At 35.3% G+C, this 72089-nt stretch overlaps 5 protein-coding genes, 2 long non-coding RNA genes and 2 other non-coding genes across 13 annotated transcripts; 3 read left to right on the plus strand and 6 right to left on the minus strand.

Annotated features, from left to right (window-relative positions):
- Window positions 1-11102: 11102 nt before the first annotated feature.
- On the minus strand, window positions 11103-16877 carry LOC132044861 (protein DEHYDRATION-INDUCED 19-like). 2 transcript variants are annotated; one of them, XM_059435399.1, is made up of 6 exons: window positions 16591-16877; window positions 14551-14690; window positions 13056-13133; window positions 12472-12755; window positions 11442-11555; window positions 11103-11329 (listed from the first exon to the last, which is right to left on the minus strand). In XM_059435399.1, exons 1-5 carry the CDS (start codon window positions 16667-16669, stop codon window positions 11447-11449), a joined length of 690 nt encoding a protein of 229 aa, XP_059291382.1. In that variant the 5' UTR covers window positions 16670-16877; the 3' UTR covers window positions 11103-11329; window positions 11442-11446. The 2 variants fall into 2 exon arrangements, with proteins under 2 accessions (XP_059291382.1, XP_059291380.1); XM_059435397.1 differs by having other exon boundaries at window positions 11103-11555.
- Window positions 16878-18466: 1589 nt separating this feature from the next.
- Window positions 18467-18538, minus strand: TRNAE-UUC (transfer RNA glutamic acid (anticodon UUC)). Its single transcript has one exon. It is a non-coding gene; the product is annotated as a tRNA-Glu (tRNA).
- A 684-nt stretch (window positions 18539-19222) lies between these two features.
- LOC132044860 (uncharacterized) lies at window positions 19223-19735 on the minus strand. The gene is made up of 3 exons (XR_009412284.1): window positions 19577-19735; window positions 19402-19472; window positions 19223-19307 (listed from the first exon to the last, which is right to left on the minus strand). It is a non-coding gene; the product is annotated as an uncharacterized LOC132044860 (long non-coding RNA).
- A 1139-nt stretch (window positions 19736-20874) lies between these two features.
- On the plus strand, window positions 20875-21369 carry LOC132044871 (uncharacterized). Its single transcript, XR_009412291.1, has 2 exons — window positions 20875-21149; window positions 21192-21369. It is a non-coding gene; the product is annotated as an uncharacterized LOC132044871 (long non-coding RNA).
- Window positions 21194-26094, minus strand: LOC132044870 (protein NUCLEAR FUSION DEFECTIVE 6, mitochondrial-like). 4 transcript variants are annotated; one of them, XM_059435409.1, is made up of 3 exons: window positions 25828-26094; window positions 24427-24551; window positions 21194-21474 (listed from the first exon to the last, which is right to left on the minus strand). In XM_059435409.1, the coding sequence occupies exons 1-3, from the start codon at window positions 25977-25979 to the stop codon at window positions 21467-21469; spliced, it is 285 nt and encodes a 94-aa protein (XP_059291392.1). In that variant the 5' UTR covers window positions 25980-26094; the 3' UTR covers window positions 21194-21466. The 4 variants fall into 4 exon arrangements, with proteins under 4 accessions (XP_059291392.1, XP_059291391.1, XP_059291393.1 ...); XM_059435408.1 differs by lacking the exon at window positions 21194-21474 and adding an exon at window positions 21487-21809; XM_059435410.1 differs by lacking the exon at window positions 21194-21474 and adding an exon at window positions 22030-22046.
- A 55-nt stretch (window positions 26095-26149) lies between these two features.
- On the plus strand, window positions 26150-27232 carry LOC132044864 (sufE-like protein 1, chloroplastic/mitochondrial). The gene has a single exon (XM_059435402.1). It carries the CDS (start codon window positions 26237-26239, stop codon window positions 27230-27232), a length of 996 nt encoding a protein of 331 aa, XP_059291385.1. The 5' UTR covers window positions 26150-26236.
- A 2105-nt stretch (window positions 27233-29337) lies between these two features.
- Window positions 29338-34749, minus strand: LOC132044869 (F-box/kelch-repeat protein At3g23880-like). Its single transcript, XM_059435405.1, has 2 exons — window positions 33514-34749; window positions 29338-29698 (listed from the first exon to the last, which is right to left on the minus strand). The coding sequence occupies exon 1, from the start codon at window positions 34731-34733 to the stop codon at window positions 33570-33572; it is 1164 nt and encodes a 387-aa protein (XP_059291388.1). The 5' UTR covers window positions 34734-34749; the 3' UTR covers window positions 29338-29698; window positions 33514-33569.
- A 13228-nt stretch (window positions 34750-47977) lies between these two features.
- Window positions 47978-48748, minus strand: LOC132044863 (F-box/kelch-repeat protein At3g06240-like). Its single transcript, XM_059435401.1, has one exon. It carries the CDS (start codon window positions 48722-48724, stop codon window positions 47978-47980), a length of 747 nt encoding a protein of 248 aa, XP_059291384.1. The 5' UTR covers window positions 48725-48748.
- Window positions 48749-54046: 5298 nt separating this feature from the next.
- Window positions 54047-54118, plus strand: TRNAR-CCU (transfer RNA arginine (anticodon CCU)). The gene has a single exon. It is a non-coding gene; the product is annotated as a tRNA-Arg (tRNA).
- The last annotated feature ends 17971 nt before the right edge of the window (window positions 54119-72089 follow it).

A 72089-nucleotide genomic window follows, 5' to 3' on the forward strand; every position in this document is an offset into this window, starting at 1 on the left:
ACATGGGAGAACCTGTCGCGTGGCCGATGGGTCGCCTAAAACCACGGTAATACTCTGCTTGGGTTGGAATTTATCGTATTTTCTACCTTTTTCCCCTTTTTCTTAACCTCTTCGGTATTCAGGTTTACCCAAGGGTTCGGTGGAGCCCCGGACGAGTCGGCCAGCCGAGCCACCGCGCCGACACCGGGTGATTCACGGTACATCCCGTATGTATTCTGCCCGATAAAAAGGCGGAGAAATCCTGACAAAAGGGCAGAAATCGAAAAAGAGGACAAGAAGCGTCGTTCGGACTCTAAGTGATGAAACAGAGCCCGATTTCCTTGTTCGGAGGGTTGGTGTGACTCCCTTCGTTGACTCTATTCCGGAGGAGGATACCACCATTTCGCTATTTCCTTCGGTCGGGAAGGACGTCGGCTTGGCCCGGCATTGCACACAAAGGGGGAAGAAGTTCCCAACTTCTAAGGTCAATTGAATATGTTGACATTTCAAGTGATGCTTCATCCGAGAGAGACCCCCCCGCAAAGGACCGGAAAGGTCCGGTACGCACCAATTGCCTGGCCGAACAGGGCGGCCAGGCCCCCGAGACCGAGGCTCCACCGGATACGGCTCACTGCACCCGCCGGGGACCCAACTTCAACATCCGAGGCACCGCTCGGCATCGAGGCTACTCGGTGTCTTTCGGCTTCCCAACTCCTTCGAGGTCGGATAACTTTGATGATATGTTCTCGGATACTCACTCCCCCTCGGAAAAAGCCGGTTTCGGACATCTCCTATCCCTCGAGTTAAGAAGGCGAGCTAGCCGATCCACCGAAACCCGGTGCAAGAGATAGCTCGTCACAGATCTTCCCGCTTCCCGAGTATGGAACCTAGAAGGACAAGATCGGTCGTGATTACGTCCCGAGGGGCAGCTTTCTTTTTTTATCGCGTCTTGTGGGAGTTGTAAGTTACACGAGGCCCTCGTCTCCCCCGGACTCGGATAAGCGGAAGATGACCGGAGTCCCCTGGCAGAGTCTTATTAACGAGGGCATGCACGCGGGCAACTGAGTAAGCTTATCAGCCTATCTTTCCATAACTCGATGTGAATTTTTCCTTCTTGTTTTCCAAGTTTTTAACGTCTCGTTTCTTTCACAGAGCGTGGTGCTCGTCAATGAGGCCTTCATCCGTGCTCAGCAAGAGGTTGACGACCTTAAGGGCCAGCTGGACGCCTAGGGTCGGGAACGGAGAAGTTCCAAGATCTTTGCAAGTGAAGGAGGATCGCCGAACCGAGCGGCGGCTACCCTTTCCAACCTTCAACTCGAGGCTCGCCAGGCGAAGGCCGAAACCCTTAAGGGATGAGTTGGCCGGAATGGTCGAAAAGAACCGGCTCCTGGAAGTGGATAAGGTCGGCCTTAGCCAAGATAATGCTCGTTTTGCTTCGAGGCTTGGTGAGCTTGCGGCCACTATATCTCAACTTCGGAGGGAGCTTGACTCGGTCAAGATTGATGCCGTGAACATGGACGAGAGGCATCGGCTGCTTGAATCCGAGAGTGCTAAGTATAAGGATAGGATGAGGGTATTCGAGCAAAAAGCCGAGGATAGGGCCCGGATATGCGACGAGCTGAAAACCAAATTCGAGGAGACAGCCGAGGCTAATGACATTCTCAAAGCCGAGCTCGAGTCGGCCACTCAAATCCAAAGAATCCTCGATGAAGAGAGAGATGAATTAGTGGCCAAGCTGAGGCCGATTTGGCAGAAGCCCTTAAGAGTGTGGAGGCTGCCGAGGCTCATACCACGATTGCGGTAGAGTATGAACGGTGGAAGTCCCGGAGGGCCACCCTCGAGCAAGCTCAACAAGGTTTTGGGGACCTTCCGGCCCTGATACTTGAAGCCAAAGAGACCGAGGAGAAAGCCAAGAGAGTCCTTGATACCGATTCTGAGGATTCCGAGCCGCACGCATCCGAGCGTTCGGGTTCCCATGATCGGATAGATCAGGGCCTGTACTTAGCCTTTATTTTACCTTTGCCTTTTTGGCTTGTTTTTTTGTTTTTGTTTTCGTTTTTTTTCTTATTTTTTTCTTATTTTTTTATTTTTTATCTTCGTAGGAATTTCAGGTGTAAAAAACCTCACATCTATGGAATGCGCATTTTTCTTGTTGATTTTCTTTACTCTTTAATCTGTGTTTATTATGACTTTTGCTCTGAGCCATTTTTCCGGATTATGCCTCGTTATCGGCTTTTCACTTTGTCTGGTATAATTTGTCCGGGGATTTGATTAAGTGGTTTGCCCATGGGACTTAATTATGCTCTGTGAATTCAAACGTCTCCGAATCACATTAGGCATTTTAGGGCCGATATTCGACAGTTCATTTATCATGGATTAGGTTCGGACACCTGAATCCCAGACTCAGCAAATTCTGATATAGCAGTCCCCATTTGAGGGTGTTAAAGATTTTGGCTTGGTTCAATGTGACCTTGTTGCCTTTGTCGAATTTCGACTGTAGTCCCTGGTGTAGGATATCTGAATAAAGCAATGCCGAAATTTGGCGGTAATCATCGGGGTAGGGTGTTTAACAAGAAGACATATCCAAAATGCAATAATCTGAATTTTCAATAATCTTTGTATTGCAAGTATTTGTACGTACATGATATGAAGGCTGCGTTCGTTTCCTTCTGTTTTTGCCGTAGCAAATACTAAGTGGACACGATTCATTCTGATCGTTTGGTCCTTACATCAAAACCTAATACAGAAGGTCCGGTTTTGGACGAAGGTGAGAAACAAAATTTCGAGGACCTAACGACGTTCTGCTTTGTTGAGCTGCTTCGTTTTCTGTTTATCGGGGTAAGCCTCGATGTGGGTATAGTAGTCCCCTAGTGTTTATCCGAGCTGTATGATCAGGTAAGCACTATCCAGTCCCACTCGTAGGGTATACCCCCGAGTTTCCGGACACTTAACTTTGTTTTTATCAAGTAACACGTTGTACTTGTTGCCTCATTAAAAACCTTGTCGGAAAACTCATTTGGGACAAAACCGTACTAAAGAAAAGAGTGCAACACGTGTTTTCAGACCTAACACCTAACTTCATCCGGTACTTGAATTCCTGCAAAAAAGAAAGATGAGCAAAATATAACACAAGGGCAAGTGTCCATACCTTAGCAGTAGTATCTCTTCAAATGCGCCACGTTCCAGTTATTGCGCAACCGTTGTCCGTCCATGGATTCATTTCGATATGACCCTTTACCCATTATTCCGGTTATCTTGTACGGCCCTTCCCAGTTCGGACCCAACTTACCATCGTTGGGATTCTTGATGTTCAAAGTAAATTTCCAAAGCACCAAGTCCCCAACTTGGAAATGTCGAAAATTGGCCCTCCGATTGTAGTACCTTTTCATTTTCTGTTTCTGGGCTACAATTCGGACCAATGCATTTTTGCGAAGTTCATCCGTGAGGTCGAGTTTTATGGCCATAGCCTCCTCGTTTGATTCACTGGTGGCGTATCTGAACCGGAGACTCGGTTCGCCAACTTCTACGGGGATGAGGGCTTCAGCCCCGTAGACCAACGAGAAAGGTGTTTCTTCCGTGCTTGATTTGCTGTGGTTCTGTAAGCCCATAATACCTCCGGGAGCACCTCCCTCTAGTGATGCTTCGATGTTTCAAGTCTTTTCCTTAGATTTTGAATTATTGTTTTATTTATGGATTCTGCCCGTCCGTTTGCACTTGGGTGATACGGGGTTGATACAATTTTCTTGATCTTCAAACCTTCGAGGAAATCATTGACTTTGCTGCCAACGAACTGAGGACTGTTATCATAACTTACTCGGCCGGGATGCCGAAACGACAGATAATGTGGTCCCATATGAAGTCTATAACCTCCTTTTCTCTAATCTTTTCGAAGACCTGCGCTTCAACCCATTTGGAGAAATAGTTAGTCATAAACAAAATAAAACGGGCCTTACCTGGTGCCCATGGCGATGGACCAACAATGTCCATTCCTGCTCATACGAAGGGCCAAGGTGACATCACCGAGTGTAGCAACTCCCCGGGTTGGTGAATCATTGGGGCATGTCTCTGACACCCATCACATTTCCGGACAAAATTCTTCGAATCCTCCTCCATCCGGTTCTAATAATAACCAGCTCTGATAATTTTTCGGACTAAGGCTTCTACACCAGAGTGATTTCCGCAGGTCCCCTCGTGGACTTCTCTCATAACGTACGTGGTTTCTCCGAGACCCAAATACTTCTAAATGACAGACCTCGGCTGTTCGGTGGCCGCTCGGTCTGTTTATCACCCCTATTGGAGAATTGGCTGGGACCAACCCTCGATTTTTCTGACCTGAAGCTTGGCTTTTCTGAATGAGAGTACGGCCTGTACCTTTCCCCCGATGGTCTTGACTCCGGCTCGTAATTTTTCCTCGATCTCTCAGAGCTTTTGCTTATATTTACAGGTCCCGGGGGGAGCTCAAGTTGGTCATCCTCTACCCGGATCTTTGATTCATACCTGTTATGAACATCAGCCCAGGTCACAGCCTCGTATTCTAGTAAGTTTTCTTTTAGCTTGACCGAGGCCGTCGAGCTTCGAGGATTAAGCCCTTTGGTAAAAGCGCACTTCATTCCTCCGAACGGCGGAGGGAGCTCCATCCGTTCCCTTTTTGGAACCGGTTGATAGATTCACGTAATAACTTATCATCCCTTTGGGCTATACGAAAAATATCCGCCTTACGGCCTGCACCTTTGGCACCGGCGAGCTTTTATGAACGCATCCGCAAGCATTTCGAAAGAAGTGATTGAATGCTCGGGCAGATGGTCGTACAAGTCAACGCTCCCTTCGACGCAGTTTCCCCAAACTTTTTCAACAACACGGATTCAATTTCATCCTTCGACGTCCTTGCCTTTTATGGCACGCGTGTACGAAGTCACGTGTTCGGCGGTCCGTTGTGCGTTATATTTACGGATATCCGACATTTGAACCTCTTCGGGATCAATTTCGGGCCTCGCCGGAGGAAAAGGCCTTTGAATGTACCTCTTCGAATCCGGTCCTTTTAGAATAGGCGGAGCCCCTGGGATCTGCTCCACCCGAGAGTTATATGTTTCCACCCTCTTCTTAGTTGAGTCTACCCGCTTCGCTAATGTTTCGAGCATTCTCAGAACCTCGGTGGATGAACCAGCTCCGAACCCATTACTCTCGACCATCCGTGTTTCGTCCTTTCTGGGTTCGACAACACTTTTCGTCCTCTCCCAGGCCGTTTCATCATTTTTGCTTTGTAAACCTGGCTATGTGCGACTCCTTGCTCGGCAATAAGTGCTCTCTGTTCCCGCAACATTTCAAAAATTAAACGTAAGTTAATATCATCGGGGTATCCGACACTTTCCGACCTTGTGCCGTGGACAAAGTAATTGAATTGTGAGTATTTAAGGGGATCGGTGGCGGGTACTGGGCGCATTCTCTTGGTTCACGGTGTTACGCGGTTGAGGCCCTCCTCGAATCACCCGAGTTTGGCTCGATGGGATCCGCCGGTAAGCCCCGGCAGCCCCACCGGTTCTCATTTTCGGCCACAATCTCGTTGTTGTTGATGTGCCAGATTGTCATCGCTTGCCACTTGGTCCGTTTCCTCGAGAGATGAACAAAAGATTTTTTAGTCTTAACGGTAAGAGAGAGAAGCCAAGATTAAAAGACCACTTATTATCCTAGCCCCGTGGTGGGCGCCAAACGTCATTTACTAATTTAGGTAATCAATTGAATTTGTAAGTGAGGTATAGGATATGTGGGCAAACTTTAATCTATTTTAGTTTTTTTGTGAAATATATATATGGATTCGCGTGCAATGGTTTGTATATATGAATATATGCGTTAATAACTTGAATAAATACGTTGCTATGGATGATCAAGTAAATGATGTTAAGAGTAAGCTAAAGACAATAATATTCAACTGATTCGGGCCAAAGAGAAAAATGATATTTTGATTTGCTATTATAATGCTCTAGATCCCAAAAAGCTAACCCTTAAAAGTAGGGAAATGCCCTCTATTTATAGTTTTGCCTTATGGGCCTTGCATACAACATAAAACCTTTTAGAATAAAGAAAACCTAAAAGGATAAGGTTGGGCCGTACGGTCGACACCGTACGGTTGTCGGTACAATGTGACGAACGATGTTGACGCGTGGCGATTTTCAGCGGTGCTTCGGGACTAACTGCCACGATCAACTCGGTCATCGAAACCGAAAGTCGGTGGATGCGGAGTTTGGTCCGGAGATACCGGACCAAACAGATTTGTTTCACTTTTCTCAGATCAGCCGCAACCGGTGCAATTCCACCTGTCCGAAGGGAAGGCTCGGTGCTCATGCCTGTCTCTTCTTATCTTCGGTCCCCGGTCTTGCATATATCCGATTTTTACCGTATACAGTTGCTGTGACGCCTGTTAGGTTCTGTTGGAAAAAAATTATCTGACCAATTCAACACATAATGATTGTTATGAGACTATAATTTATTGTCTTTTATAGTGTATTTATTGTCCTTTTAAGTGTAACTATGATGAAAAGCCGCCCTATTTTTCCTTTTTCCATATGCGTTCTACACTTAAAAGACCGTCATTATCACATACCTAATCAAACATTATGTTAACTACTTGTAGTTGTAAGCCATCTTTGCCAACTTTACCAAAAGAGTAGGGATATAAGCTAAAATATTAAGAATTATCAATGCACAATATTTTATTTTCATTGTGTGAGCACTCTACAGACTAAACCAGTACTGTTAAAAATAGTTCTAGAATATGTGGAAGAAATAAAATGGTTTTAATATTTATTTATTGTCCTTATTGGATTTAAACCTTGCATTATGTTGTAAGAATTGTGACAGAATTCCTTCAGATTTTACAAAGCTAATGAAATTCAAATTTCAATAATTGATTTGAATTTGCCACAATAATATATCACTTTTAACAGAGAATCCAGCTTACTGTTAGTCACTCATAAAATAACTATCAATATATTTTTTTTAATGAAGTCTGAATAAATTAGTTTTCATATTGAGAATGATTTCAAAACTCCTACTTGGTAAAGTATATTACACATAGAATTTTGTTTTGCAACTTTGCATATGGTATATCCGAGTACACAGCAACAGTTCCTGGTCCTGTAATTTTAATTATGACAACAATAATTAGTATATGTAAACTCCCAAAGAGAAATTGTTAGACAGATATATATTATTTATATATATTTTCGATAGAGAATTATCATATATATAAGAGAGAGTATCATACTTTAATTTGAATTTTTAATTGAATAGAAGATTGAAATTTTGTTTTCATTGCGCACTATGAACTGTATTGCCCCCAATAAAGTATAGAATGACAATAAAACAATAAATTAAAGAACCACATGTGTAACACAAACCAACTTGCTTTTCTTATGCACTTCACAAACATATTCTACTCGAAAATTCGTAAAAAAGATCTCCCTACTGCGAATCATTTCTCTTTTATTTCATTTCACAACAAAAAATATCTAATTAATGGACTGACACTCATCTAACGTGGGAAAGTCATATCTTTTCATAACACACCCTTTCTTACTTAGATCGTGTATTTGTATTAGGAGATCGATTTAAATATATATAAATATTTAATTGTAAATTCAATAACTAAAACAAGCTTAGTTTAGAATCCATAAATTTCAAAATTTTGTTCTACCTCTAATTGAAGTGAAGTATCACCTAGAAGTAACAAAAAACAACTCACGGAAATATGACTCGCTCAACTCATCCAAGTTCGGGTGATTTAGTGACCGGTTCGATTTTTAATTCAACCCATCTAAAATTTAGGTTGATTTAGGCTGAATATGTAGCCAGATTGACCCACTAGAAATCTTGTCAATTTTTTTTAATTTCTTTTTCTTTATTTGACACCTCTAGTACCACTATCAACATCCTAGAACCATGTATTACCATGAGTCCATGATCATGATGATATTAATTAACTGACTAATTATTTTTGGCTAGGTTGATGGGGGCCTAAGTTATTCGACCACAGAATATCGAGAGGCCATTGGGATTTTTATGCGATGAAAAATATGATCACCCATTTGTCAGCTTTGATCGTAGTTTCCAGGTCGATGATTCCTATTTTTTTGTTGTTTTCCATTCCATATTCAGTATTCGTATTGAAATCCGATTAAATTCAAATCGCCCACTGCAGAACTCATTTCAGGGGACGACGCTCCCAATAAAATATTTTCCATTTTCAGGGGCTCAAATTCAAGACGTTTGGTTAAGGGTCCCAACCATCCACGTGCATTCTACCGGAAATAATCCTACCACAGACACCCTCAATGGAAACTATCACCGAGTACGTACCCAGGCTGCCATTGATGGTGTATGGATGGATTGTTTCCAACAATGCAAACAAATAGTCTTTACTCAAAATGCTTGTCAAAAGAAGTTAAATTGAAATAGCAACTTGCTATTTTCTTGTCCCAAGGGAATTATAGCTTAGCTAGGCTTCTATTTATAGTTGCTGTGGAAAGAAGGTAAAGCAGAAACGTGTTTGGAAGATGAGACCCAATATATGCTTGAACCACCTAATTTAATATATTGGCAGTTCAGCTTTCTTGCATTTCTGCCAGCACGTTGTTTGTGAATGAACCATAATATATCAGAGTACACTACTCAAAAGGTCATTCAATTATTAAAAATTAGTAGTATAGTCGTTCCTTTTAATAACAAGAAATCACTTATTTTTATCTGTATCACTTCAAAAATTGCTATACAGGATTTCACACGCTTCCAGCTAACATATCTTGTTGAGTGACCTTGCTGACTCATTTCTAATGGTTGAGTGACTTTAGGCTATTTATTTCAACTTATCGTGGCACTATCATGTCATGAGTTGAACTTTTTTCTTTTTTAATAATTTAGGTGTCCGAACCGGCTTGCACACATCTCGATTAATTTTGCAAAGTACTACCTGTTATCTCCCACTAGTACCAAGTCTTGGACAAATGATCAGAAGAAATAAATAAGTATTTTCGCCTACGCTGGAATTTGAACTTGAGACCTAATGATTCTCTATTAACTTCACTAACCTCTCCTTTTTTTGGTTGAACTGATTTAAGATGAAGTGACGAAGATAATTGCTTATGTTCAATGGGTGGTCTAAAATAAGCCGTAAATATCCAGACCTAAGTGATTTTGGTCCTTTAAGGATTAAGTTTAGATTGTGGGTATATTTTAAGGATGCTTTTGGCTTTTAGCCAAAACCTCTTCACAAAAAGATGTATGACTATCAACAAAACCTGAAAGGCAGGTAAACATAAAACACAAACTTTTGCTCATAAAATTTAGGGGGAAAAAAAAAAGAAAAAAGAAGAGGGCAGAAGAAGAACTAGAACATCAACGACTTTGAGTATCCTTAGTGTCACTGAATAATATGAAATGACAAAATGTTAAACGATCAAACAATAAAGGAGATGTAGAAGCATATCTTGAACAAAAACTGCTCTTCCAGTGGCTATAATAGTTTTCTCAAAAATGGAAATTGGGTTTTTTTTTGTAGCTTCAGAAGACATATTTGTTGCAAAATATGAACCTTCTCCTCAGTTTCTGAATCATTAACATAATAGTGATATACACACGAAGGCGGGCAAATAAAATATAGAAGGGCAGTAATATAAATGCTGTTACAATCATATTTAGACAAAATATCAGCAATAATGTATTCGCTTCTCTAAAATGCGTCCCACAAGTGGCCCTCCAAAATTATCAAGCAAAGACATACACAACTGGATGAAAAGCAAAGTTGACTAAGAAAAAACCTTACATGGCAAACGGTACACATAGCCAGCCTGTGCTGTTGCATCAAAGGATATGATGCATTTGAATGAAGTAAGATGAACTTTGCAAGTATTCATGTAATATGCCCGGGGATCATCTTTGTACAAATTCCTCCACCCTTTTTCAGCGACATACACTTTTTTTTGGTTTAATCATTTGGTATCCCAAAAAACAAAAAGAAAAACGTATAAGTCCGTAAAAAGGGCAAAAGAATTTGTACAAGATGATCCCTAGGCATATTACATGAATACTTGCGAAGATTCTCTTTCTCCATTCAAATGCTGTCATATCCTTTGATACAATAGCACAACCCTGGTTCCGTTTACCGTTGCCAGTGTTTGAGGGTACTAGCTAGATATAGATGAAAGAAAGAAGGAATTAACCCTAGCATATATATAGGGACCAATTTCAGGTTGAGTTCATAAGATGATTGTGACAAGAACTAAGAAACGGTTAGGTGGGCAACATTCTTTGTGTGTCACACTAATATTTGGATAATATTACACAACTTAAAAAGAAGATGATCAGAATGAAGTTTAGATTGTGGGTATATTTGAGGATGATTTTGGCCAAAAGCTCTTCACCACTGTTAAAATTTATTGAACTGTTGGTTGAGTATGAGTCACGGTAAAGTAGAACTGTTTGCTGGTAACTACAACTTTGCACAATAAATAAGACTTATTTTTTAAAGAATAAAAAGTACAAAGGCAAAGATTTAAAACTTCTGGACCCTTGTGCTTGCATGCCTTGCTCATCGTTCAACACAACTACACAGGTGTAACAAGTCCTTAACATGTCAATAGTGACTCAAAGCTAAGCCTAAGATCAAATGAAATATGGATCCAAACATCCTCAGATCCCACAAAATTGTAAAAAAGTGTCAATATCATGTAGGATAACTACATCTTAAGATAGCAAAATTGGAACTTCAAATAAAATCAAACGAGAATACTCTATATGATTACTCAAATTTTGGACAACAAATTTGCATTGAAAAACCGAAAATATGCACTAAATTCACAAACATCCTAGTGTTAAATGTTAATGCACCTAATTCATGCCTTCTGATCATCAGTTTTTCCCATCAAAAAACGGTTATCTACTGAAGTAAACTGTATCTAGGTCCGTCTCCTATAAATGTCACTAGTAGGCCTCGAGCTAGCTTTAACTTATATGGCGCTTAACTCATCAAACAAGTGCGCCAGGCATCCTGGAATAAGAATCTACAAATTCTGACAGCAGGTAAAACATATAACACAAGCTTTTGCTCATAAAAGGGGTAAAAGAAAAAAGAGGAAGGAAGAAGAACTACAACATCAACAACTTTGAACCAACACTTCATTTCTTGTATCCTTTCTGTCACCAAATAATATGAAAGCAACATACGAAAAATGGATAAAGAAAATGGTTCCAAGTTTGACACCCAAAGGATGAAAGGGAGGAAAACCATTAAGAAGAGACCATACTTTTACACCACGATTGAGAGACCTGAGAATGTGGATACCGTAATTAACATCATTTGCTGCATAACAACCAGCCAATGAGGTTAAACAATGCGAATCATTAAAAAATCCCAAACTGCACCTTATCCGAACTTTACTTGAATAACTATTATTTTGCACTTTAAAACTTACTGCCATTAGTCAGCTAACAATGTATAGGCAAACAGATCCTGAACAAAAGAAGCTCTTGCAGTAGCTCGTCTTATCCGTTTTTCTCGTTCCTCAGAACTTAGTGAAGGGTCAAAACTGCAGGAAAACAAGAGGCAAAGAGGGGTTTGGCAGAAGGCAGATAATTTAGAATTTGATCAAGAATTAACACTAAATTCAACAACCATACAGCAGCTATTGCTTTTGCCATACAAATAAAAGTAAATAATGATATTTCACTGCTTCAACAGTCTAGGACCCTTCATTTAATTTCCATCACTAAGGTGCTGTTTGGACACGCGATTTCAAGTTTTGATTTCAAATCTGTGTTTGTTCACCACGTTTTGAATAAAACTTCAACTTGAAATTACGATTTCAAATCCTAAACTCACCTCAACGGTAGAATTTCAACTTCAAATTTGTGATTTCAAATTTTCTAAAATTTAAATCTTGGCCCTTAATTTTAGATTTTGCCAAAAAAGATCCATCTTTGTTACAAAGGTAATTGTCCAATCCTACTTTTCCAACCCACTTTCCCCCTTCCATAGAACACATCCAAAAATCAGTTGGTGCTACTGCGAGGAATACTTAATTAATCGTTAATTTAGGTAGGATCGGGGAAAGTTTAGATAGTTCTTACAAATTGTGGGTTTTCATAGTTATGAGGAAAAGTACAATTTGATTTCAAAATTTTGTTTGCGAAACTTATGACGAAGCACATTTTCAACTTCAAATCAACCTTCATGCAAATCAATAATTTCAAATCATGATTTCAAGTTCATGTCCAAACGCCTACTAAATGTACTCAACAAGAGCTAAATAGGAATGAACAACAACAACAAACCCAGTGTAATCCCACAAGCGGGGTGTGGGGAGAGTAGAGTGTATGCAGACCTTATCCCTACCTTGTGAAGGTAGGGAGGCTGTTTCCAAAGAGCTAAATAGGAATGCAAGAGCTAAAATGATAAATTGAAGATTTTCACTAGCACAAAAGAAAAGGAATTCGTCTCACTACCTTAACTTCCATATTTGTTGTGATGTCGCATTCTTTGTAGTACTGTCGTCAATGCAGGACATAACCGATTTTGAAATGTCCTCTGCTTCGGATGAGGGGAAGTTCAAACCAAGAGAAGAAAGGAAAGGATCAATGGCTGCAGCAGATGAAGTAGCGCTACTTGATCGAGATCCACCGCCTGCTAGAAGCACCTGCAAGTGAGCTTCTCGAAGATCTTTACCTAGTAGAGAGAGTGCCTGGCTGCTTGGAATTGCAACTTTTCGTAATCTACGCCGTCGCTGTACGTAATTTTGAGTTAAAGAAATCTTGAATAGGATTTTGGTTTGGTGTTGTGCCAAATAGTTTCCAAGTGTGCGATAATTACAACTTTGGACCGCTCAAAAGAATAATAGCCAACAAATGTCTAGGTTTTGTATCTCAAGTATAAATATACATATTGTATACACAAAATGTACATAATTAGTGCATAAGTTTTGTAAATGTTGGCTAGAGCCTGTAATTTTCTTCTGATGGGTCAAAAATGAAACAAGCCCTTCTTTTAACAGCCGGCTATCATCTCAAGTAACGACATTTCAAAAGGATATCTTGAGCAAGTGTCCATGTTGCAGCGTGATATGACTTAACAAGTCGCTGACAACTTTAACGGAACAAATTGGACAGACCTGCAATGGAAGGTGAATATAATAGCTAAATACTTTATGTAGCATGTGGGGGTAATTAGAAGAGAAGGAACAAATACATGGTAAAATTCATGACCTTGGCAACCATAAGATGCTACGACCCTTATTCTACACTAACAAGGATACAAGAATAGGAAAGATAACTACATCAATCATTTCAATCAAGCAAGTGACCAGACTGCCATCAAAGAATGAAGTGTTTTTTTTTTTTTTTAGAGAAACTGGTACTGCAAATAATGAAGAATTTATCTTGCACCAGTGACCTCTATGCTAATGTACTTGAAGTAGTCACAGGATACTTGATTATCTAATTTTATTCTAGTGGATGATCAACAATTTCTTGGTTGAGTCCACTGTTTTGCATTTACTGGCGCTACTGAATATCGTCGAATTTATGATCTGTTGATATGTAACGTCTTCAGACAGTTGATGCATATGAACGCACGTGGCACATTACCATATGTGTGAAAGACACTCTCATTTACCAAAATGTCAGGTTTAAAAGTGACTATCGTTTGCTGTATTACAGAATTTTGCTCCCAATCCTCTCCCTTTTTTTCTTCTTTGAAAATATAGAATGCAACTACATTTTGGTCTTTTTATCCTTCAGATGAAGGAGAAACCTCCTTAAGAGAAATAAACAACTAGTCAGGGAGATCATGTAATTGATATTTACTCGGAGAATCATAAATACTTTTTTACCAAATATGGCGACGGATAAAATGCACATTAAGTGCGAGTAAGTGCACATTCTGTGAGAATCTGTTTAACATCTTGGAACTTAAACTTGCATATCTTCTATTTGGAATGTTAAAATTTCTAACTCTAATAAAAGAAAATTCCAACTAAATGAGCTTGCCATCTAAAGTTTTTACACAATTGTTGCTATTAATGTGCCAAGTACCAAATACTGCATCATTTCTTTTGTTAACCATTTCTCCATTCGACCGGTTTATATAGGCAGTAGCACGTAAACCAATGGTTCAAATGCTCTGCCATTTTGAAGAATTTCCCAATAGCCTATATATGAGTTTGATTGAGAATGGTAATTTCTCAACATATACAATGAAGTGGGCTATGAGTTTTACTCTCTATGGTCACTTAGAGGCATTACCCTACAAAGAAACGGCAAAAACTGAAATAAACCAGAACAAGTCAAAACTAATTTTCTAAACTCACCGTTAGTACAACAACCTCAAAGTTCCTTCTTTTTTTCCCCGAGAAGAAAATGAGACCAAAATGTTCAACAAGAACACTCAAATATCGATTTCAAGTAACATATATTAAATCAACATTGTACTAAACAAGGAACAATACATATCAGTGCAAAACAGAGAAAAAAGTAAGACATGTATCTATATATACACGTACACAAAAAAATCTATTTGCAAAAACTCACAGTAGCTTTCAACTCGCAAGAGTGTTCATCTTCAATATGAGAGCACAGAGAGGCAATATCAAATTCCTCATAACAGTACGGGCACGGAAAATCTGGCCGGGCCTCCTCTTCAACCTCAAAATCATCGATGCTCAGCCGATCTACTCTAACCAAAAACATCCACACAAGAAAACAAGATAAGTTTTTAGAAACCAGAAAATTAGTAGCATTTATTCATCAAACTAAACATAATGTAACCAAACAAAAGAAATGCCAAAGCTGAAAAAAAAGAAAAAGATTTTCACAACCAACCCAATTTAAGCTAATCCACTATAACCAAAAACATGCAAAAGAAGAAACTTTCCAAGAAAAAATTAGCATTCATTTCAGCAAGATCAATCAAAAAATAATCAAACAAAAGAAATATCAAAGCTGAAAAAAAAAGAAAAAGATTTTCACAACCAACCAATTAAGAGCTAATCCACTATAACTTAAAAACATGCAAAAGAACAAACTTTTCAAGAAAAAATTAGCATTCATTTACCAAGATCAATCAAAAACTAAAAACCCAAAAATATAAAACTAAAAAGTATTAACAACCAACTGAAAGCTAATCTATTATTACCCAAACAATGCAAAAATTAATATAAAATTTACAATTATTAATCCAAATCAACAAAAAGTAATCAAACAAAAGAAATATCAAAGCTGAAAAACAATGATTTTCACAACCAACCCAATTTAAGAGCTAACTCATTATAACTAAAAACATGCAAAAGAACAAACTTTTCAAGAAAAAATTAGCATTCATTTACCAAGATCAATCAAAAACTAAAAACCCAAAAATATAAAACTAAAAGTATTAACAACCAACTGAAAGCTAATCTATTATTACCCAAACAATGCAAAAATTAATATAAAATTTACAATTATTAATCCAAATCAACAAAAAGTAATCAAACAAAAGAAATATCAAAGCTGAAAAACAATGATTTTCACAACCAACCCAATTTAGAGCTAACTCATTATAACTAAAAACATGCAAAAGAACAAACTTTTCAAGAAAAAATTAGCATTCATTTACCAAGATCAATCAAAAACTAAAAACCCAAAAATATAAAACTAAAAAGTATTAACAACCAACTGAAAGCTAATCTATTATTACCCAAACAATGCAAAAATTAATATAAAATTTACAATTATTAATCCAAATTAACAAAAAGTAATCAAACAAAAGAAATATCAAAGCTGAAAAACAATGATTTTCACAACCAACCCAATTTAGAGCTAACTCATTATAACTAAAAACATGCAAAAGAACAAACTTTTCAAGAAAAAATTAGCATTCATTTACCAAGATCAATCAAAAGCTAAAAACCCAAAAATATAAAACTAAAAAGTTTTAACAACCAACTGAAAGCTAATCTATTATTACCCAAACAATGCAAAAATTAATATAAAATTTACAATTATTAATCCAAATCAACAAAAAGTAATCAAACAAAAGAAATATCAAAGCTGAAAAACAATGATTTTCACAACCAACCCAATTTAGAGCTAACTCATTATAACTAAAAACATGCAAAAGAACAAACTTTTCAAGAAAATATTAGCATTCATTTACCAAGATCAATCAAAAAGTAAAAACCCAAAAATATAAAAATAATAATTCTACCATAATAGAAAAGGGAAAAAAAATTTAAACAACCAACTCAGAGCAAATCTACTATTACCCAAAAATGCAAAAAAAAATAATATAAACTAAATCAACAAAAATAAAAATATTTTAACAACCAACCCAAATACCCAATTAAGAGCTAAATCATTATAACAAAAAACATGTAAAAGAACAAACTTTTCAAGAAAATATTAGTATTCATTCACTCAGATCAATCAAAAACTAAAAACCCAAAAAAATAAAACTAAAAAGTATTAACAATCAACTGAGAGCTAATCTATTATTACCCAAACAATGCAAAAAAAACAATAATATAAAATTAGCAATTATTCACCTAAATTAAACAAAAAAAAAAACCAAAAAAATAAAAATAAATTACAAACCGAATTGAGAATTGTGAAGCTGTAAATTAAAATGCCTTTTTGCAGTGGTGATGCGATTATTCCAGAAATCAGAATCCATATAGATAAATATAATGAGGTTAAAAATAGAAGTGGATAAAGCTGAAAATGAGAAATGATTTAAGGATAAATGAACAATGAGAAAATAGTTATATTTAAATATTTCTTGATTTTGATGCGTTTGTTGTGGATATAATATTTCTTTTTTTTTAAAAGAAAAAATTCTGGTAATTTATTTTAAAATTTCTTGATTAATGAAAGAGATCTGTGTTTTGACTTTCTGTTCTTGTTAGTGATGCAGGTTTTTTTTTCTTTTTAGTACGGTTCAGATAAGATTAATTTTTTTTATTATTATTATACTCCCTCTATTTAATTTATTTGTCTGATTTTGATTAGATACGAAATTTACGAAAATTAAAAAAAAAAGACTTTTTAATTTTGTGGTCTTATATTAAAGATATATGCAATATATTGAAATCTTTCTTTAATCTTGTGATAACATGCTATGTGAAAAGTTCAAATTAAAGAATTGCCAAAAGAAAAAAAACTTTTTAAAACGAACTAAAAAAAAAGTAAAACAAATAAAATGAAGAAATTAAGTTAATAATATCAAGGAAAGAATTGTTATGGCTGTAGATGAGAATAGTACATGCAAATTGCAAGTGAATTCACTTTCTCTAATTTAATGGGTTACAGAGTATAAAATTGTAATTGTCTTGGCACTTTCCAAATTTATTCACCTAAATGAAAATACTACGCACCCCCAACCCCCAAAGCCCCGCAAAAAAAAAAAAAAAAGAGTTCGTCACGAAGAAAATTATTTTTAAATTTTGCATGTTTGGATGGTCAAAAAATTTTCTAGAGAAAAATAAGTACCTTGAAGATGAAGAAGATGACTTTACTCATAAAATTAGGAAAAAAAAAAAATCATAATAATATTTTATATCGATTGTCTTCTCCCACCCTCAAATTCCATAATTTTGTGCAGTAGTGCCAATGAAGTGGATGGAGCAGTTATTGACAGTACCAATCATGTTATGTTATAAATTATTTTGGGATCGGTACTTACTACTTAGTTGAGCGCAAACTATCAGTTCCATGATTTGAATCTTTTTCTTTTATGATTTTATATCTTTATTTCTCCTTTCGGATAAAAAAAAGTATCCACTTAGTCTTTTTTTTTGGGATCAAAAAAGGCGTCAACTTATTAAATCAAGAAACAATTAGCCTTATCTTTCCAGATTTACCCCTATTAAGTGTTATGTGATCAATTCCAATGCCTATTTAATTAGGAGTAGTTTAGTCAATTTACATATTTTTTTTCTTGCAGTGAGTAGTTTCTAAAAAGGTGTTCAAATGGCTTAGTGGACTCTTTTTTTGATCCGGAGGGAGTATTAATTAGGCTATTAATTAATCTAGTTAAATTAGTCATGGTGGGAGTATGTAGTTACTGCTCAGTGAATTCTTCATAGGCCAAAAGGCAAAAATCTCAAATATAACTACATTGTACCTTGAAGTTTCAGAATGCGTCCACTAAAAAAATGTAGAATTTTGCAAACATAATAGTAATACAGTCAAACCTCTTTATAATAGCATTATTTGTTTCGATAATTTTTGCTGCTATAGTGAAATGTTTTTATAAAAGAACATATAATATAACATAACATGAAAGATCAGTTCCATTGGAAACATGATTGTTATGGTGAAAAATTGTTATAGAGGAAGACTTTTATGAAAAGGTCCGACTGTATTTGACTTTCTGTCTTGTATTCTCAATCTGAAATTAGTAACATGATTTGCTTCAAGTGCTTAATTCGGAAAAGATTTTAAAGAAAAAAAAATATCTCAGCTAAAACATTTCCGTTACCGGGAATCGAACCCGGGTCTCCTGGGTGAAAGCCAGATATCCTAACCGCTGGACGATAACGGATGTGTTGGTGGGTTTAGACAGCAATATTAATATCACTACGTATATGAAAATGACGATCTTTTCGACTTCTTATTCTTTTAAAATAAGATTAAAATGATTTTCAAACTTCACATTTTTTTAAAAGTAGCAGTGGTAAGATGAACCCAACTTAATGTAGCAGACAAAAGACAATGGATTCGAGCTCAAAATATCTAGAAATGTATTTTTCTTACCACCGGAGAGACTCTAGCCAAGAAACATCTCTTGGATTCATAAATTAATAAATGATCCATACCATTCTTAGAACGGAAAAGGGTCAAATATACCCCTGAACTCTGAGAAATAGTTCGTCATCAATCCGCTTCGTTATCTTTATTGGGTTAATTATCTTTATCGTTATCTTTGGGTTAAAATATACTTCCTTCTTATATATTTTGAGTCCGAATATCGCTTTCTAGTTAAAATTGTCAAGTTGGACATGAGATACGCGTGACGCTTCTTGGCTGGTGAGGTGGACACCACATGACATGCCACCTCACCACCCCAACCCATTTACCCCCGTCTTCTTCGACCACTATCATCTCCTCCCCTCCACAACCTTTGCAACCATTAGCACCACCACACCACCACTTTTTAAGATCTTGAAAAAAAGAGACAAAAAAAGAAAGCTAAACATAAATTTCTCTCCTCTGTCTCTTCTACTCTTACCTATAACATCAAAAGTCGATCGAGGAAACACAATTCCTGTGTTGGGTTGAACACAATACTTTTTGGGATTCGTAGTTTTGACCTGAAAAAAAAGTATATATAATAATTCAAAGTTGCAATTATATACAATAATCAATAAGTTTTTTTTTTTTTCAAATATAATTAGGGAATGTAACTTTGAAAGTAACATGGTTTTCAGTATTATTTGACAAATGAATTGAACAAGAGATCTGCTTCTTCAGCTCGACTGATTAACCACATTAGAAAAAAAAAATGCATTAAAAAGATTATGCAAAAAAGAAACCAAAAAAAAAAGAAAAAGAGATAGAGATGGGAAATGAGGAAACTGACAAGGAAATTTGAGGTCAAGGGGTTCGATATTAAGAAGATCTCCACTGCTCATTTTCTCAGAAAGTGAATCAAAAGAGGAAAAAAATTATACTTTTTTTGTCTTTTTTTTTTAAGACCTTAAAAAGTGGTAGTGCGGTGGTGTTAATGGTTGCAAAGGTTGTGGAGGAAGGAGATGGTAGTGGTGGAAGAAGAAGGGGGAAGAGAGGGGTAAATGGGTTGGGGTGGTGAGGTGGCATGCCATGTGGTTTTCACCTCACCGAGTTGTTAGTATCACGTTATATCTCATGTCCACCTTAGACAATTTTAATGGAGAAAGGGTATATTTGGACTCAAAGTAAAAAGAAGGGTATAAATGAACCCAAAGTATAACGGTAAGGGCATAATTGACCCAATAGTGTAACGAAGGGTATTGATGAACTATTTCCCAAAGTTTAAGGGTATATTTGACCCTTTTCTGTTCTTAGAAACATAATGTTGTTCCCAGAGACGAATCCAGGATTTTAAGAGGATGGATTCACCATTTTAAATAAAATTAAAAATAAAATAAAAGGAAGTGCATTTAGTTGGGTTCGATCCCACAAACTTAAGGGATTAAACCTAGCACACCAATGCTCCACTCAGTCTAGTTTGACCATGTGTTCCTTCGGTTAATATTAGATATATTTTAAAAATTATATACATAATATACCGAGTTTAGTCGAGTGACTATGTGTTCACGTGACCCATTTTTTAAGCCTAAATTCGCCCCTGGTTGTTCCTATCCTAAATGAAATACAAGTTGTTGACAAGTAAAGTTAGGTAGAAAAACAAGGATTGAGTGTAAAACGATTAAGTCTAGTTATGATTTCTCCAAATTCCTATTCGTGAGAAAAAAACTTAACGCGCGAAAGATATTTTCTTCTCTAAACTCTCCTCTCTTAAAGGCCAAGGGAGAGACTGCATCTCTTTCCTTCGGTAGCCCGTGAGCTTGCCTATAGAGCCAACAAAATCAATGTCCCAAGGCGAATTGGCAACACTGGAGGATTTGGTTGATACGAGCAGGATAATCGGCGGAGCAGGATAGGAAGGAAAACAACGCATAATTGTCATGATTCAAGTGCACTCAAGATACTTTTGAAGGTGTTGACATATGTTATGGTTAAGGTAATATAGTAATGCTATACTATATAGTTGTGGTGACATCTTTTGATGAAGCCATCTATGTTTATTAAATTTTGATTGCTAAGAGATGCCACTGGCTAAAGCTACTACAAAATTTCACTTAACTAAGCTAACTTGCATGCATCTAATTTATTCTACCTGGTACCCCTTGCTACCTCCGACTAGCACATTTACATTTACATGGTATCTTTGTCCACCAAAGATTCATGAAGCATCGATATGACTCTCATACTAGATGCGTAACATCATATGACCTCGCTCCATATTAAATATGTGTGTTCGCACGCACACACATTAAATTTTCCAATTTCCATGCATCAACCCATCCCCTCCGTTATATTTGGGGAAAAATTGTTCATGGTACAAACCTTAGAACTGTGTACAATATTCCAGCTACAAAGTCATAGACAAGGTTAGATGTGTACAATATTCCAGCTACAAAGTCATGGACAAGGATAGGTGCTTATGCTGTATACTGGTATTCAGTTTAGAAGTCGTTCAACAAGTAAATACTCCGAGTAACAAAATAAAACTCAAGTAGAATCCAGAATTCACTGGAGGGGTCAGCATCTGACAAATCACAAATGTGAATATTAGAAGAAAAGTAAAATGGAAGTTACAGAAAAAAAAAACATATGTTTCTTCGTTGGAGCTCCTATCGTACCCTATGTTCAGACATTCTCTTCGACTGCCTGGTAAAACTCCGCTTGAACCTTCTGATCACATTCATCATAAATCTGATTGAATACCAAATATTAGATGCTTTCAGAACAATCCCAGGAAACTAAAATCAGGTAATATATTGCTTTACACCATAATCGTAACGAAATGTGATCAAATGCGCTGGCGCCAAGTCAACTTCAACCCTCACATAATCTATAATTATAATGAGCTGACTTAGGACTTGAAAAAGTAAATAGCCATCGGTGATATACTTCAATAGAAGCTACAGTATACAGAAAGGGAAAGAATCTCATGTTCTCATTCAGTACTCTACTATTTTTCTCTAAGATCCCTTGGACATAAACTTCACTTGAACTCTCTGACATTCATCATACATCATCGTTGCAATCTGATTAAATGCCAAGTATTAGAATGTCGCTTACATCTTACAACTACAAACGGAAAGGAAAATTTTCTATGCTAAGCAACTTTCGGTCTGACATAAAATCTGATTCAGTTTTCCTGAGGCTTATTATGCAATTAACTCATCAATAAATCAATATCAGCTGCATGATTCAAATCTGCAAGAAACACGTATTTCTACATTAATCTACATTCAGACAGGCATACTGCATGATTCACAAATCTGCAAGAAACACGTATTTCTACATTAATCTACATTCAGACAGGCATAACAAATACATCAATTGCGTATTTCAAGGCTCAACGACATGTCAATATATATTGATATCTTGGATAAGAACATATCACTCTTTCTGTAAACTGAACCTATAAGCATTTAAAGAGTTCTGACTGAGAGTTTTATTGGAAGGATTTCAACTATAGGAGTTTACGTTGTAGACTAGAAGGACATAACAGAAAAGGCAACAAAACTAACAAGTCTGACAAAGGTCTTATAATAGACAAAGGTCACACTATTCTTAATATTGATAAATAAAATGCATCCTGCCCCAGAAACAACCATATGAACATGATTAATTCCATTGGAAACACATTAATCTAATGTCAAATATCATGCTAACAAGTTTTGCTAGGTACAGTATTAGCAAATTTTGACCTTCATAGTCACATACTCGTATTTATAAAGAACTTCATTTATGTACTTGGATGAATGATTAGTTGTGTACACAATATATTGGTGAATTAAATTACGTCGACCAAAGTCAAGTATCTATCTGTATACATTGATACTTACTCAAAAACTATCTAAATACATTGATAAATCATTCATGTAGTAGTTGCTACGATTCAAACACACGATATCGAATTACTAACTAACTGAGTATGTAAATTAAACAATAAAGAAAGATTACAACTTGAGATTGTTCAATGAAACCTATGTTGCTCGGACTCTTAAAAAATGTCAACGGGTGCGTGTCAGATTCTCCAAAAGTAATGTATTTTTGGAGAATCCGACATGGGTGCGCATTGAAAGTGAAGAGTCCGCTCAACTTAGAATGAAACAACTAGAATGCAATTAATAGGAAGTTAACATAGACAAACAAGAAGAAGAAATGAGAGGAATAGAAAAGTGCAGAAAGGAGATGAGAACAAGTAGAGAGTCCCCTTGTCAAAAAAAAATAAAAAATTAGAGAGTCCACAACTTCCATGATGCCTAACTGAGTACGTGAGTGCTCTTTTTTATAACTGCTAATGTTCACTTCTCACGTGCAAACCACAAAACTGCTATTAGCCTTTATCCACAATGTAGTCACCAAGTCGTATGTTTTTCATTCTCATCCTGGAGCTTCTCCTAATTATATTTGCTGCATCAGAACTAACATTGTACCCCCAGGATCTCTAGCATTCACAACAATTCATGAGTCCATTAAGTTAATATAACTATTAGATGCATTCATGGGTTCAACATGAATACATTAAATCAACGGAAAAGGACCAAAAATGCCCCTAAATAATCGGGTTTGTTTTATGATAGCCCTCTGTTGACCTATTCGCTCCCTAAAGCCTAACACTTTTCAATTGGCTTAAAATTGCCCCTAAAACTAATGGTGTGGGTTTTAGGGAGCTAATACGTTAACGAGGGCAATCATAGAACAAACCCGATTATTTAGGGACATATCTTCCCTTTTTCCGTGTTATTTATTCATGACCAATCGGGATTTTCCTAAAAACACTATTTGAGGTAGTGCTTGGGGTTTGGGGAGAGTTCTATGGAGGAAGATAGGGCGAGGGTCTGGGAAGAAGATGACCGGCGGGGAAGGGGGCAGCAGTGAAGTTCTGAAAATAGTGTTTTCTTCTTCTTTGTTGTCTATTGCTCAAGTTTTTTTTTTTTTTTTGGATTAGTTAGACTCAAAAGTCACGTAGCTTTTTTCATAAGCTATTTTTGTCAAGTCACAGTGTGTAAAGTTCACGTACTAAATTTTTTCTACTGGTAGTCGTGAGGAGTTTAATAGGTACACATTGATCAAGGTTGGAGTATCTAATAGGTAAACCTCGAGCAAAAATGTCCAAATAAAATATGGTGACAACTTTTGGAGTCTATGTATTTGGCTGAAATTTTGGTTCCTCTATCTTTTCCTCTCCAAACATTTACCTTTTTTCTTTTTTGCGGCGTTGGGGGGTTTTGGGGTGGGGATGGACACGGGGTTCAATAACCACTCAAGGCTCAAGCAAATACACAAATTTCATACTCCTAATAGCGGCCCATGGAGTCAACTTATGCCATATTCCAGTCCACACAAAAACTGAAGTACAGAAACAGAGAAGAGGCAAAAGCTAAATATAAGCTAATGACCAAACAAGTGAAAGATTACACAGCACAATCTTTTAGAAACTTAGGGCAAATGTAAATTCCTCAATGGCATTTAGTGATAGGAACTACAAGCTCACACATTAAAAACGACACCAACAAAAGTATACAGATTCAATTTGGAAAGAAGAAATGCGGATATTTGTGAACCATTTATATTTATAAAATCATGCACCCAACAAATTAATTCTCGTACGCACCCATACAATAATCCAAAAAGAAGTGAAAAATTTACCTTCAAGATTCCAACCATAGCTTCGAGGAGTGGCAGATAACATCGAATTCAGCAATGCAGAGGCAGTAGCAGTGTGATATGGAAACATCGTTTCCACTCTTATACAACTCATTTCAACAGGAGATCTACAAAATATAAAGAAAAAATCTATCTGGGTCAATATCATAGAAAAAAATAAAGGGCAAATACTCAAATAATTGGTAAAAGTTCAAATTTTCATATATATGTGCATATAATCTACCTGAGTCAATAGCATATGTAAACAACTAAGGGTCGTTTGGCTGCTGGTTAGGAGGTGATCTATTCATGTATTAAATTATGCATAACTTGTACCATGTTTGGTAGCGTTTTCTTGCTATGTATAAAATTCAACACATGGAATATGGTGTTTGGTCAGCAATTTAGAAATCCACATAACTAATACATGTGCAGTATAAGTTATGAGGGAATCTATGTATTAATTTCTACAAGATATAACTAATACATGAATACCTAAACCCTGCATTAGTAATCCCTACATTACTAATACCTATATAACTCTAACCAGCAACCAAACAACCCCTAAACACTCAAATAATTGGTGAGAATCTAAATTACATATATATGTGCATATAATCTATCTAGGTCAATAGCATATGTAAACAATTAAGGGTAAATACTCGAATAATAGGTGAAAATTTTAAACTATATATATATATATATATATGTATATATATAAAATCTATCTGGTTCAATAGTATATGTAAACATTTAAGGGTAAATACTCAAATAATTGGTGAAATTCAAATTACATATATATGTGCATATAATCTATCTGGGTCAATAGCATATGTAAGCAATTAAGGGTACATATTCAAACAATTGGTGAAAATGCAACAGCAACAACAACAATAACATACCCAGTGTAATCCCGCAAGTGGGGTTTGGGGAGGTTAGGATGTATGCAGACTGTTTCTGATAGTCCCTCGGCCCAAAAATAGTTTTCGACACAGGGTTGCAAAAATGGAAAAATTTCAGAAATATACAAGTTGGTCACTTACATTGTAAAAAAATAGCCCAAAACTTACATTATAAAAAATAGCCCAAAATATACAAACATATACAAATATATACAGACACTTATACCAATATATACCAATATATACAAACATATAAGGAGGCAGAGAGAGAAAAATTTGGGTTATTTTTTGTAAGAATTAAAAAATTGGGTCAATTTTGATAGCATTGTTGCCCCAATTAACATACAGTGTAATTATATAACAAGATACAAGGCAAATGAAACAACATAGGGTAATACACATGGAAAGAATAAGACACAACGCGCGATTACTAAATAATACTACTAATAAGGATATGGCGAAAACACAAAAAAAAAAAAAAAAAACATTTATTAGTAATGACCTGAAAATGCGAGCAGTGAGTGGTTTCTGTGAAGGGATACGAAAGGGAGATGAAGAGGCCTTTGGCTTGGTGCTGTTGGCGAGTCTGCCGGAGGCTGTACGGCCGGAAGTAGTGGCAGAACGGAGGAGAGACCTGGCGGTGATAGTGGCCATGTTTGTTGAGGTAAAAAGGGCTTTGTTGGGGGGTTTTTGAGGTTGTTATATTTGGGAAATAAAATTTACTTAGACTAAAAAATCAAGAAAACATTTGTTGTGGACAAGTAAAATAGTTTCTTTTGTCTTCTTAGGAGTACTAGGGTGTGGATGCCTTGTCAGACACCTTTTCAATCTCTTGGCTGTCTCTTGTCTCGAATCTGCCTTTCCTCTCTACAGCAGCAACTAAATTCATCATCAAACCCTTTCTTCAATCCATGTCTATTTCCACCAAAATTCCACACCCTCTCTTCACTTCACATCCTACTAAGTTAACCATTTTTAAATCCATCATCACAATCCAAAGAATCTCCACAAAAAAACCCATTATTTCAGCCACCCCACAACAATCCTCATCATCATCTCTTCAACCCATTGAAGAACTCCCACCAAAGGTTCAAGAAATCATCAAACTATTCCAAGCAGTTGAACAACCAAAAGCTAAATATGAACAACTCTTGTTTTATGGAAAGAATTTAAAACCACTTGATGCTCAGTACAAGACTAATGAAAACAAGGTTCAGGGTTGTGTTTCACAGGTTTGGGTTAGGGCGTATTTTGATTCCGAGAGAAGTGTAATCTTTGAAGCTGATTCGGATTCGGTACTCACTAAAGGTCTTGCTGCTTTGTTAGTTCAGGGCCTTTCTGGAAGACCTGTAGAAGAGATTGTTAGAGTTTCGCCTGATTTTGCGCTACTTTTAGGATTGCAACAAAGCTTAACTCCTTCTAGGAATAATGGGTTTTTGAATATGTTGAAGTTAATGCAGAAAAAAGCGTTGCAGTTGTACGTTGAAGCGGAGAAAAAAGTATCTGGTTTAGGCCCCCAGAGCGATTTATCAAATGCCTCGACTGAGCAAATTAATGTTAATGGAAATGTTCAGGAAGTTGGTGAAAACAATATAATTGTTGGTGCTGTTGATGATGGTGTTTTGAGGAGTAGAGGGATGAGAATAAAGGAGAAATTGGAGAAGGAACTTAGGCCTGTTGAATTAGAAGTTGAAGATATATCTTATCAGCACGCGGGGCATGCCGGGGTTAGAGGCAGTGATGGAGAGACACATTTTAATTTAAAAGTGATTTCTGAGGAATTTGAAGGTAAGAGTTTGGTTAAGAGGCATAGGATGATTTATGGTTTACTGCAAGATGAGTTGCAGAGTGGATTACATGCATTGTCAATTGTGGCTAAGACACCGTCTGAAGTTGGTAGTAGTTGAATTGCAGATTATTAATAGAAGATTTAAATATGCTAAAGTGGGAGAAGAATGGAGCACAATTTGCCAAGCTTGTGAAGCAACAATTCAGCAAGAGACAAGCCTCATGGTTAGGTGGTTAAAGCCACTGGCTAAGACAGTGAAAATAAATAGTGATGGTAGTTGCACTCAAGGATCATATGGTGGAGATGGCTTAATCAGAGATAGCCAAGGGAGATTTATTTTTGCTTATTCAATCCCCCTTGGACCTGGAACAAGTAACATGGCTGAAGCAGAAGCCATGCTTTATGGAGTCAAATGGCGTGTTAACAATGGTTTTAGAGGTGTATGGGGTGAAACTGATTCTCTTCTGCTTGCTAATTGCATAAAGAGAGAATGGAAGATCCCCCGGAGAATTCTTAGTATCATTGATGAAATTCAGAGAATAGTTGAAGAACATGGATTCCAAATTAACCATTGTTTCAGAGAAGCTAATCGACCTGCTGATAGATTGACCAATTTGAGTCATAACCTTGAAGAAATCCAAGTGTTCAATTCTTTTGCTGAGCTTCCAAAGAACACCAAAGGCCTTATCAACATGGATAGATGGAATCTTCCATCTTTTAGAATCAAACAAGCCAAACCTGCTCAAATCATTTCAGTTTTTGGTTAGGACATAGATTAGTCTCAACTCAATGATCATGTGCCAAGTTTGGTATACCAAACTCAACTCTGTAACTTTTTGCATAAATGATCAATGGAGACACAGTTTGACCAAAAAAAAAAAAACATTTATTAGTTCTCAAAAAGATTGTCTTACTTTCCTTATTAGTTTGTTTCAAAAAGATTGACACGTTGTTATATTTAAAAACAATTTAAATTTATGAGATGATTTACAGCCACACAAATATTTAAGGCTTGTTTTGGATCATATATTTCAAAAGTCTTCATTTATTTTTTAAACTCGTGCCAAGTCAAACTAAGACAATCTTTTTGGGATGGGGTGGAATAGTATATTTACTAATGTTTGAAATCTAGTAAAAAAAGAAAATGGGCGAAATTGGTTTCCCGACGAGATTTTATGTTTTTCAAGTGGGTTATTGTTTAGGTCGAGTAAGTTTGTAAGTTAGAAAAATGGATGAGTGAATTTATTTAATTGGAATTAAAGATTAAATTAGACCAATAATGAAATGCCACGTGAATTATAAATAATTTTTTTTTATAATTTTGTGTTGGCCGTTAGTCATAAGTTCATAACTCATAAGAGCATAAGTGACCTAAAATCATAGGAATATTTTCAACAAAATAGATGAATGAAAGGTATATTCAGACTTTTCAAACTTTTGAGCGGAGAATCAAAGTTTAGTGGTTTTTGTGAAGAGATACAGAAGGGGCGGTGAAAGCCTTCTCACTGCGGCTGCTCGGTTGATAGTGGCCATGTTCTAATTATACTATATTATTTAGTACTATTATTACCTTAATCACAACTACATGGTCAGGGTGCTCTTCAGCCTCATAAAGGATGGCATTGCTAGAAACCATGTCATCAACAACATCAATCTCCTTGAAGCGGAAAGTTTGAGGGGCGGACACATTCATTCCATCAGTGTTAACCAAATGGTTGTAGACTTGTAGCTCACAAATGATGTTAGTTGTACTTAAGGTTGCGTACCGGTCGGTTCGGTTCGATTAGATTTTGAAAATCAATTTGTACACATGCTAAACCGTTAAAGAACCGTTAAAATATCCATTAATCTGTTGTTAATGGTTTAACGGTTAAGATTCCACACGAAGATTTTTCTTCATTGAGAATCACTAATAGACAATGTGACAAACCAACATTGTACTCTTGGGAATCTAACAGAGTATTTCAGAAAATATCAAGTAATTTGCGCCTGAAAACCAAGTTCCATTGAATTGGAATCTACCTGTTTAGAATAAGTATTAGCAGGTAGAAAATAGCAAGCATAACATTTTGACAGGCAGACATTTTAAGCAATATCTTCGAAGTACCTGAAATGAGGAAAAAAAAAATGGAACACAGAAACAATCAAACAGTAGCCATACCTAATCAGCAGCTATAACCATCAAAGAATTCCAGAACATAACAACTGAATATAGCAATCAAATAGTAGCATGGTAACAGTCACAATTTGAATATTAAGCATTAGTCAGCCAGTTCACTAGCAATAAATTGTCTAGCACCACCAGAGTTTCAGAAAACCAAAACAACAGTCACACATTTGAATAGTAAGTCCTAACATAGTACTAATAGTTCATATTCAAGTCAACAAAACAATAGCTACTCAATCCTAATAGTTATATGTTCCTGCTCCATGAGATCCAAACAACGCTTAACATGAAACTTTAAGGAGACCGTCCAAGTATGCAGCGAATGGCACCATCCATCATCATTTTCTTCAAGCTTTTCATAGTGATTCCAAACAGGTGATCGAGCTTTAGGACCACGAAGTAGAGGCATGATAAAACCTAATTAACAGAGAAACAGAGAAAGTATCAGTTGATGGCTTAATGGGTACAGAACTGGAAAGTCTATTAAAAAAATTAAGAAGTATATAAAGCGGAAAAAGAATTAAGAGAGGATACATTGACTTGTCCAGGCTTTCTGGAAGCAAATCCTAGTACTGGTAAGGGAACATATAGGTTCTCCGGAAAGACGTCCAATTACTTAAAGATTTAGTATGTACAAATTGTTATTCTACAGATACCTTCTAATACTATATTTTAAAAGGATACTCTCTGTAAAGGCCAACTACACTAGATACTGGATTTCTAGTTTGAGATGTAATGAAGCTTTAAATAAGTCAAAAGAAGAACTCTTAGTGCTATGGAAACAGCAAAAAATAACATGGTATAATCTGGCATACTGCACTCTTCAGCAAGTAAATAAACCAAGAAAAGAAGAGAAAATAGTCAAATGCTCCCTCAACGTTCAGTCAGATTAATTATGACGCACCCAACCTTTACGGGTGACCTATTACCCCTTGACTATTTTTTAAACGGAATTATTACCCCCCCTGAAACGCTACCACCAGATCTGTATTTGAGTGGTGAAATGCACGCGCCTGACGTGTATTTTTTCACCTTTTACTTCTAATTTCGAAATTTCTACACCAAATAAAGCCAATCCATCACCAAATGAAGTCATTTTTCACCAAATCAAGAATGCTATACTAAACAATACTAACAAACAAGGCTAGATGGACATTTTTTCCTTTCTATTTATGTCAAATGGGTACCGAAATTCTGGTTTTTCTTTGATTGCTTTTTTTTTTTTTTTCATATTTTATGTCTTTGCTCACTTTTTAGGTGTATATGTATTTGTGGATGTTGAAGTATAAGGAAGTGTTTGGGGACGTTGAATTGGATGTAATAGAGAATTCCCCCAATAATGAAATGATTGAGTTTTACCGGTGATGATGGGGTACCCTCTAATGGAGGATGATGAGGAAGATGATAGTGGGCAGTGTTGTGAAAGGCGAGCGCCATCTCGCCAAAGGCGAGAGGCGTGGCGAGGCTCTACTGCCTTTTATGGCTGTGGCGAGCTCACCTTCAAAAGGCGCTAATGGCGCCGAGGTGAGGGGCCAGTTGTGGCGAGGCGACAGTCCTTTTTTAAAATTAAAAAAAAAAAAAAGCAATTAAAAGAAATGGAGGGCTTAAATGAAACTTATTTTCAAAAGAAAAACAGCAGCTAGATTTTTTTTTGCCTCCTTCTCTCTTCTCCTTCAAGGTTTTCAGGTACGCCTCTTTCTCCTTCTTCTTTTTCTTCAGTTCTTCTTCTTTCTTCCTCCTCTATTTTCGACTTCTGCTTCTTCTTCTGTTCTTCTTCTTTCTTCTTCTTTTTTTCCGGCGACGACTGCTCTATTTCCAGCCACCTCTGCATTTTTTTTTCCTTCTTCTATTCTCTTCTTCTTTTTCTGTTTTTTCCCCTCTGTTTTTTTCTCCTCTGTTTTTTTTTCTTTCTCAACAGCACCAGTGAGGCAGTGGCTGTTTTGCTCCTGTTTTTCTGTTCAACAATTGTTTAACTTTTGTTATAAACTTTTGTTGACTCATTCAAGTTCTAGACTTTTAGTATCTACTATCTACTTTTAATTTTTGAATTGAAATATTTGCTAATATGTAATTGCTAGTGAGATTTTGATTATTTACATATGCAATTAAATATTTTAATTTTTTGGTATTTATTGGCGCTGCACTTCAAAAAGGCGCGCGGCTCGCCTTAAGGCGAGACAGGCCCTTGTCGCCTTTTGTCGCCGCGCGCCGTCCAAAACACTGATAGTGGGGAAGGAGAGGAAGTTGAGGATAGTGTTAGGATCAGGACGGTGGGTGGCCAAGTTTTGGAGTTGGGTTTGGTTAAAAGAAGGTGGGGGAAGTAATAGGTTAATTTTTAGAAAATTAACTGGCGGCGGTGGAGGGTGGTGGACGGCGGCGGACGGTGGCGGGCAATGAAGAATAAGGGAATAAGAGGAAAAAGGATGAGAGAGAGAATGAAAAAAAAAAAACTAAATAATGCTTATAATTTTTATTTTTTTTAACGTTTTTATTTGCTTCTCACTCTCTCAAAGAGAGTGAACTACACTCTCTGTGCCACCTCACCATCCAGGGAGGTATTAATTTCACTTTAAAATTGTCCAGGGGGGTAATAGGTCACCCGTAAAGGTTAGGTGCGTCATAATTAATCCGACTAAACGTTGAGGGGGCATTTGACGATTTTCTCAAGAAAAGAACTCATAGCACTATAGTGCCAAAAAATAGTTCCCTTCAGAGGACACTTTCTCAGGGATGATTCAGATGAACATACTATACATATACAAAGAGGAAAATAGAGGGATAGAGAAAAATCATTAAAGAACACTTCAGACAGTTGGGGGAAAAAAAAATAATGCAACCAATACTCCAATTGTACCATAATTCAGAAATTCTCTTCAAAGACTACTCTTCTCAATGATAAATTTCTACTATAAAATGTTTAGTCTTCACATCAACACACGTGCACACAAGATAAAGAGAAATCAAAAATTTGTACTTTCCAACTATTAAATGAACCAAGACAACTCCCTTTGGGTGATGAACATCTACTCTAAGATATGAAGCTTCAAATAAATACGGAATATATAAAGCAACATTGCAGACTAGAGAAGAAGAGTTTATAAGTCCAATATTTTGGTGAGTCTTTTAGCAATTGAGACCTTGAACCTTTGTATAAACAGTGAGCCAATCTTTAACGCATCACGTGAATACCAATTAAGCTCGAAGACTACTAGGTCAAAAGGGGAAAAAGATGAAGTGAAAAGAAAGATGTAAGTTTCAGAGTGCTTTGGGACACTGCAAATCAGCACTTCATACTGTGCCTATGCTCAACCCAAAATGATACAAAATTTTGGAAAATAAGGATCGTCTCCAAGCATGGTGGTAACATCTACCTTCTCAACTATGGTCGGGGTAGTTCTTTAGTTAAACAAACTTGGGCCATTGAAATTTAAATGGGACACAAGTCATGCATCCAAGTAGAAGCTCGGGAAGATGGAGAATGATTAGTCAAGAAGAGCCTTATATAATCAAGATCATACCAGCTAAACATTTATAAATATAATTATCCTTCAACCCACTACTTTTTATTTTATCAAGTAGTCAAAATCATCAACAGCATCAAGCACCTCCTTCAATCTAATTTTGCTCAAGTCAACGGTATAACCAAAGTGAAAGAAGATTCAGCGGTTGATTGACCAAATAACTAAAAAAACTTGAGAAGATAGCCACGAAGAAATAACAGTAAGCTATTAGCAGCGACAGAAAAAACCCATACTTGATGATATTTCAGACCTTAACGGTTATTACATGATTTCAGTGATTCCTCTGCCTCTTCATTAAGTGTCAGTAAAAATGATCATTAACCCAGGCCCTAGATCAAATAATGACCATGCCAAGGACTATATATGCTAATTATTATTGCGGTATTCACATTTGCCTTAGTGCTCATTACTCTTACAGTCTTACTCAATCTAGAGTGGCACAACATGTACCCTCAAAGGACCGCTTAAAAGAGAAGAAAGACCAATCTCATTTACTTAGAATGGAGAAGCCACCAAACACTATAAGCGAAAAAAACGTTCTTTCAAAAAGTAGTTGTTCGTCGAAAATATACAACAACAAAAAAGGACAACCATGATACTTATGCAGATGCGGTGTAAAGATGACCCTTATATATGCAATGTATTGTTCCATATTTGACAAAAGAAGCCGAATCTAACAACATATGGAAAATGTATAGAGCGAACACTTACAAGTCGTTAGCTACAAACTGTCATTTGCCTGAGTTTTTGCAGCCTTCAAAGTTGTGTCATTGTTCGTTTTGTAAAATTGGAGAAACTAGGCTTTCTACATAGTGTTCCGCCTCAAGACTTCTATCAATATTAGTAACCTCTGGATATCTTCTTAAGTCATCCTTTGAATTGTATATCATTAAAGTCGATCCAAAAACACCCAATAATTCACCTTCATTTGACATGCAAAGGGTTGGAAAAAGCATATCGATAGGATTTTTAATGGTGTAAAGCTTCATCCAAGACTCCTTAACCCCATACTCCTTCATAATCCACACCTCAGCTTGATTTATCAGAAAATTTCTCCAATAATTACAGATTACAGATAAATCACTTCCCAACACTCCAAGATTCAAACATAAATTTTCTTTTCTATAGAAAGGTTGCTCCATCTTCCTACATTTCTCATCAACCAAATCAACGGACATGATGCCCCAACCATCATCATCAGTAACCAAGTGAAGCTTCCCATTCACCAACTTGCTCGAATGACGGGGGAACACCCTGCCTTGGAAATCATCAAGTGTTCTCCAAGAATCACTCATTAAACTATATATTTTGGCATCGACGTAGCGATTATTACTGTCAAAGAAAATACTCACTACCTTATAATCATCGTGAACCTCATCATACCCAAAACCATACTTGACCTTGACCGGGTATTTATACGTCCGTATAGACATAAGGTTAGCTACTTTCTTGAACTTTCTAGTTGACGGATTCCACAGAACCAAGCCATTGAACTCAACACGCAAACAAATCAATCCATTAACAGAACCCACAATACGAACAAAATTACAGGAGGTTTCTATGGGATAATCCAAGTCCAATGCCTTAATATCAGACTCATAAAATAAAGAGCTAACAGAACAATGTTTTAGATTGTGTTTAAATTTCAACAGTAATCTATGGTGGGTGCAATTCTTAACAGAAAAACTAAGATGGGTCTTGACAAAATAAGGACTAGAGATTAAACTAAACCAATCTTTTGAAACACACTTGTACTGTAGGAGGTATTTAACTGGAAGCCTTACAAGAATTGCTGTGATGAGTTCTTGTGGCAAGATGGGGTTTGTCAAGATTGAATCTTTATTGCTTGAAGTGGATGGAAATTGAGTATTATTTGTGGGTTTGAACCTTTTGGGTGTTGGATGAGAGGATTCATCTCCCTCAGGTTCCATTAGGGTTGCAAGTTTCTGTTGTCTTTTTGGGCTTGAATGTTTGCCCCATTTTACTAGTAGAGGGAATGCTTAAAATAGTCCTTCCAAGTTTGACTTATGATTTAAAAAGCCACTTCAAATACTAGGTGGAGGATTAATAGTCCTTTAAGTAAAGAGCCCGGCACTTCTGTAACCAAAAAAAAAAAAAAAAAATTGAAACCAAACTAACCTGTTAAAAAAAAAAAAAAAAAAAAAAGAACCAAAGTAGAAGCTACACGCAGAATACGTAACGTGAAAGAGCTAAAGTGTACATTTACACTTTGGTCCTTTCACGCACAGATTCTGTGCATGAAACCCCTAACAAAAACCCAACCCATTTCCAGCATACTGTTTTCTTTCATTTCCTCCATTTTTACCCTTTCAACACACTTTTGCACTCCAAAAACATGTTTCAAAGTTTTGAAACTTCAAAGTTTGCTATATAACCCGATATTTGTGAATGCGGTTATTACTGTAAACTAAAAACATAAAAAACTCAAGATAATCCGGGTCACCGTTTTTGGCGTTGTAAAGTGCCTGAAGTAAGTATTTTTTACATTTTTTAGTGTTTTTTTCCACGTTATCCATATATTTTACTTTAAAAAACTGATTTTCTTGTAATGTTTATAGGATATGGGCGGTTGCAAACACTTTCGGTAGGAAGATAGCATTCACGTGGATAAAAAGGTGGCAGCGAAGTTTAAAAATTTACTTTTTGATAGAGATACCGCGACTTCACGTATCTCTAGAGATACCGCTAATTTGGACTCGCAATTTAAGCTTTTGGAAGCTGAAGAAAAAATTGAACTTTTGGAGGTCTTGCTCACCGATTCCGAAAAAAAATGAATTTTCTTTGAAGGCTAAACTTAGAGACGCTCAACACGAGAAAATAGCTTTGAAAGAAAAATTTAAATTGTGGAAGATTATTTGTGCTATCTTGTTGTTGTTCATTATTTATATGTATTTTGTTTATTAAGTTTAATATTTCTATGGATTATGTTTTTTTACAAGTTGTACCTTTTCCCCTATAATGTAATTCGCACCCTTTATGTACTAATTTATTTGTGTTTCTTTGTTAAATTGTCAATTAATAATAGACTTTAACAATAAAAGCAAATTAAAAACATGCCAAGCAAATTCAAATTGATGACTTCATCATAAAATAAAAATACAAATTAACATCCTTAGTCCGAAAATTAAATGACATAAAAATACAAATTAACATCCTTAGTTTGAAAATTAAATGACCCATAATCTAAGACAGTGAGCCTAAATAGACCCTAATCGTCATCATAATAGAAGTCCTCAATATCGTCCTCAGAACGATATTGGCAGTCTCTTAACACATATCTTTTTTCAGGAGATGTTAGTTCTCTACCGGTTGATGATGCTTGTTCTTCGGCCAACTTTAGCATGTAAAATCTACAACGTCTTGCCAGCATTCTGTTGTTTTCTTTTCCAATCCTTTGTACGGCAAGCTCGCAAGTTACTGGACCTACTCGAGGCATGGTTATTGAGTACTTTGTTGGGATTGGAGCGTTGAGATTTTCCAAGTCACGAACCAGACGTCCTGATTCGGCAATCCGATGTGACCATTCTCGGTGTAAACCACAATAATATTCTCGCGGATCCGAATATTTCACCAGCGAGTAAATCATCATTACGCCTATAAGAAGGTGGGGATTTAGCACAAATCAGTTTGAAATCTTTGGTATCACTCAAAAAACTGCTATGATTTGAACTTTCATCATCACTGCTATTTGATTCTTTTGGAAGGAGTAAAGACCAAGCTGAGTTTCTACTACTCGACATTAAATACATTGTAGTCTAATAACAAAAAAAGGGCTACTTATATAGTTGCAAACCCCCAAGTATCCTCGGGGGGTGGGGGGGGGGGTCTTTATGACCCTACCTACTTACCTTATTATAAGAAAAATATTAATCTTCATCGGACATTTCATAGTCCGAATTCCACTTGGATCTAAATCTTGTGCTACCATGTATACCATATTCTATCCTATGGTAACATATTTGCATCCGATTGTTCTCTTCGCAAAAACGATTAAGAGCAAAATTAAACTCTTGTGGAGTTCCACGAGGCATTGACATAGCACTTTTTTTGGGGCGTTTAAGCCTCTTCAAGCAAACTTTTGCTCCGGTGCTTGACCTCCTAACACGCCAATTCCACTCCTCTCTCATTGTTTTATTGTATTCTCGACTGAATCTTTTGTTAGGGTTATTTGAGTAATGAAAATTATCATCATCTAGTTCTCATGTCCTACCCATTGCTTCAAATATGTTTGCTGGAGTAAAACATGTAATAGAATCAAGATTACCAAATTGGGTCTAGAATGTCATGATAACTCGTTTTAAAGTGAATACTAGTTGTTTGTCACTCATGTTATATATAGTACTGCATTTTTTGACCGTTTTATTTGAATTTAATTCATATTGCGCAACATTTCAATGCGCAATATGACATGATTTGACACCACATCATGGTTGAAAATTACAGCTTTTTTATGACACTCATGCTTGATTTGACAACACATCATGCATGCCAATTTTAGCTTTTTTATGACACATAAATGACCGATTTGACAATACAACGCTGCATTTTTTCACCGTTTATTTGAATTTAATTCATATTACGCAACATTTCCATGCACAATAGAACATGATTTGACAACACATCATGCATGCCAATTTCAGCTTTTTTATGACACATAAAGGACCGATTTGACAATATAATCTTTGCATTTTTTTACCGTTTATTTGAATTTAATTCATATTACGCAACATTTCAATGCGCAATAGAACATGATTTGACGACACATCATGCATGCCAATTTCAGCTTTTTTTATGTCACATAAAGGACCGATTTGACAATACAATGCTGCATTTTTTGACTGTTTATTTGAATTTAATTCATATTACGCAACATTTCAATACGCAATAGGGGTCAATATGAATCTATTTAAGAAGAATGTTGGACGAGGTAAAAATTCATCCATTTCATTTCTCTTAAGTCATTTGAAAAAACCTCTCTTAAGTCATTCAAAAAAAAAAAAAATTAAACTTCCTACAAAAAATGGCTCAAGATATTCCACCAGTTAAGGTTTCAATATATTGGGATGGTATTATCCTTGATGACAATAGTATAGTTCGTTACAATAAAAGACCAAACGTTCATGTTAAATGTCCCCTTGAAATGTCTTGTGAATCACTAGTCGCTTACACATATGAAAAAATGAAGGTTAGTCTCAGATGAGTATGAAATCTCTATAACGAGCTGAGATATCCACAATCGATTTCCCGTATATAGTGCTTTTGGTAGGCATTATATCAATGATGATGATTCTTTGAGGGATTATTTGAATGCGCGAAAGAATTAAAACATTGATCTACCCCTTAATGTTCTTGAGATGTGTGTTGAAAAGATACCCGAGAGGTCATGATACTTGACTCGGTCAAGTTAATACATATGGAGATATTAGTTCTTACGGGGACATTTTGAGTGGCAGTGCATTTGGAAAATCTTTTACCAACAATTTAATCAAACTTGGTAAATATGCATTCTTATATTATGATTTTGTGCAATAGCACGTGTTTATTGTATGTATTGATAAATAACCATTTTTAAATCTTTGTAGGGGCTATAGACCTGATATAAGTAATATTAGGCAATCGTCTCAATTTAGTGGAGCAGCTCATTATTATCAAAACTCTCAATTCGGTTTGGGAGCCGATTATTATAATAATTCTCGGTTCGGTGCGATTGATTATTATCAAAAAAACGCGCCGGTGGTACCATTGTGGATGAAAGGCGGTCCCTCGGTTGGTGGAGTTGATCATTCTCCACACCACGTACCATTCTCATATGTGTGGTAGTTCATCCATGATGTTAAATAATATATATATATATATATATATATATATATATATATATATATATATATATAATTTGGAATTTAACATATGCTTTTTTATCGTGAAGGAGGAGGCCTTTCTTAGATATGGCCCCGATTGTCCAAGTTATGTGGATACATTCAGTGATGGCGATAGACGCCCTAATAATGCAGGTAACCGATGATGAAGATAGTGAAGGGGATGAAGAAGATACGTATTTTAGTCCCTAACCAACTCACCACCACGTACCACCTCCGATGGCGGAAAACCCGATTCTGACACCCCGTACGGTGGCATTCGACTATATTCCATATCTTGACGATGAATATAAGGTCGTGAGGATGCATTTGTCTTGACAAGAGATAATGATCAAAGTCGCCAAAAAATGTGGATTGAATCAAAAACTCCCGTAGCCGTAGATGCGTCCTTCGCAAAGAAAATCAGTTCACATCAAAAGATATTGCGACGGGTTGTCGGAATGTATTGTATAAAGGATATGAGGGAGTTTAAGATTGATGACTCAAAAACAAATCGGTATAGAGGCTGGTTTGTAAGCGAAAGACTCAAATTTGTCGGTGGTTGCTTGGGAATTGTTAAGCGATGGTCTCATGGAAATCACAAAATTCCACCCAAAGCACACTTGTGATATGGGACAAAGTCGAGCAGATCATTTTAATTTAGATATAAACATAATTGCTAATGTGTTACTTAAACACATTGAGGAAACTCCAAAGTAACTTATCTGACCTAGTACATTATATATCTTATAGCAATTAAAATACCATTGCTAAATATTGTTTGTTTAAACTTATGCAGGATGTCTATCAAAACTTGTATTAGCATGGTCCACTCCAAATATAGTAAAATCATAAGCAAAAGAAAGGGATTTCTCGGGCGTAGACGTGCTTTTGAGATGATCTTTGGAACTTGGGAATCCTCTTTTCGGGCGGCTCTACAACATTCTAATCCTGGCATTGTTGTACAGTGGCGGCTTTTAGAGGGCAGAATTTTCGACTTCGTCTTTTGGGCATTCAAACCAAGTATTGATGGTTTTGCTCACCGCCGGAATGTGATATCGATAAATGGGACACATGTATATGGCCGATATGACATTAAGCTCCTAATTGCAGTAGGTATGGATGTAATGGGTCAATATTCCCTCTTTGCTTTCGCAATTGCCGCCAACGAGAGCAACAAGACATAAGGATGTTCTTGACTCGTCTAAAAACTCATGTTATTAATGGGTCGTCGGGGCATATGTGTCTTATCGGATCGTCATAAAGGCATATTGCACAATATATGCGTCACTACGAAGAGCGGCGGACCTCCGCATGCTTACCATCGATATTGTTTAAGGCACTTAAAGGCTAATTTGCAAACAAAGTTTAGAAATGGCACTGTAAACAAATTGATGTGGGGGGCTGCGATGCAACATCAACAAAGAAAATGGGCTGCAAAAATGGAGCTGCTAAGGAAGTAGTGAAGAGGCATATGTTTGGTTGATGAAATTAGAAGTTGAAAAATGGACGCTTTATGCTGATGGAGGAAGGAGATGAGGCATGCTCACAACGAACAGCTAGAAGTCTTTCAATGGACTCCTCAAATCTACTCGAGGACTACCTATCACCGCAATGGTAAGACTAACTTTCAAGCTGGTCGTGGAGCGATTTGCGGATAGGACAAGGCAGGCCAGAGCCATCTTAGCCGAGGACGGAACATGGATACCAAAGCCCTACAAAAAGATGGAGCACCATAGAAGAAAGGCAGAGGATCACCAAATGACCGAGTATGACGTCGTTCAACGAGTGTATGAAGTTAGAACGGGTTATTACGACGGTAAAAGAGGAAACAAACATATCGTTACTGAGTGTACAAAATCATGCACTTGCGGTAAATGGCAAACGTACCACATGCCATGTTCTCATGTAGTCAAGTGCTTTGAGAGAATGGCCAGAAATGTAACTGATTATGTGGTGGAGGAATATAAGGTCGTAAAATACCTTAGAGCATATTTCGCCCACTTCCATCCCCTTGGTGATCAAGCTCATTGGCCAGCCGCGCCGTTTTCTATGGTTGCGAACAAAAAGCATATTCGTAAATTGGGAAAAAACAAGCTAACTCGTTATCACAATAAAATGGATGTTAGCGAAAAGACTTACTCTCGCAAGTGCTCGACATGTAAGCAATTTGGGCATGATAAGCGTTCATGTGGGCAAAACTCCCGTAGTGGCAGCACATCTGGAAGTAGAAGAGTGTCTAGAACTTGATTTTTTTTTTATTTTTTTTTTTTAAAGTCTATTGTAATTTAATGATGTATTTTGTTGCTAATGGAATGAAATATTTTTCAATTATTATGAACCTCTCGTATTGGATGAATTAGTTTTAAATATTATATTTATTTTTGCACATTCAAAAGGTGCGGATTACACAATACAATAACAAATTAAAAAAACCTAATACAAAGCAGAGTAATTTTTTCTTTTCTATCTTTCTTGAACCAAAAAAGTACTTTCATAGCTTTGGGAGTAAAACAAAAGAGATTAATCAAAACCCTATAAAATATGACACTTAAACCTAAATATAACAAGTTTTCAAATGTACTTCAGAGCACTTTACAACCCCTAAAACGACGATCCGAATGTATATGTATACTTGATGTAATGAGCCGATATTATTGTACACTAAAAAAAATATTAAGTTCTATATAAAATATTTATATTCCGGTGTTTTGAAACGTGACTAATCTTCAGCCAAAATACGAAAAAAAGCTTAATTTTGAGTTTGATTTCCAAAGAATAAAGGTTGGGGTCGGGGGGGAAAGATTCTGTGCGTGAAGCCTATTTTGGTTTTTTTTTTTTTTTTTTTTTTTTTTTAACGGGTCAGTTTGGTTCCAAAAAAAAATTTTTGGGTTAAAAAAGTTCCGGACCCTCAAGTATATGCTAAAACAGTGCACTTTTAGGCCTTGTTTAGATATGATTTGAAATTAGTGATTTGAATTCAGGTTGATTTGAAGTTGAAGTTTTGTTTGGACATGCAATTTAAAATTTTTAAGTTGTATTTTTTCTCATAAATATGAAAACCCACAAGTTGTGAAAACTATCAAAACTTCCCAATTCTTATACAATGTTACCACATAAACAAATCATAGTTCATGACAACGTTAATACACTACTAGAAGGCAAATCCAAAAAATACATCTATTGATCGAATTTTAGTTTAATAAAAAGAAAAATTGAATTCACAATTTGGAATGACAAATCCAGCTTTGTTGAGAACTTGAGATTTGAAATCATGATATGAAGTTGAAGTTGAAGGGAATTTTAAATTTCATAAACAAATTGGAAATCAACATATGAATCATTCTTCCAAATCGATGGCCAAACGCTTACTTAGTTCCATCAAAGACTACTGGAGGACCTCACCTGTTGGCTCCAAAAGTGTAAAATAAACATCAAAATGTGAAAACTAAAGTTTGCAAATCTTGGCATTCATGGTGCATTGGTGATATTCATTCCTTTTTAGCATGTAGATATTTTAGTCTCCATGTGTCTATAATCACTTGTTTGAAAACTATATATTACTAGCATTTACATTTTTCAAGTAGTGCTTTGATAATGTAATCTGCCATAGTGTCCCAAAATCTCCCTCCTCTATAATGTACTATGGAGCAATAAAATTTTGAGCTTTGGAGGGGACAAGTGAGATCCTCCGTTTGTCTTCGACGGAAGTAGTCCTTCAAGTATGCTAAAACAGTGCACTTTTAGGCCTGGTTTAGATATGATTTGAAATTAATGATTTGAATTAAGGTTGATTTGAAGTTGAAGTTTTATTTGGACATGCAATTTGGATTTTTCAAGTTGTATTTTTTCTCATAAACATTAAAACCCCACAGGTTGTGAAAACTATCAAAACTTCTCGAATTCTTATACAATCTTACCATATAAACAAACCACTGTTCATAACAATATTGATATACTACTAGACGGCAAATCTAAAAAATACAACATCAGAGTAGTTACTACTTCAGGAGTAAATCTCAAAGTTCTACTACTTCAGGAGTAGATCTCATAGTTTTACTACTTCGGGGTAGAATTTAGAGTCTTACTACTTTAGAAGCAATGATAAAAGTTTACTACGTAGAGTTCAAAGTTCTACTACTTTTAGAGTAGAGTTCAAAGCTTGCTACTTTAGGAGCAACTTTCTGAGTTTGGTACAAAAGGAGCAGATTTCGGAGTTACTACTTCGGGAGTAAAGCATAGAATATTTAGATTTTTTTTTCTCAATTATTCTATCTCTTCTCAAGGTGAGTCATGACATCTTCACAATCAAGAACATGTCCATATTTATAAGCTTTACTACATATGGTCACATTCACTTCAGAGAATGGAGCTGCATTTGTAATATTTACCACAAGTTCTCATTCTTCAAGAATGAACATATTTGAACGTGCCTTAAGCATATCAAAATATGATAGCTTAGAACTTTCCCGAGATATTGCTCTTTTCGATGAGCAAATTGAATGCATACATATAATGTAGAGAATTTTTTAACATATCTTCATTGTAATCGACAATAAGTTTGTAAAATTATTACCACTGGTGGCTATAGGCCTAAATATAGTTTAGCCATAACAGGACATAATTAGAAAATATTGCCACTATTGGGGGCCATATATTTCTTGCTAATTCTACAGGATTATGGAAAATATTAAATTGCTTGACTTGTAGTAATATAAGCAATAACCCCAACTAGACTTGATTTAGGTATATAACAATAAATTTAGGGATAGAAAAATACTTACCTTTAAGATGAGCAAATAAATTATATATCTGAAGTTTGAACCTTCTGTCGACAAAGGTTTTTGTGGAGAGGGAGTACCGACCAATAGCATACTCCAAACAACTCGTCAATTTTAAATTACTAGAATTCAACTTAGTGGTAGAGGCTCGTGCTGATAACGTATTATAAAACTATATAATTGAAAAATAAAAAAGAGAAGCAAACCAATAACTTTGTAGAGAGGAGGGAGAGATTATATTATCATCTTTTCTTGGTGTCACAAATGAGAAGACAAAACTCCCTATTTATAGAAAGTTTTTGCCCCTAAACCTACTGACATATATATATGTACAAGTTACTCTACAACTTGCATTACTAATTTTGATAACAAAGATACAACTTGCAAGTGCAAGCTTTAGTTATCACTTTAAGTCAAGTGATACAATATGCACTTCTAGTTGTATAATCATTAATAATACATCCAAAATAATCATCTAGTTGTATATTTACTAATGTTTGATAAAATCTAGTAAAAAATGGGCGAAAATGATTTTTCTGCGAGTTTTTATGTTTTTCAAGCAGGTTAGTGTTTAGGTCGGGTAAGTCTGTAAGTTAGAAAACCAGATGAATGAATTTATATAATTGGAATTACAGATTAAATTAGATCAATAATAAAATGTCACGTGAATTATAAATAATTTTTTTTTTTTTATAATTCTATGTTGGCTGTTAGTAATAAGTTCATAACTCATAAGAGCATAAGTGACCCAAACCATAGGAATATTTTCGACAAAATAGATGGATGAAAGGTATACTCAGACTTTTCAAACTTTTGAGCGGGGAATCAAAGTTTAGTGGTTTTTGTCAAGAGAAACAGAAGGGGAGGTCAAAGCCTTCTCACGGCGGCTGTTCGGCTGGAGGAAGGACCTGGTGTTGATAGGGGCCATGTCCTAACTATACTAATATTATTTAGTACTATTATTACCTTAATCACAACTACATGGTCAGGGTGCCTCCAGCCTCAAAAAGGATGGCATTGCTAGAAACCGTGTCATCAACAACGTCAATCTCCTTTGACCGGAAAGTTTGAGGGGCAGACAGATATTCCATCAGTGTTAACCAAATGGTTGTAGACTTGTAGCTCACAATTGATGTTGGTTGCACTTAAAAGTTGCTTATCGGTCGGTTCGGTTCGGTTAGATTTTGAAAGTCAGTTTGCACACATGCTGGTTCGGTTAGATTTTGAAAGTCAATTTGCACACATGCTAAACCGTTAAGATATCCATTAATCTGTTGTTAATGGTTTAACCGTTACGATTCCACACAAAGATTTTTCTTCATTAAGAATCACTAACAGACAATGTGACAAACCAATATTGTACTCTTGGGAATCTAATAGGGCATTTCAGAAAATATCAAGTAATTTGCGCCTGAAAACCAAGTTCCATTAAATTGGAATCTACCAGTTTAGAATAAGTATTAGCAGGTAGAAAATAGCAAGTATAACATTTTGACAGACAGACATTCTAAGCAATATCTTCGAAGTTCCTGAAATGAGAAAAATAAATGAAACACAGAAACAATCAAACAGTAGCTATACCTAATCAGGAGCTATAACCATCAAAGAATTCCAGAACTTAATAACTGAATATAGCAATCAAATAGCAGCATGGTAACAGTCACAATTTGAATATTAAGCATTAGTCAGCCAGTTCACTAGCAATAAATTGTCTAGCACCACCAGAGTTTCAGAAAACCAAAAAAACAGTCACACATTTGAATATTAAGTCCTAACATAGGACTAGTTCATATTCAAGTCAACAAAACAATAACTACTCAATCCTAATAGTTATATGTTCCTGCTCCATGCGATCCAACGCTTAACATGAAACTTTAAGGAGCCCGTCCAAGTATGCAGCGAATGGCACCATCCATCATCACTTTCTTCAAGCTTTTCATAGTGATTCCAAACAGGTGATCGAGCTCTAGGACCACAAGCAGAGGCATGATAAAACCTAATTAACAGAGAAACAGAGAAAGTATCAGTTGATGGCTTAATGGCTACAGAACTGGAAAGTCTATTAAAAAAATTAAGTATATAAAAGCAGAAAAAGAATTAAGAGAGGATACATTGACTTGTCCAGGGTTTCTGGAAGCAAATCCTAGTACTGGTAACAGAACATATAGGTTCTCCGAAGAGACGTCCAATTACTTAAAGATTTAGTATGTTCAAATTGGCATTCTACAGATATCTTCTGATACTATATTTTAAAAGGATACTCTCTGTAAAGGCCAACTACACTAGATACTGGATTTCTAGTTTGAGATGTAATGAAGCTTTAAATAAGTCAAAAGAAGAACTCTTAGTACTATGGAAACAGCAAAAAGTAACATGGTACAAATCTGGCATACTACACTCTTCAGCAAGTAAATAAACCAAGAAAAGAACTCATAGCACTATAGTGCCAAAAAATAGTTCCCTTCAGAGGACACTTTGTCAGGGATGATTCAGATAAACATACTATACATATACAAAGAGGAAAATAGAGAGATAGAGAAAAAGCATTAAAGAACACTTCAGACAGTTGGGGGGGAAAAAAAAAAAAGATGCAACCAATAGTACCATAATTCAGAAATTCTCTTCAAAGACCACTTTTCTCAATGATAAATTTCTGCTATAAAATGTTTAGTCTTCAGATAAACATACGTGCACACAACATAAAGAGAAATCAAAATTATGTACTTTCCAACTATTAAACGAACCAAGACAACTCCTTTTGGGTGATGAACATCTACTCTAAGATATGAAGCTTCAAATAAATATGGAATATATAAAGCGACATTGCAGACTAGAGAAGAAGAGTTTATAAGTCCAATATTTTGGTGAGTCTTTTAGCAATTGAGACCTTGAACCTTTGTATAAACAGTGAGCCAATCTTTAACGCATCACGTGAATACCAATTAAGCTCGAAGACTACCAGGTCAAAAGGGGAAAAAGATGAAGTGAAAAGAAAGATGTAAGTTTCAGAGTGCTTTGGGACACTGCAAATCAGCACTTCATACTGTGCCTATGCTCAACCCAAAATGATACAAAATGTTGGAAAATAAGGATGGTAACATCTACCTTCTCAACTATGGTCAGGGTAGTTGTTTAGTTATGGGCCATTGAAATTTAAATGGGCCACAAGTCATGCATCCAAGTAGAAGCTCGGGAAGATGGAGAATGACTAGTGAAGAAGAGCCTTATATAATCAAGTTCATAGCAGCTAAACATTTTATAAATATAATTATCCTTCAACCTACTTCTTTTTATTTTATCAAGTAGTCAAAATCATCAACAGCATCAAGCACCTCCTTCAATCTAATTTTGCTCAAGTCAACGGTATAACCAAAGTGAAAGAAGATTCAGCAGTTGATTGACCAAATAACTAAAAAAACTTGAGAAGATAGCCACGAAGAAATAACAGTAAGCTATTAGAAGCAACAGAAAAAACCCATACTTGATGATATTTCAGACCTTAACTGTTATTCCATGATTTCAGTGATTCCTCTGCCTCTTCATTAAGTGTCAGTAAAAATGATCATTAACCCAGGCCCTAGATCAAATAATGACCATGCAAAGGATTATTTATGCTAATTATTATTGGGGTATTCACATTTGCCTTAGTGCTCATTACTCTTACAGTCTTACTCAATCTAGAATGGCACAACATGTACCCTCAAAGGACCGCTTAAAAGAGAAGAAAGACCAATCTCATTTACTTAGAATGGAGAAGCCACCAAACACTATAAGCGAAAAAACGTTCTTTCAAAAAGTTATTGTTCGTCGAAAATATGCAACAACAAAAAGGACAACCACAATATTTAAGTAGATGTGGTGTAAAGATGACCCTTATATATGCAATGTATTGTTCTATATTTGACAAAAGAAGCAGAATTTAACAACACATGGAAAATGTATAGAGCGAACACTTACAAGTCGTTAGCTACAAACTGTCATTTGCGTGAGTTTTTGCAGCCTTCAATGTTGTGTCATTAGTTCATTTTGTAAAATTGGAGAAACTAGGCTAATTGGAGAAACTAGGCTTTCTACATAGTGCTCCACCTCAAGACTGCTATCAATATTAGTAACCTCTGGATATCTTCTTAAGTCATCCTTTGAATTGTATATCATTAAAGTCGATCCAAACATTAAACTCGATCCAAAAACACCCAATAATTCACCTTCATTTGACATGCAAAGGGTTGGAGAAAGCATATCGATAGGATTTTTGATGGTGTAACGTTTCGTCCAAGATCCCTTAACCCCATACTCCTTCATAATCCACACCTCAGCTTGAGTTATCTGAGAATTTCTCCAATAATTACAGATTACAGATAAATCACTTCCTAACACTCCAAGATTCAAAATTAAATTTTCTTCTCTATAGAAAGGTTGCTCCATCTTCCTACATTTCTCATCAACCAAATCAATGGACATGATGCCCCAACCATCATCATCATCATCAGTGAAGCTTCCCATTCACCAACTTGCCATTCACCGACTTGCCAAAGAAGTGGATTCTACCTTGCCTTGGAAATCATCAAGTGTTCTCCAAGAATCACTCTTTAAACTATATATATTGGCATCGTAGCGATTCTTACTTTCAATGAAAATACTCACTACCTTATAATCATCGTGAACCTCATCATATCCAAAACCATACTTGACCTTGACCAGAAAATACTTCCGTATAGACATAAGGGTAACTACTTGCTTGAACTTTCTAGTTGACGGATCCCACAGAACCAAGCCATTCAACCCAATAAGAAAACAAATCAATCCATTAACAGAACCCACAATATGAACAGAATTATAGGGGGTTTTCATGGTATAATCCAAGTCCAATGCCTTAATACTAGACTCATTAAATAAAGAACTAAAAGAACAATGTTTAATAATGTGTCGTCCAGATATCAATAGAAATCTATGGTGGGTGCAATTCTTAACAGAAAAACTAAGATGGGTCCTGATAAAAGAAGGACTAGAGATTAAACTAAACCAATCTTTTGAAACACACTTGAACTGTAAGAGGGATTTAACTGGAAGCCTTACAAGAATTGCTGTGATGAGTTCTTGTGGCAAGATGGGGTTTGTCAAGATTGAATCTTTATTGCTTGAAGTGGATGGAAATTGAGTATTATTTGTGGGTTTGAACATTTTTGGGTGTTGATGATACGCTTCATCTCCCTCAGGTTCCATTAGGGTTGTAAGTTTCTCTGTTCCAAAGTTTTTTGCCCCCATTTTACTAGTAGAGGGAAGGCTTAAAATAGTCCTTTAGTCTTGACTTAGAGCCCGTTTGGATTGGCTTATAAGTTGGGCTTTATGTTGTTTTTAAACTTTTGAGTGTTTGGTGGCCAAACTTAAATCATTTTGTCTTAAAATAAGCTCAAAAAAAAAATAATTGGACCCATTTAACTTAGTTTATCTAAAAAAGCGAACTTATAAGTGAAAACGAATTTATAAAAAAAAAAAAATAAGTTGGGACTACTCCCAACTTATTTTTTTTTAAATTTTAAATGTTCTAAACGAACTTAAGCCTATAATCAATCCAAACGGGCTCTTAAGGATTAAGTAATGCCACTTTAAATATTGAGGATTAATGGTCCTTCTAAGTATGCTAAAACAGTGCACTTTTAGGCCCTGTTTAGATATGATTTGAAATTAGTGATTTTGAATTCAGGTTGATTTGAAGTTGAAGTTTTATTTGGATATGCAATTTATATTTTTTAAGTTGTATTTTTTTTCATAAACATGAAAACCCCAAAAGTTGTGAAAACTAGCAAAACTTCTCTAATTCTCATACAATCTTACCACATAAACAAACCAAAGTTCATATCAACGTTAATACACTACTAGAAGGCAAATCTAAAAAATACAACATCTATTGATCGAATTTTAGTTTAATAAAAAGAAAAATTGAACCTGAATTGTAATGTAACTACTCTTTAATATAATACCCCACATGGTACGGATAATCTCTTCATATCGAGCATGCATTTCTGATCAGATGAGCGGGAAGACGAACCAGCATTGTTACTCTAAGTCTAAGTTTTATACTTACAAAAAAAAATGAATTCACAATTTGGAATGGCAAATCCAACATTTTTGAGATTTGAAATCATGATATGAAGTTGAAGGAAATTTTATGCAGATTTCATAAACAAAGTTGGAAATCAAAATATGAATCATTCTTCCAAATCCATGGCCAAACGCTTACTTAGTTCCATCAAAGACTACTGGAGGACCTCACCTGTCCGCTCCAAAAGTGTAAAATAAACATCAAAATGTGAAAACTAAAGTTTCCAAATCTCGGCATTCATGGTGATATTCATTCTTTTTTAGCAAGTACGTAGATATTTTAGTCTCCATGTGTCTATAATCACTGCTTAAGCATAATACTGGTAATATTTGTTTGAAAACTACATATTACTAGCATTTACATTTTTCAAGTAATGCTTTGATAATGTAATCTGCCATAGCGTCCCAAAATCTCCCTCCTCTATAATGTACTATGGAGTAATAAAATTTGAGTCCGGAGCCAAAAGGGTATAAAAATACACGGTATAAACTAAAAGGGGGCGGCCAAAAATTTATATACCAAAAGGGGTATAACGTGAATCAGCCCACGTTATACCCCAACTTTTTTTTTAATCTGTCAGATTCCTTGAAACCGAAAAAAAAAAAAAAATTTACTAAAACGTGGAGGGATCCATGTTTTACGTTTCATTAATTTTTTCCGCACGGTTTTACAAATAGTTTGTAAGACGTTGTCTCTATTTAAATCATATTCGGCTGTGTTTTTAATAAAAAAAAAATTATTGATTTTTTTAATTTTTAAAGCATATAGTTAATTTCAATAATTAAATTTGTTTGAAAAAACTTAGTGTTTGGTGTAAGGTTATTTTAGTCAACTTTATATGTCGAGAAAATTAGTCGGCTTTATTTTCAAAAATTAAAATCGCGAGAAGTGAAATTGACATTCACGGCTACATTACCCGGATTTTTACATTGAAATCTATTGCATATCATCATCTTATAAGTAACTAAAGCTCGAAAATTTCGGCCAATTTGGGAAAATTAAAATTGAACGGGATAAAAGGTGTTTTTTTAAAAATAGGTTCGGTAAACCGCCTTACGGCCGTTTGTCCGCATAGATCTCGAAAAAATACGCAAGTTCAAAAAAAAAAAACGCGTAAAACGGATGTCCGGCGCAAAGTTATGACCATCTAAAGTTTGACCACTTTACAACTAGTTTTTCACCTTATATTTTTTAGACTTAGATTTATATTCAAAATAAAGTTATGTCTTGATTAAAAAATAACACGTTTAAAACAAAATCTAAAAAAATAAAACATGTCTTGTGCCGTTTAATAGTTATCATGTAATTTAACATTTATTAATAAGTTAATGTATGACGTTTATTTAACTTATATTTTATTTTTATTTACGTTTCGCATATATAACACATATTTAATTATTGCATGTGTTAAAATATTTATTTGAGTTATTCACTAAAATTAACTATATGCTTTAAAAATTAAAAAAATCAATAAATTTTTTTTATTAAAAACATAGCCGAATATGATTTAAATAGAGGCAACGTCTTACAAACTATTTGTAAAACCATGCGGAAAAAATTAATGAAACGTAAAACGTGGAGGGATCCACGTTTTAGTAAAAAAAATTTTTTTTTTTCGGTTTCAAGGAATCTGACAGATTAAAAAAAAAAAGTTGGGGTATAACGTGGGCTGATCCACGTTATACCCCTTTTGGTATATAAATTTTTGGCCGCCCCCTTTTAGTTTATACCGTGTATTTTTATACCATTTTGGCTCCGGACTCAATAAAATTTTGAGCTTTTGGAGGGGACAAGTGAGATCCTCCGTTTGTCTTTGACGGAAATAGTTAGTAAGGACTAAAAGTGCATTGCTTTAGCATACTTGAAGTACTATTAATGCTTCACCAAATATTTAAAGTACCATCATAATTAATAATTCATAAGTCAAGCTTAAAGGACTATTTTGAGTTTTTTTTTTTTTTAATGACAAGGGACCTGCAGTCACTATGCTTCGGGTGCACACAAGTAAACCCCATTTTTGTGCAATAGCCGCAAATCACACAGGAGAGATAACCCGCACTAGACAAATGTCGTTCGACGAGCTCGGCACAGAAGGCAAATTCCCTGCCTCCTTGATGGTATTATGAGCTTTTTCTCAATAAGTTAACTTTAAACGTTTCATTTTTATTATAGCTCACAAATGTCTAATTTGTTTTAGATTACAATTCACAAGTTTCCACTATCCAATCAAACACTTTCGCATAAATTGGACGGATAGAGTTTCTACTATATTAGAAGAGCCAGCGAGCCACATGGATCGACATGTTAATTATTGGAGATTAAAATTCATCTGAAGGGCATTTAAGCCATTACATAAGAAGTCATGTGCGAGGTCCTCTATGATGTAGTGATATTCTTCATAGACCGGATCATTGCTGCTCCATTTATTTAAGCATAAAGTAATAAATATTTAAGGTAAGATTTTTTATTTGTTTCATTCGAAAGAAAAATTTCAGATATAAGGTTTGATTAAATTTTAGGGATAAGGCACCATTACCCCCCTGAACTATACCCGAATTTGCTACGACACACCTTACCTTTCCCAGGGTCCTATTACCCCCCTAAACTTATTTAAAACGGAATAATTACCCCCTAAAAGCTGATGCCCACTCTCATATGGGAGAGTGACATACACTCTCCTTGCCACATGTGTATTTATTTGTTTTCTTTTTTTTTTTTAATTTTTTCAGCTTACGTGTCAATTTTTTTAAAATAAAAATAAAAAACTGAATTTTCATTAAAAAAAATGAGTTTTAAAACCCGTCTTTTTTTTTAATTTGAAAATTTGATTTTTTTTAAACCCATTTAAAAAAAAAAAAAACTAAAAACATGGATTAAAAAACTGAATTTTCTTTTAAAAAAAAGGATTTTTAAAACCCTTTTAAAAAAAAAAAAATTGAAAATTTGATTTTTTTTTTTAAAACCCTTTTTTTGAAAAAGAAAAAAAAGCCGAAAAATGATTTTTTAAATATGGAAAAATGGATTTGTTAAAAATATGGAAAACTTGATTATTTTTTAAAATGTCTTAAAAAATCTTAATTTTCATGATTTCATTTTCTTAGGACACTTTTATTTTTCAAATAAAATCTAGGAAAAGTGTTTTTCTTGCCAAAATGTCAAAAAACTGAATTTTTATAAAATTTTGAAAAAAATTAATTATTTTCTTAACATGTGGAAAACCCTTTTTTTAAAACTAAATGTGGAAGACTAGATTTATTTTCAAATTTTAAGAAAATGCAGATTTTTAAGAAAAAAATTAAGTTTTCCTTTTTTATGTTTTTCACTCTCTCAAAGAGAGTGAAACACACTCTTTGCCACATCAGCATTTAGGGGGTAATTATTCCGTTTTAAATAAGTTTAGGGGGGGGTAATAGGGCCAGGGAAAGGTAAGGTGTGTCGTAGCAAATTCGGGTATAGTTCAGGGGGGTAATGGTGCCTTATCCCTAAATTTTACTTGCACGTTTGGATATTGTACAAAATTAATAGAATAATAAGATATGTGCTAATAAATATTTAAAAGATTTTTATATCTATTAATAGAATAATAAACTATATTTAAAGTGTAGGAAATTATTACTAATAGTCTGGTATATCTTATTAAGTAAGTTGTATTCATTTCTTATTAATAAGTTTCGAAAGATACATGTTTTAAAAAATATTTATTCTCTATTTTAATCAAATACGTGAATAAAGCTATTCAAAAAAATATTTATCTTCGTTATTAAATTTCATAAAATAAATACATAAAAGCTTCTTCTTTATAATTTTTAATTTACTTTTACTTATTACATTTTAATATGCTTAGTTACACATCATACCTCATAGGGGTGTAGGTGTATAATTTTCATAGTATAAGAGGTATTAAAATATAAGGGTTGCATCCGAAACTGATTCATAATAAGTTCATGAAATATCAAAGCAAAACTTAGAGAAAATTAAATGAAGAAATTTAAAGAAAAAAAGGTGGTTTTTGATTGAGCCCGAAAAACACTAAGATGTGTGTACACATATTCTTTAAAAAGGATTTAGATAAGAGTAGTTGTTTTGTACTTTTTTTAAAAAGAATTCTTCTTAATGCATCCGGAGAGAGAGCAATTAGGAAAAAGGCATTATACGCGATTAAAGGGATTTGAACCCTTTACTTCAATCGTGGAAGGCAGGGAGCTCGTCAAAGCTAACGCTCAACCCATTTGTCTGTACCTGAAAATATAAGATTATAACAAATGCTATTTAAATTATAATTGTATTTAGGTAATAAAACTTTCATAATTTTATTATTAGACCGACTCATTTTTCGTGTTGGGCTACGGCGTCCCATTATATACTAATACTAGAGAGACCCTCTTTTCAAAACCGATGGATGATGGTCTTTAAAGCTTTTCGGAAACAAATTTGCTTATTCTCAAACGTATAAATATATGTCAAGGGAGCGATAAAACAACAAAGCGCCTGTAGCTCAGTGGATAGAGCGTCTGTTTCCTAAGCAGAAAGTCGTAGGTTCGACCCTACCTGGCGCGCCACTTTGGTTCTTTTTAATTCATTTTTTAATTTAGGCCATTATATTTCAATTTATTCAAGATGAATGGTGAATGCTGTCTTAATGCCTGGTTACAAATTCAAACCAATTATCAAGTTTTAAGGAAATTTGGCAATCAAACTATCGTGATCTATCGAGTAAACCAACGTTACAACAATAACATACCGATTTAAACCCCCACAAAATGAAGTTTGGTGAATGAACCAACATTATAACATTTATATGAAAGTAAATATATAATGACGATACGAGCGTCGTTGTAACATCACATAGTATGCTTTAATAGTATTAAATACCATCACATATTATGCTTTAACGGCATTAAACAGAAAGTATTCAAATATACAAAATCATGCGATCAACATAAAACATGAAGCTTACATGTAGGAACACCATCGAATGTCTAATCAAAAGAATATAAACTCACAAGTCTAGCCTAAATCTTGAGCAGCTAAAATAATCAAAAGAATACATAACCATTATAGGTGTATTTTTTTTCGGAACAAGAATACTACGAGGGTGTTTAAATTGGCTTTTTAAAAGTAGCTTATGAACTAAAGTGAAAAGCCATTTTGGCTTTGTGGCCTTTCCCTTTTTAAAGTGTTCAAAGATCTTTGTTAAGAAGAAACCATAAGGAAGACCATGTCTACCCTTATTGGTATGTACGACCTTAATCATGTGCTCGATCATTAGAGACGGCAGGCTAACGGATTGATGTTTGCTAGAGCTTCAAGGAGATACAAGTCGATGATAAAAGCTTTGCTTCTTCCCTCAGTTCTTGGCAGCAACACTTTGTTAATAAGCTCGAACAGAAGCTGATTTTCAGGATTTAGTTGTTTTTTGAAGATACATTCTCCAGTGGTTGTGCCTTCGAGCTTGACAGTCAAGTCCTTTACAGACTTTATTCCGTCGGTAGGTACACCAAGGATATTGCTTAGCCTTACTTCATCCAATTTAATCTCAGATCCATTCACATAAGATATCAAGGTGGTGTAGTCATCAGAATAGCAGAGGTTTGCATAAAATTCCCTTACTTCTCCGCCCTAAACACTTTTAGTCCGGAGCAACAAAACGACGACTCCATTATGGAACTCGATCGATCTCACTAATTCGGTCATTCCGTCGTACTGTTGATCTTTTCATAAAACACTCTCCCAAGTAGCACTTTTGCTTCTCGCATTCTCTTTGCCGCCCAGCTTCTAATTTTCTAAGCCTTCGTCTTTTTGCAGAGTGATCAAGTAATCCTTTTGAACTGACTTTTCTTTTTCTAAAAGATGAGCATCTCCCCTTTTCTTTGGAATGTGCATCCTTCTCCTCATATCCTTTTTCCTTTTCATTTCTTCTTTCCTTGGAGTTTCTTTCTTCTTGAGTAGGATTTTTCTTTTTCTCTCTCGAGACTTCAGAAACCACGATATTCTCCGGTAGATCAATTTCCTTGTCGATGAGCCTTTTTCTCAGCAGCGTTGTTCTTTTTTCCCTCCAGTTTCCTTTGACTTCTCTTGAGTAGAGGCACCAGATTCCTCTGTAAACTTTCCTCTTGACAATTTTTCTTTCAGACTTCCATAGTTGCCTTTTTACACTATTTGAACAACATCATCACAAAACATCTCACTCTCTACTCCCTTCTCTGCCATTCCATGTGTCTTTAAGTTTTCCTTAGAGATTTTATTTTCATCGCAGATATGCTCCTTTGCACTGACTTGATCCTCTGTGTCCCCACCCTTTTCTTCATTTTCTTCAAAGTCCTCAATGTATTGAAGAGCTTCCACGATAGTCTCAGTAGGTTTGGAAGGAGTATTTTCAGAAGAAGGTACAAATTTTTTGTGAGTCCTGGAAGAGTCCGAAATTTTGGGTTTCGAGGGAGTGATAGAAGGATCTTGATTGAACAAAATAGGGAATTTTAGGGAAGAGGATTGAGGTTCTGGTTCTGATGAGATTGAGCTTTTAGAAGGTGAGAGAGCAATCTTCATTTTAGGTATAGTCGAAAATTCGTTTTGAGACATGATCAAACCGAGAGAGAAGGAGGTGGAAGCCCGTTAGTTCTTCACTAAGAGATGGAAGCCGCAGTTCTTCACTAAGAGTTCTAGAGAGAGAAAAGTCTGAGAGTTCAAGAAGAGTGGGGGAAGGGAGCCTTTTAGTTAAGGGAAGTTAGCGACGAACCATTTTGATTGGCTGGGAGAACTTTTCTTAATCAATTGGGTTGGTTCAGATAGATGAGGTGTTTTGGATCAACAAGGTTGATATAAGGAAAAAGTTTAACGACATGGCACCCTTTAGCAATTTAAAGACATATCAATACTGAAGAATTACTAACTTGAGTTTAGGGAACCAGGTTCTTTGACAAACGAGAATTAGCATGAACTCTGGGCAGAAGTAGATTCTTCAATACTTTAATCATCCTAGTATTTCCCTGTGTGTATACATTTACTCTTGTCAATCCCAGTCATGTAGAAGAACCTTTGGGGGAGCAAAATAAATTTCTTATAGATGGGAGAGTGTAGAGCCAGTTTTGCCACAATCCAAAGGATACACTCTCATTTTGGTAGGTCTTGAGTGAGAAAAAGAAATTAATTTATTTTTGTTCGACGCAGTCTAATATTTGAGCCACACTGAGTGTCCCTTTTGAATGGCTCTTCTCACTCAAGCCTTTTGGCAGAATTATTTATCAGACTTAGGAACCCAAACTAATTTGTGTCCCTTATCATGATAAAACGGATGAATCAAATTCTTCTTTGTCCAAGCAGCGCGGCACCTACTTCCTTGCCCGGAGACCAGGTCCCTCCATTTTGAGTTTCTATTGATGGATTTCTTTCTTTTCAGAAGATACTGATGTCTAATTCTTAAGGCATCTTTGCAGCAATTTCTCCAAGCATTGTGTGTATTCAGACGATTTCCACTCTTAGCAATGATTTTTTAACAGGGTTGTTAGAAGTTTTATCATTCTGAACGTCTGAATGAAATAACATGGGACATGGAAATAACATCATAAAAACTGAAACTAAAGTCTGGTCATGCACATGAATACATATAGATATAACATGAGTAAAATATTATTATAGGGAGAGCATAAGTATAACCGACAACATAGTTTGGTTACTTGTACCCTACCAGCAACGCTCTCATACTTTGCCAGGGATATGAGATACAAATATAACATGAAAGGATCCAAACATTATTAAGGAATCGTCCTAAACACGGGCAGAGCGATCCTCATCCTACGGTGGCTAATGTTGTTTCAGGCTGCTTGAAGCCATCTCGGTAATCTGTGCAACTCCCAAAAACATGAACATGGAAAATAGATGGCACTTGAGCCCATGGTTTTCATAAATCATAACTTGCATGTACATGGATATCACCTCATAATATTCTTGCATGAAAACGTGTAAAGCATGTAGAGTATTTTCTTCAAAATAAACATAATAAATTATAACTTGCATGTAAGAACCCATGGAATGCAAAGTATGGGTTTTCATGGATTACTACGTGATTTTCAATAATCATAATGAAATATCAAGAACTCAATAATGGATTAATAATACTTCAATACTTAGTATAGCATGGTACATGGACCTAGGGTTATCATGAGCGTGGTTAAAAACTCTAGTTTTCGTATAACTTCATACTTTATGGAAGAAGTGGCGTGGGGGAAAAACAAAGATGTTCCCACACGTAGATAGTAACCCTACATACTTGGTAATGCTCTAAACTTGTATTAACAATCTGATTTTGGAATAAGAGTTCCAAGGTTTAAGTCTTGAGTCCTTTAAATGGGTTTTCTTGAAAGCCCTATATTAAGAACAATGATTTCATTGTTAGATTATGAGAACACATGTTAGAATTCACTTGGAATGGTTGGAATAGACTTACCTTGGTGTATTCTAATGGTAGGGAGAGAAGAACTTCGTACTAGGGCTTGAAGAATGTGAAAAACTGATTTTTAGGAGTTAAGTGTTGTATTTATACAAGTCCTGGCTCGTCCCCAGGCCTTGCTTCGCGAGAATTTAGACACGCCAGGCCATCTTGGGGCGCCACAAACCAGTAAGGTAAGGCCAAAGCGAGGATTTTTGTGAGCCTGACTTTCTCGCCTCGCGAGGATTTTGGCGAGCCCGGAATGTCTTCAGTAAAATGGCCATAACCTTTTGTAAACATGTCCGATTGACCTCTATAATATACCGTTGGAAAGATATTTCAAAGGGCGACAAATTTTTTGTTTTACATTTTCTCAAATTCTTAACATATTTTCACTAAATCGGGCTGGAAGGCAGATCTACAGAAAACTTAGTCGATTCTATCGAATCTGAGCACCCCTGTATTAGCCATTTTGAGACGATCATATCTCCTTGATCCGGACTCTGATTGGTCTCATCCTTATATGCATGGAAAGATATTTCTATGTACTACAAATTTCATTAAGGAACCTTTTCCAAATTCCTAATGAATCAAGGTGTTATGGTTGCCCCAAGTAGGCTCCTCAGCCATTTTCGCAAAACGTTCAAACCTTCAATTTCCTCTGAAACTCTAACGATACGAGTCTAACCTTTATTTTAAGATACGGGGTGTTACAACACTCTACTTTTGAGAGGGACATTTTTTAATAACGTGTCCAGGTTTCCTACACTTGAAGCAGCAACATTGTTCTCTTGATTTTTCTAAGTTTTCTTTTCGAGACTGGTTATTTCTTCGAGCTTTCTTCTTGCGTCCTTGATTAAAACAGTCCGGGTCAGCCTCCTCCTCTCTTAAGTTACTTTTGGCAGCTGCGTTGTGTCTCAGTCTCTCTTTTTCTTTCGACTTTCTTCTTTCTAGATCTTGCATGGTTTTGTCATTTTTTTATCTTGAGAAGTTCGAACTTTGTACTGAGCTTGGCAAATCCATTATGTGTACTTTTAAGAGCCTCCCAACTATCCTTTGTTGTCTTACAAAAGGCAACTAAGTTGTATTGACCTGATCCAATGCTTCGATCCAAAATCCTTTTAGCATTTTTATCCTTTTGCAGGGTATAGCTATCTTGTGCAGGAGTAGGAGTGCCATCTGAGATAATGTCCCATAGCTCTGGGTCCTCAGCAATGATGAATTTTTCTATTTTGCCCTTCCACCAGTCATAGTGTTCTGCACTGAATCTTGGTGGTTTTGAGATACACTCCCCCTTCGTTTGGTTTGACGAGCTAGCCATGAAGAGGATCCTTTCTAGGTGTTAATATTTTAGAAAGTTTGGTTTGACGAGCTAGCCATGAAGAGGATCCTTTCTAGGTGTTAATATTTTAGAAAGAACCCGCTCTGATACCAATTAATGCAAGCCGTGTGTCCACTAAATACTATATGAGCGACTTGGTTAAGTACCAATTCCCTTATGTAATGCCGTAAGTACAAAAGGCAAGATATTACTGTGGAAAACTCCTTGCTCGCGGATTAAACATTACGACCTACCCCATTAGGATTTCAACTCCACTACTCGAGCAACTTCAGGTTACAACTCTATGGAAGCTAGGAATTAACTCCTATAATCCCTCACCTTTACAATAACGCTTATGCAACCTAGGAACTAACCCCCGTAGTCTCTCTTCACTTGCAATGCTCCGATTGCAAGCACATCCACTTGACTAACTCTAGCCAAAGACCACTAATACATTTAGACTAATCCTAGCCTAATGTACCACTCAACAGCTTGAGGAAACATACTTCCAACAAGCACCCTTTGGGACTTTTGATCTACCTACAAACAACTTCATTTAAAGAGAAGAGTAGGTTTACAATTTAAGCACGAACAAATAAAGACTCACAACAATATAAAGAACTTAGACTAGATCTTGTATATGGATCAGGTTCTTCAACTTGTAGGTGACTCTGTTTTGGAGAGATCTTGAGAACTTGTGTCGCTAGCTTTGCTCGATTTAGATTAGGTTTTCAAGTCTACTCAATATGTTGCCATCATGTTGTATATATAGTAGGAGCATGTGGGATGGATAGATACCATTTGTTCACTTTGACCTAAAGCATGGGCCAACTCACAGTTGTACTTGTGTGTAGCAAGTGACTTGAATTTACAACTGTCTCTGCCGACAGCGCAAGGTGCACAGAGAGCAGATTATAGACCAGGTCTCTGTCTGGTTCTGAAACAGTTTGATAAATCATCAAAACACGAATGCACTTGGGACTATCAGAGTTGAAGATGGAGTTGTCTTTGGTTGTAGTTTTTGCAAATAATATTTGATTGTTTGAATGTATTGAATGTGAAAATGGGGTTTTAGGTGTTTTTCAAATTCCAAATATAACTTCAAGTCGTATTTGAAATTTATGGTTAAACACTAACTTTCAAATAAAATGGAAAAAAGTGAAAAATTATCATGAGTAAACAGGTCCTAAGCACTTTTACGTGGCACCTATGTATCTCATGAACGCTTGCGTCCATGAAATTGTGTGTGTGAAAGCCACTTGTCTTTGACATGTCCAAAAAACAAATTAGTTAATGGCAGTTGTCATTTAAAAAATAATAATTACAACACTTATAATTATTGAAAAAAATTACAATAATTAACCTTCTGCTCCAAAATTCTTTTCCCCTAACCCCTACGTATACTCTTTCCAACTTTCTTCTCTGGCAAACCGGTCTATCCCATCTTCAGTAATAATCTTTACACGGTCAAAGATATCTACTCGGTTAGACAAATCATGAGTGCTGCAAAATTAGATATTTTGAAAATAGCCATTTGTTTAGTTTTACTGTATGCACGTTGAAAATCTCTTTGAAAGATGTATTTCTGGTCATGTTTCACTGGTGTTTCCTTCGACCATCTTTTAATGTACTTGATTTTATTGGTTTTCTTTTTTGCGATGTAGTAATAGCCTAATTATGAAAAAAAAAAATGTTGGTCTTGCAACAATGGAGAAGAGGCACCACGGAATATGGATGAAGGTGGAAACGAAAGCATTTGGAAAAAATAGTGAAAAATGAGGAAGGTGTGTGAGCCCCTATATTGAAATGTAAAAAAGAAATACATAGTAAATTTTGAGGGGGGAAAAGAAGAATAAAACTAGAAAAAAGAAGAAAAAAACTAATTTAAGTTGTTCACGCGCCAATGTGGAGTGCACCAATACACACACATTTGTCATGTCGTGTTCGCAAATGACATGTCTGCTGTCGTTAGTTAAGTTTAAGTGTCAAGTTTGAGGACAGTTTAACTTACAAATTGTGTCAAGTTTGAGAGGCTATCTAGGTATTTAGTCTAATCAGTAAAAACATCTTTTTTTTTTTCGTAATAATTAATATTTTTTTAGGGGATGTGCTTAAGACTAAGTGAACACCTATTTTGAACTAAAGGGAGTAACATTTATTTATGCAATTTTTCATAAATCATAAAAGTTTGAAAAGTCCATTCAGAAGGTCAAGTTTTTAACACACTTTGGTCTCGAGCACAATTAGCAACTTCTTAATAGTCAATGATGTTCCAAACGTTTAACACAATTTCATCGAGTTCGTTGCGTTTTGCACCCCTAACATATGTCCTTTTTGGTGATTTGCACCCCGTTCTATTTTTATTGGCAGAATGGCTTGGGACCCCTTGAACTTGTCATCTTTTATTTAGTGCACATTTAAACTATGCGTTGACTTAATTACCCCTGAACTTGGTAATATGATAGCCTTGACCCTCCTAGATGCTGATGTGCACAAAGAGCGTGAATACACTCTCTTTTAGGCACGTGGAAGGGTCAAAAATCAAAAATTCATTTTCAAGTGGAGTATTTTTCAACCATTAATCGCCACATTTCAATATAATGATTTATCTGTTCCAATTGTATTTCTTTTTTGTTTTTCTTAATATACATTACGTATTTTATCCCAATTGTGTTTTTCTTATTTCAACTATGGATTTTTTTTTTTTTTGGGATCCAAATCTAAATAACTTAGTTGAAACTCTATTTGTTTTAGCCAAATAAAAAAAAGGTTTAGCAAAAGTAATGAAGTCTAGACGGGGTATTTTCTTTTTGTGCAATTACTATTTATTTCAACTCTGCATTATTTTTTTCAGGTCAAATTTTTAAAAAATTGGATGATATTTTTTTTATTTCTTTTTTAGATGCAATGATTATTTGTTCTAACTGTTTATTTCTTCTTTTCCTGGCCAAATACATAAAAATAACTTGATTAGATTATCATTATCTTTAGTCAAATAAAAAAGTATGGTCAAAATATTGTTGTTTCATTTTTTTTTTTTTAGATATTCCCGAAAGAGATGATTTAAATAATTGGTGAACTTAAAAAGGTAATATATATATATATATATATATATATATATATATATATATATATATATACTGGAATATCTAATATTTTCGCTATATGTTTCTCCTCCCAATGGATAAAATACCATACCACAGTTCTGGTTTGATGAAAAATCCATCTTAAACTGTAACTAAAGAAAAAGTTTGGTCAAGGTCTTTGGTGAGTTAGCTAAAAAAATACATTTATTGGATTCTTATGTAATTACATCTTCTACACTCTTGATGTATTTATGAATATTTATATTATTGTGTAATTACATCTTCCACACTCTTGATGTATTTATGAATATCTATATTACAATTGCAACGATTTTGTGATTCATTATGATAGACAATATTTATTTTATTTTTCAGTGTTGCAATCAGGGAAGCTGAAAAGTTGGACGGAGAATATGAATGAGGGTAGTAATGGGCATGACAGACCGCCTTGAGAACAATCACAATTTGTCATCATCGGTACACCATAATAACTTGATCTACTATAGTGTACATCATAGAGGACTGCAACTAACCATGAAGTAGTGGGAATTTCTAGCTTCTGAGATTTTAAGTGCACTCGACCTTTATTCTCATGTTATTTGTTAGAGAAGAGGCATATAATTCAAGATTAAACTTATGCAGCAAAAATGGAAATGCCATTATTGCTGCCATTGCCAATGTTTTTACCTGAAACTACTCCAATCTCTTATATTTCATCTTTCGCTTCCTATACGAACTTTTTATGTTTCTACTGTACCTGTATTTTTTTGGGTTAAATGTAGTTTATTTTAATTGCGCTGCTTTATGAGTGTTTCTGTCACAAACTACAATTTTAACTACTGACTTTATGTCTGCTTTATTAGTTACATCCTTCTGTAAGTTTCTTCCATCATAAATATTATAATAACTTTTATAATTGAGACATGATGATTAACCAATACTTCAATCTTTGTGCCTTTTTTTGGGAATCCGCGACTTTTGTAGGACAAAAAAAAAAAAAAGTTGAACCAAACTAATACAAAAAAAAATAAAAAAATAACACAAATAGGATTCACGCACTAATTTAGTGCGTGAAAGGACCAAACTGCAAAAATAACAGTTTGGCCTTTCACGCACAAAATTTGTGCGTGAATGAGGCCTACATTTTGTTGGGCTCAGATCTTTGTCTCCTCTCTTTCCTTGCACCATCTTCAACTATTCCCTTCATTTTCTTCTTCTTATTAATTACTTTTCCTCCTCTTTTTTATTTTTTTTTATTTTTTTATGGTGAACAAATAAATGGGTCCTTTTTTTTTAAGTTGAGAATTAAAGAATATTGAGAACACATATAGATTTTTTGACGGTGCACCTTTTATTCTTTTTTAATTCTTCTTTTTGTTTTCCTGTTATTATTCTGCTAGGATCTTGGTCTATCTAATACTGTTTGATTTATATTTCTCTGTTTCACTGTGTATAGTTCATTTTGGGGTCCGGAACCAAAATGACTCAATAAAAAATTAAGTGAACCAAAATACCCCAACAAAAAAAAAAGTTACGGAGACGGAGCCGTTAACTGCTTTAGCGCAGTATTTTACTACGCTAAAGAATTTTTTTTTTTTTTTTTTTTTTTTGCATAGCTCTAGCACTGAAGAAAAAAATTTGGTAAACTTTTTTTTTTTTTTTGAAAAAACTTAGTGTTTTTTCCATACTTTGACCAACGATTAGTCGTGTGTCAAGATTCCGAAACGTTAATATTTTATATAGAACTCGATATTTTTTCTCGCGTACAATAATGTAGGCCCAATACATTGAGGATACATGACGTTCGGATAGTCATTTTAGGGGTTGAAAAGGTGCCATCAAGTAAGTTTTGTTTGAAAAAAACTTAGTGCTTTTTTTCATACTTTGACCAACGATTAGTCGTGTGTGTCAAGACTCCAAAACGTCAATATTTTATATAGAACCCGATATTTTTTTCGCGTACAATAATGTAGGCCCAATACATCAAGGATACATAGACGTTCGGATAATCATTTTAGGGGTTGAAAAAGTGCCCGAAGTAAGTTTTATTTGAAAAAACTTAGTGTTTTTTCCATACTTTGACCGACGATTAGTCGTGTGTCAAGACTCCGAAACGTCAATATTTTATATAGAACCCGATATTTTTTTCGTTGCATAATAATGTAGCCATTACATCATGATACATAGACGTTCGGATAGTCATTTTAGGGGTTGAAAAGGTGCCCGAAGTAAGTTTTTTGCACTTTTTCGGCAAAAGTGCAAAAAGTGGTTTTACGCTCTGGTTTTACGCTCCCAATGAAGCTCTTCGCGTTGGTGAGAATTTTCGGCAATATCTCCTTTTGTTTCTTGCACTTTTCTCTTAGTAATTGGAATTGGCTCTTTCACTCTTTCAAATTTTGTTCTATTTATCATCTAGTTTGACCTCTGTTTTGGTGATTTTTCTTTGTTTTATTGCACTTTCTTTGTTGGTAATTCAGATTTGGTGGGTGTATGGTAGTTTCTATTCTTGTGAATGAAATTTCTAGCAAGAAATTGTTCATGCATGTCACTAATTGTATGTAATTTCTTAGCTTATATTTTCTTTAAGGAGTTGGGTAATTTGCTTAGGGTTTGAAATTCAATAATGAGACCTAGCCAATTTATCTTTTGCCGGTCATCTTTTTATCATCGTAATACCTTTCCTTCAATTATTATATTCCTGACTATGAGTAATCAGTGATTTTCTTTAGATATGTTGTAGTAATATTTTGATAGCAAAGGAGTTCTTTCGTCTTCTTGGGGTTTTGATCATTCAATCAAAGGTTCACTTCATAGTTAGACATTAAACGCGTTGGTAAAGGTCTAATTCATGACAGAACTCCTTTCGTTACTTTCCCTGTTGAAGTGTCAATGTGTTGTATTCTGACTTATCAAAGGTGAGATTCTACTTCGTGTACCTTGATTTGACTTATCAATTTTTCTTTTTATGTTTGCTCTCTTCCTTCTTTCTTATTAGTTTGCAATGTTATTCACTTCCCAACGACCAACACACCAAATCCTTATGTTCAAAGTCCTTTCGATTCCATATATAGCTGGAGATTTAACAATTTCTGCGGACGTTATTCCTGAGGTTTTAGGTTCGTCCAATGCTGACAACGCTGCAGAGATTCACTGAAACTCAAGTACAAGGCGAGCCTTTTAACACCAGTGATGATTGTAGGTGCTATCTGTTTCGCGTATACTCAAAATAGTGAAATTTCTCTGTAACAAATGCTAAGCTACAATAGTTAGGGAATCAGCTTATTGAAGTGAAATTAAAGTAGCAATTCAAACGACATTCTTGCCTTCTCTTTGTTGAAGAGTCAAAGTTCTCTACTCTGTGTAGTTATCAAGCTGAATTTAATTCCAGGTTATCTTAGTGCTTTTAAATTGATGTATAACATGCTCTTCCTTGATCTCCAGATGAGATACGTTATGCAGTAATGAAAAGTATAATCCTCTCAAACTTTTTTTGGTGTCATCTTAGGAGGGAAATGGATAGCTTCTTTGTGTTTACTCTGCTTTTTACAGTGGGTTTTGTCGGTGACTTTTCAATTTCTTCATTACAGAGGAACACCAAATGAGCCTAACATTGCAAATCATCACGTGTCGATGTTGTTTGGCGGAAACCCATTTTCCTTTCTTCTGAATTCAGCTCATTGAAAGCATCATTTTAATCTCTCAATATATGACATTACTGAATATTTATGATTTATATAGTTGGAATATAACGGTTGCATTTTACAGGTTCTGAAATTGGAAATTGCTCAAGGTGCGGAAGAGGGGACACAACTTTGATCATAAGAGGTTATTTCTAAACTTTTTGTATGCTGATGTTATATGTTTAGCTATAATGTTATCGGCTGAGTTTTGCTCCTTTGTTTCTTTATTTCTTTTATTATGGGAATTTGATGGATTTTATTAGTTTTTCTATTCTTTAGATCCTTTTTTGGTTGGATTTTGTTACATGCATCTTAGTATCTGCACCTGATTTACACATGCATGCTCAGTTATACTAATATATTTAGGGGCTTGGTCTGAGTACATTCTTGTGACTTTGTGAGCTAAGATAACATTTCAAGGGTGATTTTTTGTGATGGCCCAGTTTGTAACAAATGTTCAGCATAGTCTTGATAGTAAGAAAAAAAGATTACTTTACTAATCAACCTGAAAGAATGATTGTTTTGTGCTACATTACCAAGTTATAGTTTTTTTTTTAATGGTGCAGAAGAGGACTACTTGAAATAGAGAGAATGGGAGATGAAATTATTGAACTGGTAATTCTACAGGCTATAATGAATTATTTCAATTGCAGGGAAATACAACAATGACTAAAGAATTATGTTGTTGAATACTGCACTAAGAGTTCACAACCTCGAATTTTGAAGATGGTTTCTAGGAAAGACAATGTGGTGATGAACTGCACACAGGTATATACTCATTCTATAACTTAGTAATTTGATTTCCCAATCTGCTGACCTGCTTCATTTATTTCAACGTAGACGTACAAGAATATATCATATCAAATTGATACGGTAGTCTCATAATCCCTTCACCTCTTTACCATTTGAAATCTTAAAGAATGATTGTCTAGAGAAAAGGTTTAATAGACATTCTGCACGTATATTGTGGAATTTTGATTGGGGAGGAATAAAAGGATTTTTCAGGGAGAAGACATGGTGTTTAATTGATTCAAACAGTATATTCATAAACCAGTGATAAATATCTTGCTACAACTGCTTGCTTATGTTTACAACATTGTCATTGTACTTTTTTTTAAAAATCATGGTATAAACTAGCCAAATAATAGTGTAAGTTAAACGGATTACTTTATAATATAAAACGTATTATGTTTTGTTCTTGAATGGACATAATCTAGAGTTTACCACAAGTCTAAACAGTACTACGAGCTGAGTGAAAAAAGCAATCAATACAAAATTAATTTCATCTGCTAACAATGAGGTGATCATAAAAGCAGAAATTCTTTTCCTAAAAGATCATTCATAATGCCATCCAGTAAAGGATCCGTTCATGTTTTACATAAATAGAGAGGCGAGGGAAATCTTGCTCAAACATTTCATATAAACAGAAGGAGATGGTTAGGAGTTGATGAAGGATAGAATAATATTTTTGAAATCCGGATACAAGAATTCAAGTGCATATTTCATATGAACTGGCATTATGGTTTTAGCTCGAAGATTCTGAAGGGTGACTCAGCTTTTCAACTAGAGTTGGTTGTGGGACCTGTTGGCATAATGCACACTTAAACATGGGAATTCGAGGTCAGTCTAAATATCACGGAAATAACTCAATTCATATTTGTTCTATATGTTATTTTGCTTGAAATTGTTGTAACTTTAATATGAACTCATCTAGCTTATTGTAAGCAGGACTTCGCAACATATGCAGAGGCATGCTTTCTGGTATTTAGTGACATGGTGAAGCATTGGATCACACTCAACAAACCTTATACATATTTGTGGTACAAGGTTATGATCTCGGCAGCCAGTCATCACAGGGGTGATGACGATGATATATCCTTCTTCATGACTTTTATAGAGAAGAAAACGGTGGCAGGTTCGAGCCTTACATTGCTGCACACAATGTCCTGTTGGTTCATACAACTGCAGTGAGCATTTTAGAAAGAAGTATCAGGTAGTCAATAGATATACTTTCACTAACTCGATTCACCAGCACTTTTATGTCCACAGTGATAAATCAGACAGCCCTTATTTTACAAAGTTCTCTTTTGCTTGGCAACATCTAGCAGTAAATCGCATAATGAGCCATTTGATCTTGTGTTTATGTATACTTAGAGGCTTCCATGGAGATCTTAACGAAAATTTAATGATTATGTTACAGGGTGCTATCTAGAATTGGTTGGCTTTAATCAGATCTGGATTACATTGCAGCACTTCGTTGATGTAGCTTCAGCCAATTATTATTCCTTTTTAAAAAACTGACAAGAGGTATGGATTAATTGTTGGTATTACCGGATGACAATAGTTGGTAAGCTTTCTTGGAAAATGAAAACTGATAATTATAGTTTACAGTCACTGATTTCAAAAAAAAAAAAAAAAAACTGATAATTATAGTTAAGCTCTTATATTATCAGGACACTCTAAATATCCACTGTTTGTGCAATATGCCATGCACATTATCAATTTATTAATGTCAGATAGAAGGTGAAATTTTATATCACTATACTAGGCATTTATATACATAATAGTAAGTACTCCCTCTGTCCCAATTTATGCGGTACAATCCGGATTTCGAGAGTAACAAGAAAATCTTTGACCGCGATTTATTCGTATGTCCTTTAAATATTTTAAACTCTTAATTACCGTGACCTAAAGTACTTTTATGTAATTTCTAAATATGTAAATTAATTTTCAAAAAACTTAAAGATTGCATGTCCGAATGAACGGTCAAAATAGAAAAGTTCGAGATAAATAAGTTTTCACTCTTGAGATTAAAAGTGTCTCACAATATAAATCTATATTTACTGTTAGATTATTGTATTTTGATATCCACCAGGTGTGTACGTGTGTATGACTTTATGTGCCTCACTTTGGACTCACCGCATCTGGGCTTAAACTCAAATCTATGCATGACTATTGCAGGACAGTAATACCCTTTTGATTTCATCAGGATGTTTCTACTATTATGTTAATATAGAAGTGCTTTACAAAGTGTGTATGTATAACTTGACTTTGCTAAAATCTTAGTGTCAAGGTATATATGTGTTCGTACATCATCATTCATGCTCATTCAAATTTTCCGTATCTGTTGTTGCATTTAACCTTCAAGTTTTGGTTAATTGAATTTCTTCTTCAGTTTCATTTCGTCACAATGCGCGTCCCAAAATTTTTTGCTATCATCCTACAGAGTAAAGCTGGTTCTATTCTGCATCAGAGATACCACTTTGCTCGAGGACCCATGATATTTTGATGTTGTAATTTCGAGAATGAAACATTTAGGGAATGCTTTGTGATATCAATGAGAATGAACTCTAAAATTACCAAACTGTAAAATTACAAATGTTTGAGGTATCTTATGTGATTTAGTTGGCGGATAATTTTCAAAGTTTGCTTAGATACCTTTGCTTGCACTTTCTTATTACATGGTTAGAAAAAACTTGGTCATAGATGCAGAATTGTGAAGTGAAATGTTGTTCAAAGTTATTAGCTTAATAGCATAATAAAAATGCCATCAGGCACCCGTGCGTAGCACGGGCACGCCATCTAGTTATCCTTAAAAATGCCATATGGACAAAAAATCCATGTGGCAGTGCGTGTGTCAAATGTTCATGGGTTGTCAGCATCCAGGTGGGGTTGTCCCTGTGATATTATCAAGTTGAGGGGCGTAATTAGGCCAATGTAAAGTTTAGGTAAAAATCAACAAGTCAGGGGGGTCCCGAGGTATTCTGTCATTTTTATTTATGATTCGCACCCTAATCTCTTTATTATGTCGCAAAATAATAAAACCACCCTTTTCTGAATTTTCTACGAGGGCAAAATATTCAATATACAAATACAGAGACATAAACGCATGGCATAAAATGAAAATTGCACTCTCTGTTTTTCCTTCTTGCTCTCTGCGTCTTTCTTATACATCTTCAGTACCTCACTATCATCTTCTTATTCATAAATCGTGAAGCTTAAACCCATGATAAAGAAACTCTTAGACAAAAGATGAAATCAAAAGTTGAAAAAGAAGAAAAGAGCAAACAGGAAACTCTGCATCGCATACTTAAGAAAATGATCTGCATATCCAAGTCTCAGAATATGTGAAATCCAATTGTCCTTTTTACATCAATTTCATGTGACACCCCAATTTCTATCATAAAAATTAATAAAGAACCTGAAGAGTGAAGGGAGAAGAGAAAGCTTTTCTTGATCATACCATATATATTTCTAATTAATGGACTAGTAATATGATACTTGGTCTAACGAGTTGAAAATATTTTTTTTTTCTTTCTTGATTTGAGTTATGAGTGAGAGCGAAGATCTTTCACAAATGAAGAGATTAGTGCCAAAGCACAAATCCTCTACAACTCAGGAAGAGATTTGTTGCTGAAAGGAACATTTCTTTCAAGAAATATATTTTTGATTCTGTAAAACCCCTCGACGGGCATGGCCAGACACTTTCATTATTGTAAATTGCTATTTTGTCCTGCTGGAAAATTTATAATTTATGAACAAGAAGATGATAGTGAGTACTGAAGTTGTGAAGAAAGACGTGTGAAATTATAAAGTAGATTTTTTGGAGCTACAAAAAATTCTAGATATTTAGTAAAGATTCTAGAATAGACTAGTATAGTATCTTAGATAAATATCTTAAAGAGATTTCTAGATAGTCTAGAGTATTGCTAGAAGATAAAGTTTTTCTTATAGATGTATCTAGAAGAATTTCTAGAACCATCCCTAGACAAGTATCAATAGGGGTGGCCATCTTGGATAAATATCTTGAAGAGATTTTTAGATAGTCTAGAGTATTGCTAGAAGATAAAGTTTTTTTATAGATGTATCTAGAAGAATTTCTAGAACCATCCCTAGACAAGTATCAATAGGGGTGGCCTTGAGCATTTGTAACCAAATCATTCAAGCCAAATCAAGAAAGCCTTTCTTCTATAATCAAGTTCACTTATCTAAAAAATTTCTTTTCCTTTCCAAAGCTTCTGTTACACCTTGAAAAATCTTCCGTTGATGCACAGTGAATAGATTAACGAAGGGCACGAAGTATACGATGTTGCAATAAGTAAGAGATAGCATTTGATGACCCTAATCGAGATTTCAAAGACATTCGAGGTAAGAGAAGAAAGTTTGCCAAGAAAGGCAAGGTATACGTTATGTATCAGAAGAGATTTACCAGTAACAAGTTAATGGTGACTTAATGATGTCTTGGAGAAGAGTTATAGCGTCCCTTAGATGGTTAATGAGGTATTAAACAAGTGTTAAACAAGTGTTAAGAAGGTTCCATAAGGATTGGAAATCAAACGAACGACGAAAATCATTTCAGGGAAATGGGGTTATACGACCGACTTATACGATCCGTATAAGATTATACGGTCCGTATAACACCCAACAGGAAGATGTTTTCCCTGATGGTGAACCACAGACACTTATACGGACCGTACAATGTTATACGGACCGTATAAGTGGTCCGTATAATGCCCGACGGGCTGATTAAGTTGCAAATATAAATACATGTTCCCACTTCACTAATTTCATTTCCCACACTTCTTCATCTCTCTCAAGGCTTCTAGAGGGTTCCACACACCTCATATACAAGAATACAAGAGAAATCAAGGATCAATATCCTAAATCCAAGTGAATCAAGTGCAAGAAACTCATTAGGGTTCATCCAAGACAAGGAATCTCATTGGAAGTGGAGCTAGGGTTTTGCTCAAGTGAAGTATTTCCACTCAAAGCTCATTCCCACACTATCTAAGGTAAGTTTTATGATCATTTCATGTTGTTTAAAGTATTGAGAGATTGAAAGACTTGGATTGTAGAAGGAGATAGAAAATGGGTCATGAATATGAGAATAGTGACATTATTGAGTAGTAGCTTGGGATGAGTCATGATTCTTGATATGTTGTGATTATAAATATGTTATAAATTACATTAAGAACATGGGATAAGCATTATATGTGAGAAAACATACTAGTGTAC

Source organism: Lycium ferocissimum, unplaced genomic scaffold, assembly GCF_029784015.1.
Source record: "Lycium ferocissimum isolate CSIRO_LF1 unplaced genomic scaffold, AGI_CSIRO_Lferr_CH_V1 ctg535___fragment_3, whole genome shotgun sequence".
Lineage (NCBI taxonomy): Eukaryota > Viridiplantae > Streptophyta > Magnoliopsida > Solanales > Solanaceae > Lycium > Lycium ferocissimum.

Bases quoted from the DNA above. Each gene is read 5' to 3' on its own strand.
- LOC132044863 (XM_059435401.1), bottom strand. From the start codon at position 48,724: ATGGGGGCAAAAAACTTTGGAACAGAGAAACTTACAACCCTAATGGAA.
- LOC132044864 (XM_059435402.1), top strand. From the start codon at position 26,237: ATGTCTATTTCCACCAAAATTCCACACCCTCTCTTCACTTCACATCCT.
- LOC132044861 (XM_059435399.1), bottom strand. From the start codon at position 16,669: ATGGATTCTGATTTCTGGAATAATCGCATCACCACTGCAAAAAGGCAT. The intron at 12,756-13,055 runs ATATCCTTTTGA...ACTCAAAATTAC, and splicing joins AACATGGACACTTGCTCAAG to GTACAGCGACGGCGTAGATT. The intron at 11,556-12,471 runs GTAGTGAGACGA...GTTTTCCTGCAG, and splicing joins CAACAAATATGGAAGTTAAG to TTTTGACCCTTCACTAAGTT.
- LOC132044869 (XM_059435405.1), bottom strand. From the start codon at position 34,733: ATGGAACCTGAGGGAGATGAATCCTCTCATCCAACACCCAAAAGGTTC.
- LOC132044870 (XM_059435407.1), bottom strand. From the start codon at position 25,979: ATGGCCACTATCACCGCCAGGTCTCTCCTCCGTTCTGCCACTACTTCC. The intron at 24,552-25,827 runs GTCATTACTAAT...TATATTTTGTAG, and splicing joins CTCACTGCTCGCATTTTCAG to ATCTCCTGTTGAAATGAGTT. The intron at 23,222-24,426 runs GTAAATTTTTCA...TGTGAATGCTAG, and splicing joins CTATGGTTGGAATCTTGAAG to AGATCCTGGGGGTACAATGT.